Raw genomic sequence first — 72089 nt, 5'->3', positions numbered from 1 at the left:
ACCACTTGTTGGGAATAAAACCCTAATTGAGATTTGATGAACACGATGCGGAAAATAAGAACAAACACAAATATGAAGATTAGGTTGAATGATCACTCGATTTGTTGAATTATGAGGAATAAATTACACTTTCAGCATAGATTAAAGAATCTAACACTACATAAGAAACCTCACGTGGCGGCTACATTTTGTCTCACTCTTAACCCTAATAATGAATAATACATGACTATTTATAGGGAAAAGACAAGTATTGGGCTTTTAACCTACACTTCATCAAAGGGGCCCATTGCCATCATCTATGGAGTGCTTTGAAACCCTACATGGCCGATATAACTCCAAGGTCTCCAATGAAGTTCTTTAGCCATATTGCCTCATTTGATGCTTCGCTCGCTACTATGTACTCTGATTCGCACGTTGAATTAGCTACAGTCTCCTGCTTAGAACTTTTCCAAGTCACTACTCCTCCATTCAGGGTAAAGACCCAGCCTGACTCCTCCATTTAGGAATTTTTATAAAAAAAACATTTAGTTACTTTATTAATCATTATACTTTTAATGAGGAATTAGTTGTCATATCCTACCCGTTCGGCTAACGACCCTCCACCAATCAAGGAAACAGTGGGTGAGAGTGGACACCCATTAAACTCTCAATTTATAGGCAACAACCTTATACCCCCCTTATAAACCGGCTTCGTGAATAAGGCCTACTAACGGTAAGACTAGCTTAATCTTATATATATATATATATATATATATATATATATATATATATATATATATATATATATATATTATAATAGTATAATGATTGAATTTTAATCTTGTAAAATTTTAGGGTTTGGAATTTAAATATTTCAAAATTAAAATTTTTAATTAAAAATTTAAATCCCAAAACTTGAGGACAAGTTTTGAAACTTTTCAAAACATCTTTTAGATAAAATTTGAAAAATAATTAATTAATCATATTATTAATATTTATCACATAATTTGACATAATCTATTTTCTTGACAAGATAATGCAAATCAAAATACAAATAATTAATCTTTATCATATAAAACAAGTAATTATCTTATTTATGACAATTATCTTTGAATTGCATTAGGATAACCCATACCTTATTATAAAAATCAGATTTTAACAGCCAAAAACGTTTTTGGTAATTATCCTAATTCAATTTCAGTCAAAATCCCGAAAAATCAACCACCAGACTGCTCGACTCGCCGAGTCAGAGAATGGACTCGCCGAGTTGCCTTGACTCGTCGAGTTCATCAGGTGACTCGACGAGTTCATCAGGCAGAAGCATGATTTTTTTGTTTTTCAGCTTTGAACAATTTTAACAATACATCAAATACAAAAGAAAAACGACCTAGGCTCTGATACCACTGTTGGGTTATGAGCAAATCATCATTCCTATGGTGCACATGCAAACCCTAAAGCTTTGGATCTTGGTTTTTCTATTTGTACATGAAATAATCATCCAAAACTCTCAAAAACTAATCTAGCATACATCAAAATCGAAATCTACATCTAATGAAGAGTTAAGATGTTACCTTTGATTGTTGCTTGAAAATCTTGAGCTTTTGAGAAACCTAGCACCTCAAATGTGATTTCTCTAATGAATCACAAACACCAATGCAAGTGGATGATTTTGGAGAGAGGGTAAGGAGGCTCAAAAACCGGCTCTATGATATCTAGGGTTCAAGTGGCCGGTTTTTTGAAGCCAAATGGATCTATATATAGCTGAAGAATTAGGGTTTCAGTCAAAGTCCTCATCTGGTTGCTTAGGCTCTAAGTAGCCCACAAGAACCTTCCATAACTTGGCCCCCTTGGACGAAATCCTTATGGGCTCCCATAAGATTTCGTCCAACCCCTTTCCAAGGGTTCCTCAGTCCATTTTGCAATTATCTTATAATTAAAAGTTTAGTCCCTTTAATTCAATTAACGTGTTTTGACCACAAAATAAATTCTAGATTAATTCTTGACCGATGTTAATTAATTAATATGAGTTCTACTTTAATATATTATCCATATAATATATTAATAAACTACAATAACCTCTTTCTCCATTATTCATCCAGTCAAGTTGCTTCGGTGAAGGCAACCCAAAAGGACCATGCTACAACCGGGTCAAGTACATACCAAATATTGTTATGGACTTAGACACCTAATCCAACAGTATGTGAAGTTCTCCAAATGTGATTTTTGGATCCAAAAGGTGCAATTCTTGGGTTATGTGGTTAACTAAGAAGGAATAATGGTTGACCTAAAAAAAATTGAAGCAGTAATGAAGTGGGAACGACCAAAAAGCCCCACTGAGATTCGTAGCTTTCTAGGATTAGTTGGATATTACAGAAGATTTATCCAATGCTTTTCTTCAATAGTTGCTCCGTTAATAGCTTTAACCCATAAATGAGCTACTTATACATGGACTAAGAAGCACGAAGAAGTTTTCGAGAAGTTAAAGAAGAAATTGTGTGAAGCACCGATTATTTATTTACCTGATAGAGTTGAAGACTTTGTAGTTTATAGCGATGCATCTGGAGTTGAGTTAGGTTGTGTTTTGGCCTAGAGAGATAAAGTAATCACATATGCATTCTAACAATTAAAAGAACACAAGAAGAACTACCTAACTCACAATCTGGAGTTTGCAGCGGTAGTTTTTGCGTTATAGATATGGATACATTATCTGTAACATCCCAAAAATACAGGCCGGGAATTTCATTTTTAAATACGTCATTATAAAACCAACAGTGTAATAAAACATCCGTAATATCATGTCATGTCAAAACCAAAGTAGAAATAATCAAACGTGCTATCATAAATTAATATCAGAGTGTAATCCCAAAGATCTCATGTGCGGAAAACCATAGTGTGATGCGTTGCGATCAAGCCGACTCCTTTCCTTTAAACATGAAGTACCTGAAACCAAAACTGAAAACCGTAAGCACGAAGCTTAGTGAGTTCCCCCATCATATCGCATATCATACAATCACATAATATACATATATTATCAGGCATATCTGGGTGCCCGACCTACCCCTTCGGTCCTCTCGACCGGATACAGACTAGTCTATCTGGGAGCTGGCCTCCCCTTCGGTCCTCTCAACCGGATACTGACTAGCATATCTGGGTGCTGGTCTCCCCTTCGGTCCTCTCGACCGGATACTGACTAACATGTCTGGGAGCTGGCCTCCCCTTCGCTCCTCTCGACCGGATACTGACTAGCATATCTGGGAGTTGGCCTCCCCTTCGGTCCTCTCGACCAGATACTGGGGACTATTTCACCCCTACTACTACCACATAACACATATATCACATAATCTATCTAGCATGGCTGGGCATGATTGCCCCTTCGGCCCTACCGACCGGTATTCTGGGGGACTATCTTCCCCCTACTGTCACTAGCACATAGCATCATATCATACTAGCACAATAACATATCACAGGTAGTAGCAACCCTAGATGAATATCACAGAGACAAACATCTATCATACAATTCCTACTGGTGGGCCGGCATTGTGGCCGTAGACCCGCCGCTACTGGAAGGTAACTCACCTCACATTGCTAAAGTCCCGAAGACACAATCCCACACTTGCTGAAGTCCTGCAGACTCGACCCCAGCTGTTGGCTGACAGATTCCCAAACTGTCAACACCAAAATAACACCCAATTAATATTTGGGTCCCAATACATAACCATAAGTATATTCTTTGGGTAATTATTACATTACCCCTAACTTGGCTTATTCAAGCCCAAGGCCCAATCCATAAGCCCAAAGTCAATTAGAAATCAAAGCCCAACACATGGGCCAATTTTCCAAAATGGGCCTAGGCCTATACATGGTCTCATTCTAAGGCCCAACATCATATAATCATTAAGGCCCAAACTATGGCCCATCTATGGCCTAATTTTCCAAATTGGGCCCAAGCCCCTTACATGGGCCTTACCCTAGACCCATTAAATTACTCTAGATCATTTGCTTGATCTTGGATAGTCCATTCAATAACCCAATCATCAAGGCCCAATAGAAAGGCCCAACAATAAACCCAAGTGAAATTATGGTTTTCACATGAAATGATGATTAGGGTTAAGTTTCCTACTTAACCCATTAAGGACTTAATCCATTAAGTCCAATATTGCTTAGATTAATTTCCGCCAATGATTATTATTTAATATTCCAAGTTATTAAATAATTCTTGTGTGTGTGACCCGATTAATTCTTAAAGTTAGGTTTTCATTGGCATTAGGGTTTTCCAATCCAAATATTAGCCCACTTATCAATTTGTTGGCCTTTTATGTCAATTAGGGCTTTATTGGGCCTATTAAACCCACTAAAATCTTAATAAGCTCATTAGGGTTTTATTGGGTCCATTAGAGTCCATTAAGCTTCATTGGTCCCATTAGAGCTCCTTTTGAGCCCATTGACACGGCGGCCGGTGGCAGCAGGAGGCGGCAGCCACCACCCTAAGGTGGTGTTTCTCGGTTTTTCTTTCATTAATCCAATTTTTTTACAATTACAATGAACTCACCAAATAACACGCACACACTATACAAAAATAACACACACACACACATCGGCGACACATGGCAGCAGCCACCCCTCACGGTGGTGGCTGTGGTGGCTTTTCTCACTAATTCCGGCCAACCACCCTCACACCACCAGTCTCGAGTTCAACAGCAACACCTCCACAAACCTACACGATTCTGATTTGCTCACATGATCCAACCATCGATCAAGTAGCGTCCGGCGGCGGTAGCGAACCCACAAGTGGCAACAGCACCCACCATGGCCGGTTGCCATGGTGGTTCTTCACAGTTACTCGACCAAAACCCCACCAACACCATAAGGCCTTTAACAACAGCTCCCAAAAACTAACATCATGAGTTCCTCCACTCACAAGGCAACAACGGGTTACACAGAAGAAGAGAAGAAGAATAGCGGCGGCGGCGCCGGTGGTTTAAGGCAGCAACCCATAACGAACAACAGCGGCCTTCACGAACGAGTTTCCCGATCTCTTCGTGCCTCCCGGACTTTGTTAGCGACGGAATATGGTAGCTATTCGGTGGTCCTTTGGTGATGGTGATGAGATGACGGCTGAGAGAGAGAGAGAGAGAGTTATAGGGTTTGCGGCTGAAGGAGGAAAAGGGAACGGGGTGCGGCCGACCTTCTCTTAGAGTTAGGGTTTGGCAACCCTTAAATACCCACTTCATTTAAGGGTTCACCATAATGACCAAAATGGTCCCTCCAACTCCTATTTATTTCAAAATAAGTCCATATTTTACCTTTTTAACCCTGTCTCTTATAACCCTTTACAAATCAAGTCCGGTTTTACTAAAACAACCTCTCTTCTACCAATTCTTTTCAAATGAAGTCCCAAAAATTACTAAATAATCCATGCCCTCATAATTCTTTACGGAACTCATCCAAAACTTACACTTTTAACCCCCGACTTCTAAAATTGTGACGATTAGCAACTCGAGACCATCCTTTGATATATAATTATTTATTTTAGGGCTACCATTTGCTCATTAATTAATTTATTTATATAATAATTAAACAGGGTATTACAACTCTCCCCCACTTAAATTAGATTTCCTCCTCGAAATCATTCCTTACCATTCCTTACTCGCCCAACCACTCTAGCAACATGGTCACCCTTCTGGCATACCCTAGCCTTCCCAGGGTAGCTGCGGCCAATCTTTACAAAGCCCTAATATTCGCAGGTGAACAAACTTCTCGCAACAAGATCACACCCACTTCATCTAAATTTTGCTATCTCGGGATGGTCTGAATCCCTGGCAGTCCACTCATATTGAATCAATATCGTTGGACCCAATCCACTTTATCCTTCAAGCGGCTACTCAATTCCCGATAACTTGAGGTTCCCATTATGAAACAGGATCATAGACCTAATTATTTATGCAGATCACTTGTACCTGGCCAAGGCCCAGATACTCCTGTTGTGAGTGACTTGTCACTCCCAAGCACCAATATTAACACTGTCCAAACGTTGTCATCGCCCGAACACTGAACTGCCTGAGGCGGTATACGCTGCTACATAGCTGCTTACCAAAAGCTACCGAGACCTCCTGGGTCTCAATTTTCCTGCCAATCCTCTGAAATACTGGGTTTCCACCGGCTGCGGAGCCAAAGGACTCCCTACTTAGTCACCTCACACGACTTCTGAACGAAATCCTTCTCTGGAACTAGTCGCCACTAGTTATCATGCCACTGTGGCTCAAACATCCTTCCAATCTAACCGATCGCGTCCATGCGTTGAATCCTGTCATCATCAAATCCAAGGCTAAAAGTGATTGCTACCTGACCAATGGTAGCCATATCTCACACGTCCTTAAGCAGTCCATAGCTATCCCTTATCCCATAACTGTAGTGACGCTCCTACAGTCCTATCACTGGCTCAACCAGATCTAATCCATCTGGGTAATTCTGAAATCCAATCCGTGGATTCCTTATCCTTACTGCTACACCCGAACTGGTGGGTACTACTGTTCCTTCTGCGTCCTAACAACGCGCTCATGCCATCTACCAACCTAGTGAATGCTACGGCTACACCCGCAGTCTCACGACACTCTATCACTATCTGACCGCTAGTGAATGCTACGGCTACCCCCGTAGTCTTACAACACTTCCCATGCTAACTAACCACTGGTGAATGCTACGGCTACCCCCGCAGTCTTACAACACCTCCCATACTAACTGATCGCTAGTGAATGCTACGGCTACCCCCGTAGTCTTACAACACTTTCCAAACCGGGTCGAACACGCACTCGACCTAACACACCACTGAACTTGAGTCCTAACCAGAACTCTAACCTGGTTCACAAAACCTGCTATCATGTGACCCCACTCTATCAGTACCACAACCATTCCCGTGATCAAAGCGTCACAGTAACCCACGAAATCATCTACACCCTCTGGCATAGTGAGAATCAGTGCCTCGCACAACCACTGTTTGAGATTCTCGAAGGCTGCCTATTACTCAGGCCCCCAACGAAAGGCCACCGACTTCTTGGTTAGTCGGGTCAAAGGAACCACAATCTCAGAGAAGTCCCGTATAAATCTCCGGTAATAACCCACTATACCCAGGGAATTCCGAATCTCAGATGGAGACCTCAGAATCTCCCACTGCATCACGACCTCTATCTTGGCCGAATCAACTAGAATACCCTTCTGGTTGACAAGGTGCCCAAGAGATTGCACCCCGCGCAACCAGAACTCACATTTGGAGAACTTTATAAAAAGTCTCTCCCCCACTTAGATTCGACTAAGTCTTCACTGCACGCAAGAATTGAAGGATTTCCAATCCTTCTTGCTTTCTAATATCCCACTGATGACAACCGGTGCCTGCCAATGCTAGCGTTTAATCACCGATTAAACCTTGAGATCTCACATCCTCGGAAATCTTGATGAGTACTCTTAACGTCTGATCCAGTCTGACACCTCGATCCATCTATCATGTTGTCAATTAAAGACCTTAATCTTCACTCTAGCTGGCGAATCCTCGTTCACACTCCCAATCTTGCAGTACCACTAAACTCTAACCGAACACGGCCCATGCGAAAACACAATTCTCTTGAACATCCAATGACCAACCACTTATGCATCTAACACCCGCGACTGACACTACCCTCTTCCTGTCACCAGTTCTGTCCTAGCAACGGTAGTGCCTTGAACTCCAAAGTTCATCCATAAACAATTACTGACCATACCTGAACAATGATAGAACCTCTTAATGCTGACTTCATTGGAGAACAATCACTCCAACCCTGATCGAGTATTCTCTAAATAATACTCCTGCATAGGTCCCGACAAATATCCGAAATGATAACGGTATGCGCGGAACCCACTCCGTATGATGCGTCCCTCTTTGGGTTCATCAAGGACCTTTCGGCATGCAGGATGGCATATATGATCCTTGGTAACCCAAACAGTAGCAGAAAAACCGACCCGAGGTCTGACTTATCCAAACTCACTCACAATTCCAAAGCGGTACGTATTCTAAACATCCACCTAATATCATACAAGATGACATACCCGCAACATTTGGAGGAATACTGATCCCCTTCTGCTGACATGACCAATCCTGCTACCCTGCAGCAGCCTGAACCCTTGGAGTGACAAACTCCCTCGTGTACTTTCTCGTACGCGCTGCACTGACTCAGGCCCTGCTGGCCTTTCACCCAATGATCAGAAGTCATGGGTCTCTTCCCGAGACCCTCTACTATACGCATCTGGTACGCACCTCTCTTTCCAGGGTGCTTCAAATCGATCTCGCATCTGCAACTTCTTGGAAATCATATCCCTCAGGGTCTGACACCATGTCACGCTCGCTAGCTCTCTTGCCAATGACTAAGCTGCAATAACTGGGACATCCTCTGTCCCCAAACTGGGTCACAAAATCTTCCCTGAAGCTTCTTATATTCTCCAAGACTCTCACTGATTCGAGTATGGATCCTGTGCTTTCAGTAGTACGGGCCCAATACTACCTTCCACACCTATCCATACTTTCCTCAGCAATCCTCCTGAATCCTCTAAGTCACTTCCTCAAACTGGTACACCCAAGTCTCACTGAACCTCACTACTAACTCACTAAAATATATCCTAGGCTTCCCTAGGTTCCCAAACTCACCTGGTCCTCAGCTGCTGAAAGATTCCCAGTAATGTCAACTAGCTACCTCATGAATATAGCCACATGCAACAGAGATTAGATAATCCTTCGAGTAATAGACCCATCCCAAGAACGGTTGGACTCAAACAAGATCTGCGCAATAGGTTCAAATCTATCACTCTGAGATTATCCAGCCTGTGCCACATGTGACTTAGCATATTCACTTAATAGTTAGCTCACATTACTAAAGGTCCCACAAAGCACAAAGCAAGCAGCATTCAGACAATGGAAACTCTAACCATCATATTCCAATCAAGTCATTCTCTCCTCTAATCAGGAATCTGTACATGCAACTCAAAGGCTCATAGGCATAACCTAAACAGGTTATCCTGTCACTGACTGATCTGTACTAGTATGCAAGTCTACAAGCACATACAATAGGCATATAAGGCATCCTCCTAGATCCTTAGCCCTAATCTAGCATGCAGTTCTCATAATCATATCATATCATATCATATCATAACATGTATGGGTATCTTGGGGAAAACTTACTTGAGCTCGGCTGATTGCACGCATCACACACTTTGTTCTTCCCAAAGTTCTTTTCTCTTTTCAGATTCTTTTCAAACTCTTTTTAAAAAATGGTTTTACTTTTGAAAACTTTCATACCAAGCCCTTAGTTTGAGTTCAGACATACCCGAGAGTATATCCGAATCCCTCAAACCAAGGCTCTGATACCAACTTGTAACATCCCAAAAATACAGGCCGAAAATTTCATTTTTAAACACGTCATTATAAAACCAACAGTGTAATAAAACATCCGTAATATCATGTCATGTCAAAACCAAAGTATAAATAATCAAACGTGTTATCATAAATTAATATCAGAGTGTAATCCCAAAGATCTCATGTGCAGAAAAGCATAGTGTGATGTGTTGCGCAAGCCGGCTCCTTTCCTTTAAACACGAAGTACCTGAAACCAAAACTGTAAGCACGAAGCTTAGTGAGTTCCCCCATCATACCGCATACCATACAATCACATAACATACATATATTATCAGGCATATCTGGGTGCCTGACCTACCCCTTCGGTCCTCTCGACCGGATACAGACTAGTCTATCTGGGAGCTGGCCTCCCCTTCGGTCCTCTCAACCGGATACTGACTAGCATATCTGGGTGCTGGTCTCCCCTTCGGTCCTCTCGACCGGATACTGACTAGCATGTCTGGGAGCTGGCCTCCCCTTCGGTCCTCTCGACCGGATACTGACTAGCATATCTGGGAGTTGGCCTCCCCTTCGGTCCTCTCGACTGGATATTGGGGACTATTTCACCCCTACTACTACCACATAACACATATATCACATAATCTATCTAGCATGGCTGGGCATGATTGCCCCTTCGACCATACCGACCGGTATTCTGGGGGACTATCTTCCCCCTACTGTCACTAGCACATAGCATCATATCATACTAGCACAATAACATATCACAGGTAGTAGCAACCCTAGATGAATATCACAGAGACAAACATCTATCATACAATTCCTACTGGTGGGCCGGCATTGTGGCCGTAGACCCACCGCTACTGGAAGGTAACTCACCTCACATTGCTAAATTCCCGAAGACACAATCCCACACTTGCTGAAGTCCTGCAGACTCGACCCCAGCTGCTAGCTGACAGATTCCCAAACTGTCAACACCAAAATAACACCCAATTAATAATTGGGTCCCAATACATAACCATAAGTATATTCTTTGGGTAATTACTACATTACCCCTAACTTGGCTTATTCAAGCCCAAGGCCCAATCCATAAGCCCAAAGTCAATTAGAAATCAAAGCCCAACACATGGCCCAATTTTCCAAAATGGGCCTAGGCCTATACATGGTCTCATTCTAAGGCCCAACATCATATAATCATTAAGGCCCAAACTATGGCCCATCTGTGGCCTAATTTTCCAAATTGGGCCCAAGCCCCTTACATGGGCCTTACCCTAGGCCCATTAAATTACTCTAGATCATTTGCTTGATCTTGGATAGTTCATTCAATAACCCAATCATCAAGGCCCAATAGAAAGGCCCAACAATAAACCCAAGTGAAATTATGGGTTTCACATAAAATGATGATTAGGGTTAAGTTTCCTACTTAACCCATTAAGTGTAACATCCAAAATCATAATTATATCAATATTTGGAATTCCGGGCTGTTACAACTCTCCCCCACTAGAACTAGACTTCGCCCTCGAAGTCTCACTCTGAGAATAGCCCCGGATGCTGCTCCCACATCTCACGTTCCAGATCACAGGTCATTTCCGATCCCCTCCGGTGCTGCCACTGAACTAACACCAGAGGTATTTCCTTATACCTCAGAACCTCGATCTTTCGATTTCTGATGACCACTGGTCTCTTGGCATAATTCAGGCTCGCATCCACCTGAATGTCTTCTAATGGGACCACTGCCGACTCATCGGCTATATACTTTCTCAATTGCGACACATGAAAAATGTCGTGGGTTTGTCTCAAATCCGTGGGCAACTCCAAACGGTAGGCCACCCGGCCTACCCCCGCAATCACATGAAAAGGCCCAATATATCGGGGCCCCAACTTGCCCCTCTTCCTGAATCGAATCACTCCTCTCCAAGGAGAGGCCTTCAGGAGTACGAGGTCGCCGACCTGAAACTCAAGCTCGGACCGGCGTCTGTCTGCATAACTTTTCCTGTCGGCTCTGGGCGGTCAATAATCTCTGTCTAACCTGCTGAATCTGCTCTGTCGACTGAAGCACAATCTCTGTACTGCACATCACTCTCTGTAACCGAAAATTACCCAAGATGCAACTCTGCTCTAAATCTCAACGATCACTCGACCCATAAGGGTTAGGAAACCATGAACCACCGGATCTCCGATCCAAAGCCCACTTTGTCCATTCCGGACCGACTGAGAGATCCATTCTCACTCTCAGAGCAACTCTCACAAGTTCTCCTCTTGCCATCACATACACATGCTGAACTAGTCCCAACACCCGCAGGTTGGAAGACCCGATACACTGATGATATCCTCGAACATCTCCCAAGATGAACCACTACATCCACCCTACACTCTGATCAGAATCACACTGAGAATTTAAGATTCTCTCTCCCCCTGCATCCCTTCTGAGCCTCAACAGACATCCCAAACCGGATGGGTTCCTACTTCGCTGCCGCGAACACGATGCTCGAAGACATACTCGAAATACTCTAACCATAACTCTGCTCTGCAGCTTTCATTCTCGTGAGCTTGCACTCCCCTTCGGAGTTACACACCTTTCTCTTTTCCTTCCAAGGGACCCTCTTGGCCATAATGCCACTCCAACCGGTGCCACGGTGCTTGCCCCAAGCGACACCACCCTTTTTGCGTAACCGCTATTCACATACTCTGGTTCTCATTGCAGGGGCTCTCAATCCCATGCACTCTCTCCACTCATCAAAATCACTGCCTCAGCTAAACAAGATCACTAACCCGGGGCCAGACCTTCCAATGCAATCACACTGCAACATACACAATCCGCAATCTCAAACTGATCCAGCAATACCAACAGAGTCTCCAACATGATTGGACCGACTCTCATAACACATACTAGCCACTCGAGGCTATATCTCTGTGGGTCCGTACACCCAAACTCTGTGAACCCTCAGGTTCTAACTCTGGGAACCTTCCGGTTCCAGCTCTAGAAACATGCACAACATAATCCCGTGGGATTAATGCAGTACAACCCATCACGTACCTCAAACATACCAATACTCTGATCGCATAACCCCGATTACTTACTCAAGCTTGATCCCGGTCTTCTCTCAGGCCTCCACAATCAAATGCCCTAGGTCTGTATCCCGCCCCGCATACCCGACACTCGCTCTCGTCGGCCTATACTCTGAGCTGACAAACACTGCTGAATCCCAACAGCTAAGCACCCTCACATACTCATCGATCTCCCGGAGAATTCTCCAATTCTCCCCCACTAAAGCACTGACTAACTGCCACCGATCATCATTAACGACCTTTCAGAACAATCCTGCACAAAGAGAACATTTACACACTGACTGCTTCCCACAAGCATAAGCAACCCTCAGCAAAACACATCTCCTCCCTGATCAATCCACTCAAAAGAATCCGGTCTTTCAATTATCCACTCTACGACTGCAGATGCTACCCGACATTCAACCCAGTGCCGCATCTCCACTAACAACCCTCACGAACGATAACCAACGGAATTCCCAACAATAACCCGTAACCAAACCCACAACCTGCCAAAGGATGAATACCGCATCGAAAACCGCACAAGGCTACCGGCACCAAAACACCAAACTATAACCATACCAAACCATCAGGGAACAACGAATGCCAAAGCGAAAACCTGAAGCACCAATCCATAACCATGCCAAACCCGCGAAACAACGAATGCCGCATCGAAATCCACACAAGATACCAGCACAAACAATACGCCACAATCAACGCAAGACAATCAAGACATCAAGAAAGCATCATACCCGCAGCTGCCTCCGGCACTGCTCCGTCTCCCTCTACCGCAAGCCGATAAGCACGACCCTGAGCCCTTGGGGCTCCGCTCCATCCTGTCCTCCTCCTGAACTCCTCAAGGTGGTCGGTGCTAGAGCTTGCACCGGTCCTGCAGAAAGCTGTGGACAGTTGACCCTCAAATGTCCAACCTGCCGACACTGATAACAAATCCTCAAATCCCGAATTGGCACTGACTGCCGACAATCCCGTGCACAGTGCCCCTCCTTTCCGCACTTTCGGCATGCACCACCGGACCAGCAAGCTCCGGTGTAACCCCTCCCACACTTCCCACAAGTGTGGCCGCTCCGATCCCCATTCTAACATCTACGGTCCTGGACCGTTTCGGCGCCGACTGCGACTGCATCGGGGCCTGCCTCAGCTCACGCAACTGCAACTCAACCTCTAACTCACGCCACATGGCGGCCTCTTGCAACTCCAACAAGGTCTCACACCTCTGCGCAGACACGAACTGTCTGATATCCCCCTTGAGCATACTCAGATATCGGGACATCTGAGCCTGCTCCGAAGCGAACTCAGGGCAAAACATCGCACTCTCAATAAACATCCTGGTGCTCTCAGTCACCGACTCCAAATCCTACTTCAGCTCAAGGAACTCCCGAGCCAATCTCTCCCTCTCATCTCGCGGAACATAGCGAGTACTGAACATCTCTCTGAACTGATCCCCTGAAACCGCAGCCCTCTGCGCGTCGAAATATGACCCCGTGGTCAATCTCCACCAATCCTTCGCCCCAAGCCTCAATAGGTTCAGAGCACACCTCACCCTCTGATCAGCAAGGCATAAAATCGTGGAGAAACACCCCTCCATGTCTGATAACCATCTCATAGCAACAATCGGGTCCTGAACTCCATCGAATGTGGGAGGCTTCGTATAATAGAAGTTCCGATACTGAAACCCCGACTAGGTCTTCCCTTTGCCGCTGCTACAGCCGCTGTAACTGCCGCGGCAGCCGTCTCTGCGAGAGCCGCATATCGCTCATCAAACTACTCAACCATGGCGGTCCTGATCGACCCAAACAATTCTGGCAACTCAGCCCGTAACAATGCAGCAACCTCATCACGCAGGATCTCGCGAATCCTCGCATCCCGCTCGCTCGTGCTCGTCCGATCGATAACCTCCGATGGCACCGATTCACCCGGAACTCGCTCCCCCGCTCCCGATCCTGATCCGAATCCACTATCATCATGCCTCGAAATCTCCATACTGAAGGCACCCTACCAATCTCAGACACTTCCCACAATCCTGGGATCCAACTCTCGCAACCCTACCCTAGAGATCATGGTTTCCCTGATACGCGTATGGGTCCTGTGCTTTCAGTAGTACGGGCCCATACTACCTTCCACACCTACCCATATTTGTATGAAGTACTACCACAATACCCTAGAGAACATGCATAACAACTATCAACCCTCACCACTAGAGGAACACTGAGAATATCCCATAGGGGACCCTAGGCTACAGGCATCACATATCAGGCAACATTATCATGAATTCCTGAAGATCCCTAGCCTAACTCTAGCATGTTGTACTATCAAGCTCAAATAAACAAATATCATGTATGGTATCTTGGGGTTACTTACTGGCTCCGGTTGATCGTACCTCCGCGTTCTCCTTTTATTAAATTTGAAAACCATTTTAATTTCTCTTTTAAAATTATCCTCGATTTGAGACTGGAGTCACACGAATGTTTCCCCCAATTCACTCAAACCAAGGCTCTGATACCAACTTGTAACATCCAAAATCATAATTATATCAATATTTGGAATTCCGGGCTGTTACATTAAGGACTTAATCCATTAAGTCCAATATTGCTTAGATTAATTTCCGCCAATGATTATTATTTAATATTCCAAGTTATTAAATAATTCTTGTGTGTGTGACCCGATTAATTCTTAAAGTTAGGTTTTCATTGGCATTAGGGTTTTCCAATCAAAATATTAGCCCACTTATCAATTTGTTGGCCTTTTATGTCAATTAGGGCTTTATTGGGCCTATTAAACCCACTAAAATCTTAATAAGCTCATTAGGGTTTTATTGGGTCCATTAGAGTCCATTAAGCTTCATTGGTCCCATTAGAGCTCCTTTTGAGCCCATTAGGGTTTCAAGCATCCCCAATCGAGTCGACTCACAAGACAAGCACACCGCCACCCGACACGGCGGCCGGTGGCAGCAGGAGGCGGCAGCCACCACCCTAAGGTGGTGGTTCTCGGTTTTTCTTTCATTAATCCAATTTTTTTACAATTACAATGAACTCACCAAATAACACGCACACACTATACAAAAATAACACACATACACACACATCGGCGGCACATGGAGGCAGCCACCCCTCATGGTGGTGGCTGTGGTGGCTTTTCTCACTAATTCCGGCCAACCACCCTCACACCACCAGTCTCGAGTTCAACAGCAACACCTCCACAAACCTACACGGTTCTGATTTGCTCACATGATCCAACCATCGATCAAGTGGCGTTCGGAGGCGGTAGCGAACCCACAAGTGGCAGCAGCACCCACCATGGCCGGCTGCCATGGTGGTTCTTCACAGTTACTCGACCAAAACCCCACCAGCACCATAAGGCCTTTAACAGCAACTCCCAAAAACTAACATCATGAGTTCCTCCACTCACAAGGCGGAAACGGGTTACACAGAAGAAGAGAAGAAGAATAGAGGCGGCGACGCCGGTGGTTTAAGGCAGCAACCCATAACGAACAGCAGCGGCCTTCACAAACGAGTTTCCCGAAAGGCACCACCCTGGTAAAGCCAATGTCATAGCAGATTCTTTGAGTAGGAAAATAAACATGGAAAGGAGAAGGCCAATGGCGTTAAGAATTGAGATTGTCTCGATAGTTGTTGAAAGTATTAAGAAAGCTCAGCAGGAAGCTTTGCAAGAATGTAACCAAAAGGAAGGACGTTTAGGCAAAATGTTAGTATTCGATACAAACAACCAAGGATTAAAGGTATTCCAAAATAGAATTTGGGTGCCCAAGATGGGAGGTGTGAGAGATCTCATCATGGAAGAAGCTCATAAAACCATGCACTCCATTCATCCCGGTAGTACCAAGATGTATAGGGATCTGAAACGTTACTATTGGTGGCTGACGATGAAGCTAGGCATTACAAAGTATGTGGCTGAGTGTGTGAAATGCGCGAGAGTTAAGGCACAACATTAGAAGTCGTATAGGAATTTAGAGCCTTTAGTTGTACCCATGGGTAAGTAGGAGGACATTACCATGGATTTTGTAACCAAATTTACTAGAAAAAAAGGAGGTCACGATATGATTTGGGTAATCATAGATTGATTGACGAAGAGTGCACATTTCATAGCAGCCAATGAAATTTGGTTTATGGATAAGCTTGCAAATGTTTATGTGAAGGGGATAGTAAGACATCACGATGTTCCATTGACAATTGTGTCAGACCGTGACAGTCGTTTAACTTCTAGGTTCTGGAAGACCCTACAAGAAGATACGAGTACAAAGTTGTGTTTGAGTACTACTTACCATCTAAAGACTGATGGTCAAAGCGAGAGAACGATTCAAACACTGGAAGATATGTTGAGAGCTTGTACTCTGGAGTTTATGGGTAACCAAGATGAGTATCTACCATTAGTGGAATTTTCTTACAACTATAGTTACCATTAGAGCATTAAGATGACACCTTATCAAGCACTGTACGGATAGAAGTGTCGTATGCCATTTTGTTGTCTTAAAGCAGGATAAAAGCAATTTATGGATCCCGAGATTGTCCATCAAACCGTAGAGAAATTTAAAGTAATAAGGGAAAGAATGTTTGTCGCTCAGAATCATCAAAAAAGCTACGTAGATAAGAAGCGACAATCGATTACGCTTGAAATTAGAGACCAAGTGTTGCTTAAAGTCTCTATGGAAGGGAGCTATAAGATTTGGAAATAGAGGGAAGTTAATTCCAAGATTTATTGCACCATTCAAGGTTCTTCAGAGAGTTGAGAACCAAGCTTACAAGCTGGAATTGCTAAAAGAACTAGATGGTATCCATAACACTTTCCATGTGTGTTATTTGAGGAAGTTCATGGGAGAAGTTCGCGATATGATTCCACTTTTGGAGATGAGGATTGATGAAGACAGGTGGTTAATCGAAGAGTCTGAAGCAATTGTTGACCGTAAGACGAAGAAGTTACAGCGTAATAGGATCGCTTTAGTGCTTGTGCAATGGAAACATATGTCTGGGCCGAACCTCACCTGGGAGACAAAAAGCGAAATAAAGAATTGTTATCCACATTTGTTTGTTGATGCATGATTTTGGGACGGAATAATCCTAAGGGTAACAGATTTTTAATGTCCGCTTTTCTCGCTAGGCAATAATAAATGATGTAATTATAATGGTCAACAGTTGTAACCTTTTTATGAAGTAAATAAAGAGAATTCTTTGAGTATTATGTGATTTATGTGTGATTATATGTAATATATACATGCTTATAGCGATATAAAAAAATATGAAAGAAAATACGCATCTAAAAATAGAATAATAATTTGGTCGAATATCCTTGATAAAAGTTGAATTAGTCGTGATGAGGATTCCAGAGATATAAGGAACGCTCCAATCTGACTTATAACAAAGAAGTTATGACCCGTTGAAGTTTCGCAGTTCGACCTGATACGACAACGTGCGTTGTAAAAAGTGAATTTTTGATAGGTTGTCTATTAGCCTAAGTGATCTAAATGACAATCATAGTAATCGTAAAACTAAGAGTGTGCATATAGAGAACATCAAAATCTGACTTCCTAAGGGGAAATTATGATTTTTCGAAGTTTCAACGCAATAGTGCGGGTACAGAAATTGAAATTATAATCGATTAATTGTTAGTCGAAACAATCTAAGCGATAATTGAAGACTCGTGAATATGAACTCGTCGATAAAAATACATTCGAGAATGAAATTTGTATGAAGAAGTTATGAATTCCGCACGGATTTTAACATTCTCAGCCAGTCTAAATAAGAATTTTTGTTAGAGCAAGAATTAGATGTTGACGCCTTAATGAAAGCTGTAGAACTCAATGAGAGGATTTCGAGGATATAAAGAACGTCGAAAACGGAGCCTGTATGCGAATATTATGGCCATCTGAAGATCTACGAAAATTACACTTTGTTGATGACGTGGCACATTTTGGAGGCGACACGTAGCCTAGTCGGAGATTTTTAAAATAAATAAAATTAAAACCTTTTTTTTTCCTTTATTTTAAAACTTTGCGGAAAAACTTATCCTTACAATCCACATGAAAACCTTGTTGTTATCTATTCATAAGCAATATATTATAACTCTTAAGCAACAACTCAAAATTCTGATTACCGAACCATGTGATCGAAACCCACCTTTGCAATCAGAATCAACATATACTTACTTTAAGCTTCATATCTTTTCTTTGATTCTTAAAACATCACCATGTGACCCATTCACATTATGTAATAAGAATCTCCAGATAGGAACGTAATAGAGTTAGACAGTGGACTTTACCCGAAGTAGAGTGAAACCTCTTGACTTGATCAACCTTATGACCTTTCAGGTGAATAGGGCAGCTTCCCAACCAATGCCCCTTCCTTTGGCAACAAAACACATGGACCCTTTGGTAATGACACATGAGACTATCTCAGACTTAGCCTTTCTCTTTACCATTTGGTCAACCGAGTTGACTATAGCCGATCCCTTTCCATTGGGAAGAGAAATCCTTTTCTAGATATCCAATGCTACCATTGTCAATGTCCATTTAAGACTTGGGAAGTTGTTCTTTCAATCAAATTTGCTTTACTGGTGTTCCAAATCATTGCTGATTCCACAACACCAACCAAATAGATAACATCATTAAGGGTCATGTCATAGTCTGTCTCATAGTAGTCCCAAAGAGACTCACTATGTTGCTAAGAAAGTGATTGAACATCCAACTTTCACGAGACTTTGACACCCAACTCTCCCGGCTTGTCAATATGTGACTTTATCTCCAAGATGTGAGCACACATAGACTATGCTTGCCAATAGGGATTGAGTGACTTTAAACTTTTCAAGAACTTGTGGGTGAGGGAGAATAATTGGAGGAGGTGGAGGAAGTGAAGCATGATGTTGAGGGACACCATCTTCAAGAGATTTGGGAAGATCATAGTTGTCTGAACCAGACATCTATAATGGGAGAAAATCAAGTTAGTTGATTCAAAATCCTTAATATAACACCCAATATGAAATATTAAGGCTAGGACCCAACACAATATTTTATAATTTGGAAGAGGGATGCCGTAATCCAAGCTATAAAATATTTGAAGGTAGGCGAATGACGATTCACCAATTTCCACCATGAAAAACGAAATAATTTATTAGGTTTTAATTGGATTTGAAATTCCTAGATCTTTTGAGATTCATTGAACTTTTCAATGGCATGTTTCAATCTCGAGTGTGCCCTCTCAAATTTTGTGACTGGGATGCCGAGGATCACAAAACAAGGTGTGAATAACCATACCAATTCACTTGGTACCCTTAATATTATCACCTAATCAATGAGCCGGTTAACCACACACGCTCCATTGATCTATGACAAACATTAAGTCACCCTTCGTGATCCTTACTAGTCCAAGTTAGTGTGTCGGTTAACCACACACGCTCCACTAACGACTTGGTAAGGTACAAAGTGTGAATTCCATGGGCTAGCACCAAATTCACATTTTTCCTAAAGTAACTAAGATTGAGAATTAAATAAAAAATATTTAGTTACTTTATAATAATCATTATACTTTTAATGAGAATTTAAAGTCATTGTCCTACCCATTCGGCTAACGACCCTCCACCGATCAAGCAAGCGGTGGGTGAGAGTGGACACCCATTAAGTCGCCATTTTATAGGCAACAACCTTATACCCACCTTATAGACCGGCTTCGTGAATGAGGCCTACTAACGGTAAAACAACTTGTTCTTATATATATATATATATATATATATATATATATATATATATATATATAATAATAATAATTAACCATTAATGTTATAAATAGTATAAGTGTTGAATTTTAACTTTTAAAATTCTAAGTGTTGGAATTAAAGTTTATTAAAGTGTGTGAAACTTTTCCAAATTCCAAAACTTGAGGGCAAGTTTTGAAACTATTCAAAACTAATTAATTCCATGATTTATGTGTTTAAAGTAGTTTTAATCCAAAAACTCTTCAAGTTCCATAACTTGAGGACAAGTTATGGAAGACTTTAAGCTAATAAAAGAATTACTTTTCTTTATTTTTATAACTTATGGAATTAATTAAGGTTACACTTTATTTATATATTTATTAATGAAGTGACTCTTGAACCTCCATAACTTAAGGACAAGACTCTTCATCTTTTGTAACCATCCAAGACTTTTCATTTCATAACTTATGAATTAATAACTTATGTGTTTTAAGTGTGTGTTAAATAAAAGTGACCTTTGGATATCCATAACTTGAGGACAAATTATGGACTCCATTAAAACACATAAATGATCAAGAATTAATTCTAAACAATTCAACAAATAATTCCTATCATCTTCTAAATTCATAAGAACATGAACATGATCATCAAAATTTCAAGAATTATATGAACACATAAAATCATGGAATTTTGATTATAACTTTGAAATTGGTCCACCATCATCATTACCACATCAAAAACAGGTTTTATGAGTCCAAAACAGTTTAAGGTAATGATTCTAGACCAATTCCAGCACCAAAACTCAAAGATATGCTGTCCGGGGGCCCAACTCGTCGAGTGCATGAACCAACTCGCCGAGTTGGATGAGTTTTGCCTTGGACTCATCGAGTCCCTTCATGGACTCGGCGAGTCAGCTGTGCAGACAGCATAAAATCTTCGATTTTCAGCAATTTGCATCAAGTATTCAAACAAGCAAACCTAGGCTCTGATACCACTGTTGGCTTATGAGCAATCTAACACTTCTTAAGTGTGCATGCAACCCTAATAAACCTTGGATCTATGTTTGTCTAAATACATGCAAAATAATAATTTTGCCAAGGTTCATAACCTATCTAACATGGCATGGGGTACTTTTAAACATAAAAGAATTAGATGAGATTACATACCTTTTGATGATGAGTTCAATTCCTAAGGAGTTTGAGGGCCAAGCACCAATAGTGTGAATGCCTCAAATGGAATCACAAATCACCACAAACTCTTTGAAAACTTTGAGAGAGTATACACACTTGTATTTTCGGCCACACACAAGCACACACACACTAGTTCACTAGTTACCCTTAGGGACCATTTCATGCAACATAAGCATGCTTATATAGTGTACATGATTAGGGTGAAACCCTAATAACCCATGTCTTTTCCTTTCCAAGGATCCATGGGTTAAAAGCTCCATGGATCATCCATGGACTTCCATATAAGCCTAGCCCATTAACAAATGAGTGTTAGCCCACACTATATAATAACAATAGCCCACAATCTAATTAGTCTTCCTTTTAATCTCTAAATTAATTCATAATTAATTTAAGACTAAGACTAATTAAATAACATAACTTCATATTAATATATTATAACTTATAATATATTAATAAACATATGTGTATAACTCTCATAAAATTATCCATAAATAGTTTGGATGAAATGCAACCCAAATGGACCATGCCGGGTCGGGTCAAGTATATACCAAATAAGTTATGGACTTAGACACCTTATCCAAAAGGTATGAGGTATTATGGGGGAACTCATTAAGCTTCGTGCTTACGGTTTTCAGTTTTGGTTTCAGGTACCTCCTCAGCTAGGGGAAAGGAGCCGGCGCGGTAGCAGCACGTCAGACACACACTCTCTTGTTTCCGCAGTTACGAGTTTGTTCTGGGATTGATACTCTAATATTTTGTTTGATCGAATGTTGTGGTTTTAATTTGGTTTTCGATGAGAAGTGGTTCAACTAAACAATGTTTTAACTGTTAACGTTTTCTATGTAATGTTTTATAAACAAAATTTTTAGACGTGAAATTTTGGGTCGTTACAAGTTGGTATCAGAGCCCTGGTTTGAGGGATTCGGACACACCTTCGGGGGTGTCTGAACTCAAATCGAGGGATTAAAGGATTTTCTAAAAGAAAATGTTTTCTAAAATTGAGAAAAGAGTTTTGAGAAAGAACGAAGTGTGTGATGTGCGCGACCGGCCGAGCTCAAGTAAGTATTCCCCAAAGTACCCATACAAGTTTATGTTATGTTTGTCAACTTTTGTAGAACAGCATGCTAGAATAGGACTAAGGATCTAGGAGTGATGCCTTATGTGCCTGCTTTATGTGTTTCAGTTGTATGAGAATTGCATGCTAGTTATTAAGCAAACAACAAGTAGGATAGCCTGATTAGGTTATGACTGATAGTATGAGCTTAGCACTTTATGCTAGTGCAGTTCCTGTAAACAGATAGAGTTGATTGAGATGGTTACCCATGTCCGAATGCTGCTTGCTTCGTGCTATGTGGGACTCTGAATAATGGGAGTTAACCATTAGGCGAATACGTCACGTCACATGTGATCAGGGTTGAATAATCTTAGAGTGTCGGATTTGATCCTACTGTGCAGCTCTTGTTTGAGTCCAACCGTTGTAGGGACGAGTCGGGTACTCAAAGGATTATCTGAGCCTCATCACATGTGATGGTATTCGGGTAATGGCTAATTGGCGTTACAAGGAGGCCTGCAGCAGCTGAGGACTGGATAGAGTAGAATCATAGATTTCCCTAGGGTAAGCCTAGGATGAGTATAGCAGTGATCAGCAGTAGTGAAAGGGATCTGGTGGAGTCGAGGCATTCCTTGAAGAAGGTACGGATAGATGTGGAAGGTAGTATGGGCCCGTACTACTGAAAGCAGAGGATCCGTACCCAAACCAAGGAAGGCCAAGATAAGACCAGGGAACTTGTAAGTAGCAATGATCCCTCAGGAAGTATCAGTATCACTAATGATTGTTGTGATGTATTGCAGAATGGTGGTACTTCGATCGAGGCCGGTAGATGGCGGTTCAGGAGAGGGGTCAGGTTCGGGATCAGGTTCCGAGCAGGTAGATGAGGGACTATGTGAGTTCATCGCGTCAGAGATCACCAGGGGTATCCTTGAGTCGACTCCCATTATCTTCGGGTCGATCAAGGAAGGGATCATCGAGTTGATGGAGGATCGCCTCAGGGCGTTCAGGAGAAACATGGCATCTGGCCAGTCGGGTCCTCGCACACTGTCCTTTAAGGACTTCAGGGGCAGTGGTGTGCAAGATTTCCACGGGGTGAAAGACCCCATTACTGCCAGGCGATGGATTGCAGACATCGAGTCTGCACAGTTGACTAGCTTCTGCCCCGAGGGGTCGAAGGTGAGGTATGCAGCAGGGTGTTTACGGGACCGAGCCTGGGATTGGTGGGAGTCAGTGGGTGACTCGCTAGGAGCCTCAGCTATCGAGGCTATGACCTGGTCGGACTTTGTGACCAGGTTCAGGGCAGAGTTTGCGCCAGCTGTCGAGCTTCAGCAGCTGGCCAGGGAGTTTCTGGACATGAGACAGACGACGGAGACTGTGGCGGAGATCACCGCCAAATTCCGGGAGAGGGCTTTGTTGGTGCCCCAGTATGCTGGTGACGAGGATATGAGGAGGACCCGTTATCATGATATGCTACGGGCTGACATCCGGGAGCATGTCAGCTTTTCAGCTTGCCCTACCCTGGAGTCCATGATCGCTAGGGCGAGGGAAAGGGAGATTGATTTAGAGCACATTCGGAAGAGGAAGGCAGAGGCGGGGCAGGTGGTTGGGGCTTCAGGAAAGAAGCCCAGGGGATCAGATGGGAGGCCGAAAGGCCAAGGAGGACCTGGCCGCTGGGGGAAATGCGGCAGGACGCATGAGGGAGCATGTAGGATGGGATCAGCAGGCTGCTACAAGTGCGGCAAGGCGGGGCACTTTAGCAGGGATTGTACTACTCCAGTTTCGGCTATTCAGACGTCTGAGTTGCTGTGTTTCCACTGCAACCAGTGGGGCCACAAGAAGGCTAATTTCCCCCAGTTGACAGTTTCAGCGCCGGTGAAGGCGCCAGCTCCAGTGACCCTGCGGATCACGGATGGCAGATAGGGCAAGGCAGAGGCTCCAGTGGTGAGGAGCCAAGCATTTCAGTTGACTACCGAGGAGGCACGCGCCGCACACGATGTGGTGACGGGATCGTTCCATGTGAACGGTATCCCAGTTCAGGTGTTATTCGACTCGGGTGCATCCCGATCATTTGTGTCCCTTGCGTTTAGCAAGAAGTTTCATGAGTCTTCGGGCATGTTGGATTGCCCTTTGGAGGTGGAGATTGCTGATGATCGATCGGTGCGAGCATCGATGGTGTTTAGGGATTGCGTATTGCGTCTGTTTGAGGAGCGCTACTTAGTAGACGTGGTTCCCATTCAGCTGCGTGGGAACAAGGTGATTATAGGCATGGATTGGTTGAGCCCTAATGGGGGCGGTGATAGATTGCGCGCAACAACTAGTGCGGATCAGGACCCCAGGCGGGGGGGAGTTAGTGATTCATGGCGAGAGGCCGCAGTGTGGACCTGCAGTATGTTCAGCAGTGAGGGCGAGACGCTACCTTCAGCAGGGATGCGCAGGATATGTCGCGTATGTGATGGATACCCGGGAGGCGGGTAAGGCGACAGTGAGTGAGGTTCCGGTGGTGCGAGATTTTGCAGATGTTTTCCCAGAGGAGCTTCCTGGGATACCTCCGGAGCGACAGGTGGAGTTCCGGATTGACCTCGTTCCTGGTGCGGCTCCGATAGCCAAGGCACCGTATCGGTTGGCTCCTCCCGAGATGCATGAGTTGTCTACGCAGCTGCAGGAGCTGCTAGACAAGGGATTTATTCATCCGAGTAGTTCACCCTGGGGAGCCCCGATCCTGTTTGTGAAGAAGAAGGATGGGTCGCACCGGATGTGCATAGACTATCGGGAGCTGAATAAGGTAACGGTGAAGAACCGTTACCCACTCCCGAGGATTGATGATCTCTTTGACCAGCTTCAGGGAGCGTCTTGGTTTTCCAAGATCGATTTGCGTTCGGGATACCATCAGATGAGGGTCAGGGAGGAGGATACGCAGAAGACCGCGTTTCGGACGCGCTATGGCCATTATGAGTTCGTAGTGATGCCGTTTGGGCTCACCAATGCTCCTGCCGCGTTCATGGACCTCATGAACCGCGTATGCAGACCGATGCTGGATCGGTCTGTGATAGTCTTTATCGATGACATCTTGGTTTATTCCAAGACTCAGGAGGAGCATGAGGAGCATCTGAGAGAGGTGCTAGAGACCCTGAGGAGGTAGAGCTTGTATGCCAAGTTCTCCAAGTGTGAGTTTTGGTTGCGCGAGGTGCAATTTCTCGGATACCTTGTCAACCAGAACAGGATTCTGGTCGATCCGGCCAAGGTTGAGGCCGTGATGAGATGGGAGGTTCCGAAGTCTCCATCTGAGATTCGGAGTTTCCTGGGATTAGCAGGCTACTATCAGAGATTTATCCAGGATTTCTCCAAGATAGCCATACCCCTGACGCGGCTGACGAAGAAAGTCGTGGTCTTTCGGTGGGGACCCGAGCAACAGGCTGCATTTGAGACACTAAGACAGAGATTGTGCGAGGCGCCGATCTTAGCCCTGCCAGAGGGCGTAGAGGATTTTGTGGTTTGTTGTGACGCGTCCATTTCAGGGTTGGGCGCGGTACTGATGCAGAGGGGGCATGTCATTGCCTACGCTTCGAGGCAGCTCAAGCCTCATGAGGCGAACTACCCGACGCATGATTTGGAGTCGGGGGCGGTGGTTTTTGCCCTCAAGATTTGGCGGCACTACCTCTACGGGGTTCGATGTACCATTTACACGGACCACAAGAGTCTGAGGTACCTCATGAATCAGCCGAATCTGAACATGAGGCAACGTCGGTGGTTGGACGTGGTAAAGGATTATGATTGCGAGATCCTCTACCACCCGGGGAAGGCCAATGTGGTGGCCGATGCGCTTAGCCGCAAGGCGGCGCCGATCAGGGACATTTGCATGAGGATGACCGTGGTGACTCCCCTGTTGGAGCGAATTCGGGAGGCTCAACAAAAGGCTATCAAGGAGGAGCATCGAAGAGCGAGCGTGTGGTAGGTCAGGTTTCCTCCTTTGATTATGACAGCCGAGGACTATTGACACTACACCGTAGGGTGTGGGTGTCGTATCATGGAGGCGTGCGCCAGATTTTGATGGAGGAGGCGCACAAGTCCCGGTTCTCTATTCATCCCGGGGCGACGAAGATGTATAGGGATCTTCGTCTAGATTATTGGTGGCCCTGCATGAAGCGGGATGTTGCATGGTACGTTGAGCGGTGCTTGACTTGCAGGAAGGTCAAGGCCGAACATCAGATACCGCATGGCAAGATGCAGCCGTTGGATATTCCACTGTGGAAATGGGAAGATATCACGATGGATTTTATCACGAAGCTTCCCAGGACCGCGTGTGGAGTGGATTCGATTTGGGTCATCGTGGATCGATTGACCAAGAGTGCTCACTTTATCCCGATTTAGGAGAGCATATCGGCTGAGAAATTGGCCGACATCTATATCAGGGATATCGTGGCGCGACACGGGGTGCCAGTATCGGTTATCTCGGACAGGGATGTGCGCTTTACTTCCAGATTTTGGAAGAAGTTTCATGAAGAGTTAGGCACTCGTTTGCATTTTAGCACCGCCTTTCACCCGCAGACAGATGGTCAGAGCGAGCGGACCATCCAGACCTTGGAGGATATGTTGCGGGCGTGCGTGTTAGAATTCGGTGGTAGCTGGGATACCTATCTTCCCTTGGCCGAGTTCTCCTACAACAACAGCTACCACACGAGTATTGACCGTCCCCCATTCGAGATGTTGTACGGTCGGAGGTGCAGGACCCTAATATGCTGGGGTGAAGTAGGCCAGAGAGTCATGGGGAGCACCGAAGTGGTGCTCAAGACGATCGAGAGGATCCAGCAGGTTCGGAGCAGGCTTCAGACTGCTCAGAGTCGGCAGAAAAGTTACGCCGACAAGCGCCGATCCGACCTGGAGTTCCAGGTTGGGGATATGGTTCTCCTGAAGGTGTCGCCTTGGAAGGGCGTCATTCGATTCAGGAAGCGGGGCAAGTTGGGCCCGAGGTTTACTGGGCCGTTCAGGGTTGTAGCCCGCGTGGGCAAGGTGGCGTATAGGCTGGATCTGCCAGTCGAGCTCAGCCAGATCCATAGCACTTTCCATGTTTCTCAGCCGTGGAAGTGCCTAGTGCACGACTCAGCAGTAGTGCCGTTAGAGGATATTCAGGTTGATGACAGCCTGAATTACATTGAGCGCCCATTCGCAATCCTCAACAGGAAGTCGAAGGATTTGAGGAACAAGAGGGTGGAGCTAGTGAAGGTGCAATGGCAGCACCGCAAGGGTTCGGAATGGACTTGTGAGCAGGTGGACGAGATGATGGAGCATTACCCCGAGCTGTTTCAGGATCGAGCAGCAGACTTGGAGGACGAAGTCTAAAATAAGTGGGGGAGATTTGTAGCACCTGGTTCCTGGTACGTAAATCTTATTTGAGTATTTTCCATTTTTAGCCTTGGACTCGACGAGTCATAGGTCCGACTCGTCGAGTAGAGACGGGACCCCGGGACACGTTTAAGTTGGCGACTCGGCGAGTCCATATCCTGGACTCGGCGAGTCACCGATGTTGGATGAAACCCTAAGTTTCAGGGGTTTGCACCCTATTTAAACAACATATCCGCCCCAAGCCAGCCCCCATTCACCCCCCCAGAGCTCCCAACCCTCGTTCTAAGCTTGTTGATTGAGAGTTTGAAGCAATTGTTGTGTGTTCTTGAAGGTTTTGAGGCAAAAGGGGAGTAGATCAAGAAGAAGGGAAGGAATCCAAGCATCTTTGTGCTCTCTCAGCAATTCCTTTGAGGTATAACCCGTTTTCCCCCTGTTTCTATGCTTATTACTTCATTTAAGTCATTTTTGAGCCAATCCCCAAGCTTGTATGTGCAATATAAGTCGTAATAAGTTGATTGGCCTTTAGATCTAGGCAAGAATGAGCTCCAGGAGCTCAGATCTGTTACCTTTATGGACCCATGTTGCTTGTTCACCCTAGATCTACCCTTTTGTGGCATTTTGAGCCCTAAATCCCTCATTGGTGAGTATCTACACGTAAAGTTGGAAACTTTACGTGTCATTCATGCTCTAGGAACCCAGATCTGCAAATGGCATGGACTGGAATCGAGCAAAATCGCGTATATAGTGATTGCATGGCGACGACTCGGCGAGTCGTTCATCAGACTCGGCGAGTTTGCTTGCGAGTCTCCGAGTTTTCCCCTTTTTCGTTGTGTCGAGTGTGTGTAGTGAGTCACGGGGTGTGACTCAGTGAGTTGGAAGCCAAACTCATCCATGGAGGAACTCGGCGAGTCCATGCCCTGGCTCGGCGAGTTTAAGGCAATCTCCTTAGATCAAGAACAGACTCGACGAGTTGTTCATACAACTCGGCGAGTCACAGCATAATGTGTTCTTCGGATGAAGATGAACTCGACGAGTTGTTCATACAACTCGGCGAGTAGGATGAAGGACTTGAACCTCAGTTTAGAAGAAGAACTCGTCGAGTCAGCGCCTAACTCGACGAGTAGAAACGGGACCCAGGTCCGTCGATTGGACAGGGACTTGGCGAGTTGGCGAGACAACTCGGCGAGTCGGCGAGCCAACTCGGCGAGTCGGGTCAACTAAAAGTTGACTCTGACTTTGACTTATGTCATGATCAGGGGTAAAATGGTCATTTTACCCAATAGACAGTTAGCAGTGATTGATTGAGTATGTTGTGGGAATTGCAGCCGGAGGATTTCCGGAGCAGCAGTAGGCAGTCAGTTCTCTACCAGTTTAGCAGCTATTTCAAGGTGAGTTTCCTTTCCAGTAGGAATGGGTCTAAGGCACCAAGGCCGACCCGTGTAGACGAGATGTTAGTACTAGAGTGTGGGCCGAGCCCGTATCTCTGGGTTTAGTCAAGTATGATATATGTTTCAATATGATAGAGTTGCTTATACTTGTTGTCTGTGTGATACTTGTATATTATTGATTAGCGGTGGAGTGTGGGCAGGGCCCGTATCTCTCCGAGGTTGGAGTGTGGGCTAGGCCTGTATCTCCCAGATAGTAGAGTGTGGGTGAGGCCCGTATCTCCCGGCTAGCAAAGTGTGGGCAAGGCCCGTATCTTCATAGGTGTGGGCGAGGCCCGTATCTCCCGGCTAGCGAACTGTGGGCAGGGCCCGTATCTTCCCGAGTGTGGGCGAGGCCCGTAACTCCTAGTTGAACGTTGTTTGTTATATGCTTGCATGGTATGAGGTATTATGGGGGAAATCACTAAGCTTCGTGCTTACAGTTTTCAGTTTTGGTTTCAGGTACCTCCTCAGCTAGGGGAAAGGAGCCGGCGCGGTAGCAGCACGTCACACACACACTCTCTTGTTTCCGCAGTTACGAGTTTATTCTGGGATTGATACTCTGATATTTTTTTGATCGAATGTTGTGGTTTTAATTTGGTTTTCAATGAGAAGTGGTTCAACTAAACAATGTTGTTAGGGTGCAAAGTCATGCTTGGATGTAATGTTTTAGGCTTTCCTCTTTGTATGTGTAAATGGGTTGAGTCTTTTCCTATAAATAGGAAGTGAGTGACTCTCATTATGTAAGGAATCATTTGGAGTGTTAGACTAGAGAGAGAAATTGTATACAAACCCATTTGTATAATCTTTCTAGATCTAATAAGAGCTTAAAAAGATTTATTTACTCCTTGTGTTCTTGAATTTGTATGATGAATCACTAGATCTTTCCTAATTCCGCACATGCCATCATAATCAACACCACTACAATTGGTATCAGAGCTTGGTTTTCACGATCAACGTGACTTTTGAAGAACGATTCTCGGTTTGGCAATCTTTGTCACAATTTGATCAATTTTGGTGAGTCTCTCTCTATGATCTCTCTTAATTTTGTTGAATTCATGCGTTGCGTTTTTGATTTGTGATCGTTTGACTCATTGGATCAAATTTTTCTTGAAAAACCCATTTGTTGTGATCCAATAATTTTTCTGTTGATCAAAGCCCAATCCAATCCAATATTCATGTATTCGATTCGATTCTCAAATTTTTACAATTGCTCATTTGAATTGAAATTTAATTCTAAATGAATTAATTCATATGTTTGCTCCTGTTCATCAGATATATTCGAAGCCCAAATCTCATTTTAAGCCCAAAATAGATTGAATCTTGATACTGTTCATGATTTGTTTGAGCCCAAATAAATGATCCGTTACTGATTTGCATCCATTATCAAATAGATTAAATATTTTTGTGTTCAGTAGTGTTCATCTTTTCATCGATTCTTATTTCGGAGATCTCGTTCTTATTTTATCAATCTTGTCGATCGATTTGGCTGTGTTTGAGGATATAAATCTTGTGAATCGATTTATAGTTGATATCCTTTTGTTCATATCAATTATCTTGACCCGTATTCTCTCACTGTGAATCAAATATACGAATTTGTTAAAAAGGTCGTTTATTGAATGATGTTTGAAGTCGATCGGTGATTTCACTTTCAGATTTTAGTCTTTTAATGATTTTGATTCAAAGATTGGAGAACAAATAATTGGAGATCGACTCTAGAATCGAGAATCAAATGTCGAATGGAAATAATTGATGATAATTTGGATTCGTGATAATTAGATGTCGATTGATTTTGTTAAATTTGTTGATTTGGAGTCGATTTCTAATTAGATTAAGAACCGAAGAACGAACAGATGATGAATGTCGATTGTTGATTTTGGGAGTCGTATATTTGATTTCAAAGGCTTTTGTTTGTTGATTGGACGAAGCCTTGAAGATTTTGCAGTCAATGTGTTTGTTTTTGATGTCGATGAGTTTTGGGAATAAGGACTGTGAAGGTTAAACTTCGAAATGGGTTATTGATAGGGATGGATTGAAATCGAATAGTTATGTTGACAATTGAAGGTTTGGATTGCAGTTTTGAGTGCTGTTCTTTGGTCGCTTGAATGTCGATCAAATTATATCAAAAAGAAAATACTTCAAAACCTTGTTTATATGAACGACGGTTTGAGTATTGAGTGATTTTGTGTTCTTGAACAAAAAGAGAAGACTTGTGATTTGGAACAGTTGGGTTTTGATCGAAGCAGTTAAGACGAAGAACCGTAAGAAACGAAGAATCGATTTCGTTCATTTTGGGTTAGATTGAAAAGCGAAGAACAGATTTTGGTGTTTGGGGCATATAGTTGATTTTGGGTGTTGATATTCGAAGACTATGAACTGGAACAAAGAATTGTGTTTTGGGTATAATTGGGAAAAACGAAGGGTTCCTGGAATTGGAACGAAGACATGAAGAAAAAAAACGAAAAAAAAAACGAAGGGTCTAAAAGCGAAGGGTTATATTGTTGGGTGTATTTTTCGAAGGGTATAGATTTACGAAGAGGAGAGAGAAAGTATCCTACTCTTGGTATGTTACTCTTCGTATGTTGATGAATTGAAGGGTATAGATTTTTTTTGTAACACCATATACATTCAATATATCTCTTAAACACCCAAATCACCATGTTCAATTGTGCAAGCTTTAATTCCACATGCCAAACCATGTTCTTTGTCACTACAATTGGTATCAGAGCGGGTGGTCTTGATTTCATCAAGAATTGATCCTTGATGGCTATTTTGATTTGGTGATTCTTCATGTTCTTATTGATCTTTGTGTTCTAGAAATCGAATTTTTCTTTGATTTGATCCATAATTTGACTTTCTCTCTCTAGAATACTTGTTTGTATCACTTTCTCTTTCTAGAAAACCCATTCAAAATCACTTTCTCTCTCTAGAATTCTTCAAGTTTTTGTGATCATGGTGGGTTTGCCATATGATTCTTGGATTGTGATCGTTAAAGATGTGAAATACAAAGTCAATGAAGATCAATTTTATGGGTTGTTAAGCAAATTGATTTCATGGGGTAATTTGGTTTCTTATGGAGGTTTGAAGGATGATCATGGAAGCTTGGTATTTCAACCAATTTGTAAGATTGCATGGTTGAATAAAATTGCCTTGTCCATATTAGTTCGTAGTAGAAATCAAAAGGAAGGAGAAGAACGAGATTTGTTCAATAAGAAATACATTTCTCTAATTGAAAACTCAAATGATCTTCGTGCTCTTAAGTTTCTTGAAGTTTTTGACAATGGAGTTCAATGTGATGTTCTTGATGTTCAAGAAAAAGGAGTTCAAGTTGATGTTCATGAAGAAAAAGTTTTTTGCTCGATTGGAGTTCAAACCGATGATATTTTGTGTTCTTGTGATTCGTTTGAAGGAATGATTCCTTATCGGAAGCCGGTGATCCAAGAAAATCACAAGTATCAAACTCCAAAAGATTTGATTCAAACTCAAAACGTTCATGTTGTTGAAAGTGAGTTTGTTCATGAAGTCAAGTCTTCAAGATGCAAAAAGATGAGAAAGAAAAAGAAGAAGAAGATGAATCGGAAGAATAAGCGGGTTTACTCACAAAAATCGTCATATTTTATGAAGCCAAAATCCGTGAAGCAAATTTGGGTTCCAAAGCAATAATCTCCAAATGTTGCACTGAATTTGAAGTCAAAACCCAAATGTGTTGGTGGTTCTTTTGAAGATGTTCTTGGATCGTTGAAGAACACGAAGAACGAGTTGTACATCTCGCATGGTGGGTGGTACAATGTTCGATTTGGAGATTTTCTCATTCCGACAAAAGAACCAAGATCTTCCAAATTTGATTCATTCGTTGCAAATGGATCTCAATTCGTCAAAAAGATATCTCAAATTCTCAAATGGATTCCAAAATGTCCATGATTTCGATTCGTATTTTGCGTTTTTCAATTTTTGATCGATTTGCCTCATTTGATCAAATCCGTTTCAACCCCATAGTTGATCCATTTATTTTTTTTTATCAAACACAAAATCAAAATTCTACTCTTACAATTTATTTTTAAATTTGAAATATTTTTTTTCAACAATGCTACTGTTCATATGATATCATTTTTGGAAGCCCAACCCTAAACACCTTTTCTCGTTACTATTCATCCTATTCAATTGAGCCCAAATCGTATTATACTCGTTGTTTCCTTAGTGCAATTCGTTATGCTTGGTATTGGTCATGCTTGAGCCCAACAATTTAATAAATTCATTTGATAATAGAGTCCGTGTTGCACGATTCTGAAAAAGTCGTATGTTCGTCATCGTTTTTCACGTTTGAACATTCTGATAATCGACGATTGTTCGGCTGATGTGTTTTCTTTTCGGTTCTTCATTCTCAATAATCAATATTGTTTGAACATCGATTTTGGTTATTGAGTTAATCAATCGAGGTATTTCAAGAACAAACGAATTCAGAAAAGTCAAACAAAAGTCAAAATTGAAATTTTGCTTGTTGATCAGTGAATCTCGAATTGAAATTGGTTAATGAGAGTTATAGTTGGCTTCGAATTTGTAGTTGAAATCGATTTTGGATTTGGATTGTTTGGAATCAATGATAGTCGATGTCTTTGGATTCGAAATGGGAGCATCGATAGTTTGATTTTAAAAATCGTCGACATGACGAATTTGCTTTTGACGATTTGTGTAGGAGAAAGTGAAGTTTTGGGATTGAACAATCTCAAAGTTGAACATGTTAAATTGATGTTTTAATTGTTGACTGCTGGAGTAGAGGATTGCTACTTGGCATCGAATGAAATTATATTTAGCTGGTCCAAGTAGAGTGGGTTGATAATCGGAGTGTACAATCACAGGTTTAAGGTTGATGTTCATTGTTTCGAAGGGAAGGAGGTGTGGTTGGAAACGAGATGAGTTAATTGACGTCCTTGTTGTTGAAAAGCGAAATCTTGGAGTCGATTGTAGAAATCGATGTGCGAAGGGTCTGATGTTGCAATACTTTCAATTTGTAAATCAATTTGGAGTCGATGGTTGGCGATTCGCTTTGGATTGAAAACCAAAAAGCGAAGTCTGGAAATTGAATGGTTTGTCTAGGTCGATTTTCAAATGGAAGATGGTTGATCGATTTTGAAAGCTAACTGTTTGAAGTTACTGAATTTGCTTTTGGAGTCGTCGACTGTTTTGGATGGAAATCAATCGTATTTGGTGCCGATTTTGAGAAATTGATGATTTGGTGTTTGTCGATTTCGAAAGTTTGGGTTATGGATTGATTTTGAGGAATCGATCTCTTGATTTGTTTTGTTGACTGAAAAACGAAGATTTGGGAATCGATTTTCAGTGATGTTGATTTACGAAGATTGGGAAGTTTTGGATTAAAATTCGAAGGGTATATGGATGAATTGAAAAACGAAGATTTTGGAGTCCAGATTCGAAGGGTACAAAGTTGTTTTGGATTTGAATGAAGGGTTACTGGTTTTTTTTTTCTTTCGAAGGGGAGAAAGAAAGAGTCTTCGTACGAAGGGTTGAAAAAAAAAGTCTTCGTAAGTTACTGGTTCAAGTCAGAAAAAGTCGTCGTACCTGTTCAAGTCTTCGTTTCCGTGTAATTGGGGAAGAAACAAAAATGTTTCAAAATTGGACCCTGCAATTTCGAAAACATGGCAAAATTGGTCCAGATTCGAATTTGGAGCAAAACTTGATGAGAATACAGAATTTTCGAAGTGAGTCCCTACAGTTTCGAAAAGTTGGCAGAAAATACCCAACTTCGAATTTGCAGTAAAAAGCTGAGAAATTGAAGAATTTTACAGTTCTGATCCCTGTAGTTTGTGCGAATTTATATTTTCTACCCAGTTTCACAAATGGGGGAGAATTTCGCATTTGACGGTTTTTGGCGCAACGGGTCCCTGCAAGTTTCAGAAAGTGACAATTTCTACCCGGTTTTTGAAAAATCTTGCAACTTTCACTAAAAAAAAATCAAAAATTTTCATTAATTGAAAATTTTTTGTGGCTTTTTCGTGATTGTTTTTCCGTGCAAGATTTTTGGTGATTCATTTTTGGTACACATCAAGGGGGAGTATCGTGAAGATTATTCCTCGGGCGCTTCTCATCCTTAGTGGGTTTTATAATCATTTTTTTGATTATAAAAAGGGGGAGAAATGATGGGTATTTGAAGCTTCTCGGGTTTGTCGAATATTCATTTGCGGATTTGAAGACCGGTGTTACTTCGAGGGGGAGTTTGGTCTTGATCGCGCTAGCTCGTTGGAGATTAAAGTCGGACATCCAATCCTAACTTTGAGGGGGAGAATGTTAGGGTGCAGAGTCATGCTTGGATGTAATGTTTTAGGCTTTCCTCTTTTATGTGTAAATGGGTTGAGTCTTTTCCTATAAATAGGAAATGAGTGACTCCCATTATGTAAGGAATCATGTGGAGTGTTAGACTAGAGAGAGAAATTATATACAAACCCATTTGTATAATCTTTCTAGATCTAATAAGAGCTTAAAAAGATTTATTTACTCATTGTGTTCTTGAATTTGTATGATGAATCACTAGATCTTTCCTAATTCCGCACATGCCATCATAATCAACACCACTACAAATGTTTTAACTGTTAACGTTTTCTATGTAATGTTTAAACAAAATTTTTGGACGTGAAATTTTGGGTCGTTACAAGTGCATAGTAAATTTGACTTACACATACATATGAAGTATCTAGATGATTATATGCTAAATGTGCCTACTGTGTGTACTTCCTAATATATGTGTTAGATGAAATATTATAATATGATTTTATTTGATTTAATCGTGTGTGTGTGTGTGTGTGTATATATATATATATATATATATATATATATATATATATATATATATATACATATGGGGTAGAAAGTGGATGATAATGGTGAAATAGATGAGATGAGATGATGATAAGATAAGAGGCCTTGACTTTATAAATGATCTAGCTGTTTAGCATAGTATAGATGATGACCAAGGACTATCTCAGACAGTCCAGGGGAGCTCTGACAAGCTCACAACTTAGATGTGTTTTTTGAACTATGTGTGCATTAAAAATATACTCCATCCCCCCTGGTTGTCTGTGCTAAGGAATCCTTAAGCAATGTTGTCTACCCCGATGCTTATAATGATCCTTAGGATAGGTACCTTGAGACTAGTATTTAGGGTCATAATGCGAGGATAACAGAACAGTAATGGGTAATTGAGTTGAATTGTTTGATGAAAAGAATATAATTAAAGAACTTAATTATTATGCGTTGAAATCCAATATACTCACCAAGCTTTCCCAAGTCTGATCCACTTAGTTTCCTTGTATCATAAGTAGCGATACAAAAGCACATGTGTGTTGAGATGATTCCGATGAGAGGATATTGGAATGTAGACCAAAATGTTAATGTACTATTTTGTAAGACATGTAATCTTTCGTTTATGCTTATGTATTGTATTAACGATGTCATCATAAAGTTTTTAATATAAATAAAGAACATTTCTTCAGAAAATGATTTGATAATATTATTATCATGTTTTGCGAATAAAATCCGTATTATAATTCTTTAAAAAGAATACTCTGATTTTTAGTAAGCATAAATAAATCGGTTTTTTCTGATCATGAAATTTGGGGATGTCACACCAAATGTGCTAGTTACCCCAAACCACAAGAACCATTCGTGTAATTTACTCTTATTTTTTTTTTCTTCGGATGCATATTAAATTATGGTTAGTTACTTATAGTGCGTTTAGTTACGGAAAAATAAGCTGTTTTCGGAAAAAAGTTCCAAGAAAAATGAGAATTTTGAAAATACATTTAGTCTAATAAATTTTCTAAATTTTTCACGGAAAATGAAAATTTTCCATTTTCCAAAATTATAAAGAACTTTAAAAATTTTAGAAAACAAATTATCATTGTTTTTCATATTTTTCTAATTCTAAGATATAAACACACGCCCACCCGACCCCACCCACATCTGTCTACCCTCACCTTAACACCCCCAACTCACCACGCCCCTACCCAAGCACACCACCCACTCCCCCACACCCCCACTACTCTACCTCACCCCTACAGACACACACCTACCCACTACCACTACTACCATAATCATCGACCTACAATCACCACCCCGCCGCCACCACTACCACTCACCACCACCACAATTGCCACCCCACCTTACCTCACCGACCTACCATCGTCACCCCGTCGTCACCACTACCACTCACTACCACCACAATTGTCACTATCGTCGCCACCACCACTGTCACCATCGCCATTACCCCCACCACTGTCATGACCACCACCACTGCTACTGCCATCCCGTTGTCGCCACCACCACAAAATCGCCATCATCTACACCATCACTGCCACCGTCGTCACTTTCACCGCTACCACTGTCGTCACCACCACTGCCACCCCCACCATCGCCACCACCCCACCCTACTACCAGTACCGTTTTCTAAAAAATGAAAATCGATAGCAAAATACACATCTAAATACGTCTTCTAATTCAACAAAAAATAAAAAAAATAAGTTTTAATTGCATTTTCTAAATTTTCCAATGAAAACCGAATAAAAAACAAAAATTAAAAACGTTAACAAAAAACATAAAATAAAAATTGTTTTTCCGTAACTAAACGCAATTTTAATTTCTGTATTTCTAAGTTATTTAATTTTAATATTAAAAGAATATTAGACTTTTAATATATTCTGATTCAAGAAGGATATGAAAGAAAAATACGAAAGGTCGTCGAAGAAAACCAATTAAAGAAAGAAAACGGAGGACCTACGCTTCCATAAACGAAATTAAGATCAATCAAACCCTTTCCTTTTTTCCAAAGTTCAATTCCTTCGGAATCCATACAGATCGATAAAACAAGACTTCTGTATATAGAGATATATACAAGAATAGTCGTTGCACACCATGGGTTGCTCCTCCTCCCTTCCAGGTATCCTAAATTTCGTATTTTAGGGTTTTACTGATTCTATATTATCAACCTAAAAATTTTAATCAGTGCCCTTATATTCATTTATATTATCGATCTTGAGCTGGAAAAAGTATTAATTAGACTTTGTATTGAAATTGCTTCTTATGCTTGCTGCTAAAACCGCCTTGTTACATGACTTAGCTTTTGCGATATTTCTTTTGATCATTTGATTGTTCTTGGGGATTACTGGTTGCAGATAGGAGTGTTGGGCGGGTGGGTGGGCTTAATCCCGACGGCGGAGATTCTGATGCCAAAAATCTACGTGTTAAGGTTGTTCTTTTGTTTACAGTCTGAAAGTTAATGTGTGTTTATGTCGCATTAATCCATAGATATGCTAGATTTTGTTCTTAATTTCATTTAGTACTATTAGTCTATTACTAGCAATTGTCAGATAAGACCTGAACAATTTCCATGATTGAAAATAAATCCTGATATATGAAATAGAATGGGAGATAAAGTGTTGTATACATGTCTATTTTATTCTAGACTGAATAAACTGTCACTACATAATCATTTTACCCTTGTATTCCAACAACTAGTTCTCACATTATTCATCAATTTTAACATGAGAAGAGTTGGTGGAAATATTTAGAAGGGTAAATAGGTAAAAGGATTGGTCTCCAAACCAAGTTTTTTGAATTAACCCATCTAGTAATTCTATCCAGAGTAATTAAAAAAAAGTACAATTGTCCAGATTAAATGCTTAACCCATAAAGCTCATTAAGTAAAAAAGAAACAGCCTCTAAACACTATAATGGGAATGACATCACTTGATGAAGAGAAATAAATATTAGGTAATTTGACATGACACAAGAAATGTATAAAATGCTATCTAAATTACTTTCATGTATTAAGTTGTCAAAAGATATTTTTATTTTTATCAATAAATGAAAATTGATTGGCAACATTTTGTTTATTACAGCTGGTGCTATTAGGGGACTCTGGTGTTGGGAAAAGCTGCATTGTTCTTCGCTTTGTTCGTGGTCAGTTTGATCCAACATCCAAGGTTTTACTTATATAAATATTTCTTTTTCCACTTATATAATAAGATTTCATTTCATATTAAACTTTTTATATAGTTTTTACACTTAAAATAGTAATTGATTTGATATGCTTTACTATTTTTTATCTAATCTCAGGTCACTGTTGGAGCTTCATTCTTGTCACAAACAATCGCTCTCCAAGATTCTACAACAGTAAAATTTGAAATCTGGGATACTGCTGGCCAAGAGAGGTTAAATTTTTTTTTGTTGACTTGGTCAACAGGGATTCCCATCTTTCTTACTTCTTATAGAAAGATAAAAAATAAAAATAAATATATATATTGTATTTTTCAGATATGCAGCTTTGGCTCCACTTTATTACCGAGGTGCAGCTGTTGGAGTTATTGTATATGATATAACTAATCCTGACTCATTCCATAAAGCTCAATATTGGGTCAAGGTATTGTGTTTCTTTATTGATTCCGATGGAACTGGAATTCTAGATTCCATTCCATGCTTAATGGATTTCATATTCCTAGACCAAAATAAATACCTTTTTATGTTGTACAGGAACTACAAAAACATGGTAGCCCAGATATTGTATTAGCTTTAGTTGGAAACAAAGCTGATCTTCAAGAAAAACGAGAGGTGTCAGTTCAAGTAAGAAACTTTCCTCATTTCAAGGACTAAATATATATATATTGTCTTTTTTGCCCTTGCTTAACCATGGTTGAGTTTGTTTTTTTTATTAACCCAAGGATGGAATCGAGTATGCTGAAAAGAATGGCATGTTCTTCATTGAAACTTCTGCCAAAACAGCTGATAACATCAATCAGCTATTTGAGGTAAAACAGTAAAACTTGGTTTTTATGTGAAAAAGAATCCGATGACGTGGCATTATTGATGACTTGGCATTGTTTTTTTTTTTTTTTAACAGGAAATTGCAAAGAGATTACCACGACCTTCTGCATCATGATACCCATTTGATTTAAAATATCAAGTAAACATTATGGTGTGATGAAGGGGGGTTATTTATGTATATTTGTGAGACAGTTGTTTGATGTTGATAAACAATGTATTTTGTTGATTTTGTGTTGCATTTGCCAGACTAGAACTGTTGTTAAAAATGAAGAAACAATATTTTTCGCTATGTTGCAAATTAGTTACTGTGTAATCAACTTATTTCTAACGATATTTTTGCCTTATAATATGTTGAAACTAATAAACTATTATGAGTAGAAATAAACAAATTACCCCACAATCGCACTATTCTTATGTGGGACCCATAAACATTTTAATAACTAGAAAAATAACTACCTGCAATCGCATTATTTTTCCAACAAACATTTTGAAACCACATCCAGCATGGCAGCCATAAAACAATCCGATATAGTGGTGGTCATCGTCCCTTTTCCGGCACAAGGTCATCTCAACCAGCTCCTCCACCTCTCCCGCCTCATCGCCGCCTACAACATCCCAATCCACGTCATCACCACCACCAGTCACGCTCGCCAAGCCAAGACCCGCATCCATGGCGCCTGGGATTCACTTTCAATCGACACCATCCACTTCCATGACTATCCAACTCCGCACTTCCCCTCCCCTCCACCTGACCCCACCGCCGCCATCAAATTTCCCTCCCACCTCATCCCATCTTTCAAATCCGCCATGCATCTCCGACAACCCTTTGTCGACCTACTTTCGACAATATCGCCGGCGTCAAAACGAGTCGTCGTCATTTACGACTATCTCATGGGACCAGTTGTTCAAGACGTTGGTTCTTTTCCTAACGCCGAGGCCTATATGTTCTCTTGCTGCTCCGCTTTCGCTTCCTTTTGGTATCACCAGGAAGCCACCGGCCGGCCACCTCTCGACGGCGAACTAGAATCGATAAAGAAAGAACTCCCTTCTGGTGAAGATTGTTACTCAACAGATGGTTTACAGTTCATTCTCTCCACAGATGTTTCTTACAAGAAATTTACATCTGGTACGATTCTCGATGCTTGTAGGGTTATCGAAGGGAAATACATCGATCTACTCGAACAAGAAGAGAATGAAGATCACCAAAAGCTGTGGGCCCTTGGCCCATTCAACCCAGTTGCCATAACTCACGATTCAACTCACAAACGACATAAACTATTCGATTGGCTCGAGAAACAAAAACCCAACTCAGTTCTATATGTTTCGTTTGGGACGACTACTTCCATCAGCAATGAGCAAATCCAAGAGATCGCTTTGGGTTTAGAAAAAAGTGAACAAAGTTTCATCTGGGTGTTGAGAGAGGCTGATAAAGGCGATATCTTTGATGAAGGGGAAGTTAGAAAGATCCAACTTCCAAAAGGGTTCGAAGAGAATGGGTTGGTGGTGGCGGACTGGGTACCACAGTCGGAGATCTTGGCCCACCCGTCCACCGGTGGTTTTATGAGTCACTGTGGGTGGAACTCGAGCATGGAAAGCATCACCATGGGTGTGCCAATGGCGGCATGGCCGATGCATTCTGATCAGCCACGAAATGCTATGCTTATAACTAGAGTGTTAAAAACTGGAATGTACGTGAGGGATTGGACGCAAAGGAAGGAGTTGGTGAGTTCGACGGTGGTTGAAGGGGTGGTCAGGAGATTGATGGCGTCTGATGAAGGGGAGGAGATGCGGAAAAGGGCGGCTGAGCTAGGTGATAGGGTGCGGCGATCGGTGGTGGATGGTGGCGTTACGCGGATGGAGTTGGATGCATTTGTCGCTCATGTGACAAGATAGAGACTGCTTGTGGTCTGGAATATGGAATTTGATGATAATATAATATAATATTCGAATATTGATAGACAATTCCATGATAATTTACGGAGAAAATTGATTTTGGTCTCAATTTTCAGAGCATGTTTTAAGTCATGTTTTTTTTTTTTTTTTTTTTTTTTTTTTTTTTTGGGGGGGGGGGGGGGGGTTGAATTCATCACCATTCGCGCATTTTTATTTACTTTTAAATTATCAATTTAGTAAAAAATAAATTTAATTTAAATTTTAAAACCCAATGTTTCATTAGATAACGAGAAGTAAAATTGCTTTTCATACCCATTTTGATAACAAAATATTAATAATACGTACGGTTTTCTTTATTCCCAATAAAATATTAAGTTGCTTTCCTTCTGCTGACTTCTTTTAGTTGTAAAAAAGCAAAAGTGGAAGGTAAAAGTATCGCCATCCGTGGGACTCGAACCCACGACCACGTGGTTAAAAGCCACGCGCTCTACCAACTGAGCTAGAACGGCTACATGTACTTCCAAACCTTAAAAGGTTTAATAACTACCATAATATCAAATATCATAGCTATGATTAAAGAAAAAGGAAGAAGAAAACTTCAAATTTGATTTTTTATGGATTGAATATAATATGTTTAAATGTTTGTAAAAAATAAATTTAGGTTTGTTAACGAATTTGGTCCTTGTAATTAATAATAGTTTAATTTGTAACGTTAACTTGTCTACTTAACGAATTTAGTCTTTTCCAATTCTCGCTCATTAACCTTTTTTTTTCTACGATCATCAAACTTTAAAATAAAATCTTAACCCAAAACAATGATACCATACAATTTTATTCTGAAATTTTCTAATAATGACAAATATAAGAAGTATTAATCGTGAAAAATATTACTATAATTAAATATTAAATACATTTATTATGGAGATTATTAATGCATTTCACATTTAATTATCGTAATATTTTTTATAATCAATGCATTTCATATTTAATTATGATAATATTTTTCATTAATTAATTCTTTTTATAGATTCCCTTAAGACACCTTATATGTTGCCTTCCGGCACATGTTAAAAAATCTCTTTTATTTTATCTCTCCTATTAATATTGTTGACAATACAGATCATTAGGCCACTATATCAATTGCTTGATGCAACGAGGTTATGGTAAGTTGGTCCGCTTCCATGAATAATCTTTTGGTAGGTATTACACATTGCAATATGAAAAATGCAAAAAAATTTATATATACTTTCTTATTTTGTTTTCTTGTAAAGGTGTATTCGAAATTAGACGGTTACGAAACTTTGTTTTTTGACATTGTTCTTGGCCTTGTTGATTTACTCCGCAAAATATTTAGCGTGAGGTTATTGAATTCATGGTTCAATAAGACGGCATAAGCGCCTTTATTGTGGAACATGTGTTGTTGTCTTATCCTATCTTAGTAGGCTTTGGTGGTTGTTATTCGAGTTCAAAGATACGAACAAGGAGGTTATTGGAATTTGTTTTGAACAACCAGATTTTATAGAAACCAAAGTTAGTAAACCGCTCACAAACGTTACAAAGGAGTAGATAGAATATGATTTTGTAACCAAACATCTCTACTAGAACTTATTTTTATGTTTCTATACACAAACAAATTATAGGAATAAACAACCAGACTGTCGATTAGAGAATTCCTCCTAATGTTATGCTCATTGAAAATAATGGTCTTCCAAATTAACCATCACATCATCATTATTATTGCCTACAAAGTCATACGTCAAGTGTTATGCTCACTGAAAATAATGGTGTTCCAAATTAACCATCACATCATCATTATTATTGCCTACAAAGCCATACTTCTAGTAGAAGACAAACGAATGAAAATGATCCAAGCCATTACCTATTTGACCAAAGAAAACACAAGTGTCATAATGTCACACCACTTACTAATGAAATTCTACAATTCTTCCACGACTTTGCTAGTAATAACCAGGTGATTAATGTCTTCTATATCTGAGTTAATGTATGTCACGACCAAAGAAAACTTTGATAATTAATGTCTTCAATATTTGAGTTACAAACACCACAAATCATCGTCGAAGTATCAATACATTTAGCATCCAAATTCATATGAGTCTGCAATTTTTTTGAGAAGACAACGCTAATAGAAAATGCTCACCTTGCGTGGAGGGTAATTATTTCACTTAGTAGAAAAAACGTCATCAGGAAGAGAGTTATCATTGATGAGTTTTATAGCCTCTAAGACCATGAATTGGTTACTACCACCTACATCTTATACCCCACTACCATTTTGGAATCAAAGAAAGAGGGATCAATCAATACATCACACAATTATTGTAAGTGAGCAAACAGTGTTCCACCTTGAATCGCTTGACTCCAATCCCAAGTTGAAAAGCACCATCTTATCTCTGGTTAATATGACAATCTTGTTGCATGTCTAACATATAAAGGCGGTGAAAATACACCATCAGAGGATATTCTCCAATCCAATGGTCTTTCCAAAAAGAAGTAGCAGCGTCATCACCAACCTTTCTTTGAAAAACATCCCGAGAAACTAGAGCATCATCATACAACTGATTTATGGCATCAATTATATTCTCTCAAACATCATTGGTCTAAACTGAGGCCTCATTCCAACTAAGACCTCTGTAGAAGAATTGTATTTGAGAAATCGATTATGAAAAAGATCAATCAATGTAAAGAGCTCAGAAAGTAAACAAGACTTTGAAGTTTGTATTACTCTCAAATAAGCTTGATTACAAAAATAGACAACGATATTGGAAAACTTGTATGTCTAAATCTAAGCCCAATCCCTATATATAGGGAAACAGAGAGTACAAAAAATACTAAGTCTAAAACTGTAACATCCCCCTCTGGCACGTATCACAATATTGTCCGCTTTGGGCCACTCGACACGAGGACTTCCCAGGGGGTCACCCATCCTGGTACTACTCCCGCCTGAGCACGCTTAACTGCAGCACGTATCACAATATTGTCCGCTTTGGGCCACTCGACACGAGGACTTCCCAGGGGGTCACCCATCCTGGTACTACTCCCGCCCGAGCACGCTTAACTGCAGAGTTCTTATGGGATCTGCTGTCGGCACGAGGACTTCCCAGGGGGTCACCCATCCTGGTACTACTCCCGCCCGAGCACGCTTAACTGCAGAGTTCTTATGGGATCTGCTGCCCTCACGACTTTAAAATGCGTTGTGATAAGGAAGGTATCCACACCCTTTATAAGGAATGCTTAGTTCTCCTTCCCAGCCGATGTGGGATCAGATCTAACCCACTTTCACCTCCCATTATAGGGTTCGATGTCCCCGTCGAACACATCGACCCGTGCCCTGGCTCTAATACCATTTGTAACATCCCCATCTGGCACGTATCACAATATTGTCCGTTTTGGGCCACTCGACACGAGGACTTCCTAGGGGGTCACCCATCCTGGTACTACTCCCGCCCGAGCACGCTTAACTGCAGAGTTCTTATGGGATCTGCTACCCTCACGGCTTTAAAACGCGTTGTGATAGGGAAGGTATCCACACCCTTTATAAGGAATGCTTAGTTCTCCTTCCCAGCCGATGTGGGATCAGATCAGGGACATCCGATAAAATTGGAACGATACAGAGAAGATTAGCATGGCCCCTGCGCAAGGATGACACGCACAAATCGAGAAATGGTATCAGAGCCAGGGCACGGGTCGATGTGTTCGACGGGGACGTCGAACCCTATAATGGGGGGGGGGGGTGAAAGTGGGTTAGATCTGATCCCACATCGGCTGGGAAGGAGAACTAAGCATTCCTTATAAGGGGTGTGGATACCTTCCCTATCACAACGCGTTTTAAAGCCGTGAGGGCAGCAGATCCCATAAGAACTCTGCAGTTAAGCGTGCTCAGGCGGGAGTAGTACCAGGATGGGTGACCCCCTGGGAAGTCCTCGTGCCGAGTGGCCCAAAGCGGACAATATTGTGATACGTGCCAGAGGGGGATGTTACAAAAACTATTAAGCTTCGTATGAAAGTGACTTAGCAAATATGTTACATATGAAATTGACTAAACACTATTAGACTCTTTACAAGACTTCGACCCTTACAATCTCCCCCTTTGTAAACGAGTCAAACTACTCAATTCGTGAGAATCTGAGCAGCAAAGTGCATCATCCTTCGTATCTCCGAGTACCAGGTTAAAACCTTCATTAACTCCTTCTTGTCACCATCGTTGTTTTTCCTGTAGTTGTTCATACGAACTACAAAGTTCGTATATTGCGACGTTGTATATCTTTCGATCTCAACAACTTGAAAGAGAAACCTCTTAGCCTTCCCCTTCGTGTCCTTCCCAACAAAAACTAAACCAAATGGTTTCAAACATATCTCTCCATCAGCATACTTCTTCAACTCAGCTTGTGGCTTCGAAGGTTCCATAGCTACAGTTACTTTCCTATCCAAACTCGAAGCCAATTCTTCGTCCGTTAGGGCCAGACAATCATAATAATTGTCAATAAAGATTTTAATGTGAGCAAGACCTAGTCTGAACACTTCTTTGTCTGTACCCTTGAGTTGAGATGCTTCCATTTCTTTTAAAAGCAATGCAACTTGAATAAGATCATTCAAGTTCATTAAAGGGAAGTCTGTAATGTTGAAGTCGAATGATTTGTTGTTTGCACGAACAACATGATACCTGAAATTTTGTATCATGTCTTCGAACATGACATCCTTCTTAATAGCAATAACTTTCTTGATCTTGACCAGGGACCACACTTCATCTTGATCTTTTCCAAGTATAACAAGAAAACGAATTTTCATGTGTGTATAGTCATTTGGGTTCTTGAATTTCTCACTAACTTTGTATTGTGCAGTGATAAACATCATTTCATTGATCAAAAAGTCCAACTGACTGAAATCAGTGTTAGCAATCGAATAGCTCTCTCTCGGCTTCTTCTCGAAAGCATACATGTGATTAAATGCAACTCTCGACTCGATTGATTCATATGAATATAGCTTCTTGGGATCACCTTTGTCCATACCAGGTGGATCATTCTCCCTCAGCCTCAAAATACTTTGAATATGCCTTTGAATTTCTATCTCAGCTTCGACTTCTGCTTTCTTTTCTTCTTTAGACTTTTCAATTAAAATACCTTTCCCTTTATCTTTCAAATCATGATTTGGTTTTGAGGAACTTGAACTACCCCCTTCTATAGCCGAACCAATCACAATCCATTTCAGTTTTGTAATCGGTTTTGTGGTTATTACAGTTGTTGAGATGGGGTCAGACTTCATTGGAATTGAAACATGGATTTGTGTAGAAATCACCTTTCCAACAACTTTCGAATCTTCAGTTGTCTTCTTCTCACCTTCTCCCTTTTTATTCACATTCGTTCCTTTGCTCACCTTCTTTTCTCCCCCTTGCACCCCTGTGACAATAGGTGGGGTATTCTGTGGCAGCATTTGAGCAAACTTCGATATGGGAGCAACTGCCTTCTGAATGACTTGGCCAATCACATTCAGCTTATGAGTAAGGAACTCAGGAGTTAAAAAGGAATGTTGAGCAGGCTTCGATACAACATTTTTCAAGTCAATGATTAACTTCTCTAACTTCGCAAACTGATCCTTGTCATCAGTAGCTTTAGATTCGAACTTCAACACTGTATCTTGAAAAGTCTTGATAAAATTTGTAACTGCCCCAGCAATTATATTGACCTTCTCATGAATTGAATTGTACTGAGAATGCATATTATTAATCTCCTGAGAGACTTCCTTCTTCAACTCTTCTATTTTCAAGTTGACATCTTTTCGAACCTTTTTAACATCTTGTACGAAGAGAACATGACGTTCCTTCACAACAGACTTCAATTCATTCAAGGCTCCTTCAAAGTTTCCTCCTTGAGTCTTTATTTGAAGCTCATTATTCTGATCAGATGCATCTATCTTTTCAAGAAGTCTTCGTTCAACAACTTTTAACATAACATCTACTTCAATACCCGAAACCGAGTGTTTTGCTCCGGAATCAGCTTAGGACTGAAGAATAGAGTTTAACTGCATGTTCAGGATTTTGAACTGCTTTCCTGACATTAACATATGATCAGGAATCTCCTCCTCTTCCGAATCGAAATGCAATTCGTCGAAAGTTCCTCCGAAACCTCCTTTTTCTATTTCATCATTAGAATGAGGTTTGATTGTGTCTGTGGATTGGGATGGAAAAAGAGTAGTGATAGGCTGTTGAAGGATAGATTCAAATAATGGAGATGAAGTAGAAGTAGTTATGGGTTGAATGACTGGTGGTAATGAAACAAATGAAGTTGAACTGATGGGTGGTAATGAAGAAGAAAGAATTATAGGCTGTGAATTGTCAACACTCATTGTAACATTCGCCACCGTATCAGATACGTTAGCAATTATGTTAGAAATAGGAACCTCCTCATTAAATGACTTGGTTACCACTATTTCGAGTGGAATTGTTGTTGTGGGTTCAACATAAATAATAGGATCAACGAATGAAGTGATAGGAACATAAGTTACCATGGGAGAAGACAAAATTGGTGGTGTATCAGGTACCACTTTGTTGTCGGATGAATCATCAGGAAGTGGAATTTTTCGTTTGCGCTGCTTCTTTGATATATGTTTGATGACATCATGAGCCCTTCGTTTTTTAGACGATGGAGAAGCAGGAGCAGGGATCTCTCGAATAATAACTCCTTTGGTACTAAGTTGAACTTTACGAACTGTTTACGAGTCATCAGACAAATTTCGTTTGTGAGATAACCTTCTTAATCTCTTCAAAACTCCTGACCTTGATGGCAACAACTCCTTAGAAGTCTTAACAACACCAGTCTCTTCTGTCTGTTTCATATCACTGTCAGGCTTGTTCTTAGGAGACTTGGATGATGGCTTTTTCATACTTCTAACTGGTATCTCTGCTTCATCATCCTTCAACTTCTTGGATTGTTTAGAAGTTCCAGCATCGACTGTTAACAAAACCCCTGTTTCAACATCTGGATTAAAAGCCTTCAAATATTTCACAAGAACCTTATGAGTAGGGTTCACCTTCTTTAGCATAGCATCAGGAATATGTGCTACACTAGGAAAAATATTGAGATCATCTTCGACTGTCTTTGGGAACTGATACTTCGTGAATTCAGCAGTATCCTCACCCTCAGGGAATCGAATTCCCTCTTTCCCATATACTTTCTCCAAGATTAAACTCTAGTATCTGGCACAAGAAATTCCCTTAGCCACACTTGTACTGTCCAAACTTTTCGTGAACTCCTTCCATAACTGAGTGGCATAGTCCACACTCAAGTCGTAATAAATCCCCATTACCATTGCATATACTTCTAGTCTTCCCTTGTCAAGATCCACACTTCTGCCTGTTAAACATCGGAGAAAAATCCCAAACAAGAAATTCCATATACATGGAAGCCCAGACTTTTTGAAATCACTTATCTTTTCGAGTGGTGGCTGGTGACCCATCTCGTTGAACATATGTATGATTTGAGGGTTAGTAGGTTTGAGGAATGGTGGTGAATTGGGAATCTCCAAGAACTGTGAAAACATCTTCTTGGTAAGACGAATACGTTTCTCATCCAGCAAGTTGAATGTAATCACATCTGTGGCTTTGTTGTATGTTGCAGTAGAAGCAACCATGGATAACCAAGACATTGGAACTGCGAAGGAGTTGAACATTGCAGTAGCCAAAACAGATCTTTTCAAGACAACGATCAACATTTTGAGTTCTTCTGGATACAACGACACATTGGATTCAACCTGATAGTTTGTGCTTTGAATCTTCATTATCGGTTGAGAAGCAATTTCTTCAGTGTTTGAGTTCTGAACAACAGCCATGTGTGAATTCTTGAAAGCTTTATGGAAAAATTAGGGCTTTTTGTTCTTCTGTGAATTTTTGAACGCGTGATTATAAAAGGGAACAAATTTTCCTTTTATAAGTAAGCCCAAAATAATGTGAGCCGTTTATCACTAATGAGTAGGCCACGCCATTCTTGAAACTTGCACCAGTAGCCATTAATACCATCACGCCTGAAAAAGTACCTTGAAACTAGGACCAAGTTTCCAAACGGTAACTTTAGACTGTTCGTAGGTATAAAGAAGATAAGATCAAACCCTTCGGATTGGAGGCAAGGCTCTTTCGTTTTTGGGATTCGAAACGAAGTCATTTGCATGTCTTGTGAAATCTTCAGCCTAAGTTGGTATTACTTAGAACCTCAAGGATTTCGTGCGTGATGTGTGCCAAAAAACAAGATAAGAAACAAATTAACAAAATTTGGATTCTGTGATGTCTAAATTTTAGACACAAAAGCAGTTAAACCCCGGGCAAAGATTGCTTCGTTAATTATCAAGAGAGATAACTAACGGCTTGTGCATTTTCCCGTGAATTACAATCGAATACTTGTAGAGAGGTATTGAAGGGCTTCTTTTTCAAGGCTTAAAAGGTGGCTTACGAATTTCGTTACATATCAACCTAAACATAAGGTGAGTAATTGTAATCGAAATTACTTGTTTGACTAGTGTAGTCAGTGACAAGCTGCTTTGGTAAATTATGTAAAAGTGACTAATGAAAAGAATTGATACTCTCACTGAAATCACATTCAAAGAAAAAAAAATTTAAGCTGGATTTTGTTGGGAAACAAATGTCGTGGGCTTCGAACATTCGATCAAAACCACTCATATGAAAGAATGTGATTTGGAGTATACGAAACTTTTGTACAGAAACAGGTGTTTCGTAAGAATCTGGAACGAATTTTCCCGTCAATTCCTTAATAAGTTCGTATATTTGGGTTTCACTTGCATCACGGTCTCATGATTTAAGATCATTAACACAACTTTTTGACATGTTTAAGTCACAATTGGTTTGATCAATGACCTCTTGAACATGTGTCTTTGTGTGTGAAATGTGTTAAGAAATTTGTGATGAAAAAGATTGGCTAATGATTCGAATGTACCTCTATTATATATGGACCAAACATACAACTCTTAACTCATTTGAGAAGAGTAAGGTAGCTCATTGGACTAATGAGAATGTAAGCCTAATTGGGAAGAAATTTTCGTATGAAAATTTCATTAAGGCTTTCATAACACACATAGAGTCAGTTGATGCTTGGGTCGACATGTAGCAACATGCTTCTAGGGACATCTTAACTAGTACAAAAATTTAAGAAAATTACCTTCCCGTAGCAACATAAGCATGACGCTTTGAAAAATTGTCACGAAAATGTTCTTGAAGACCTAAAAAAAATAAAAAAGTAACAAAAATCTTTTTGGGATTTTATATTTTTGAAAAAAAAAATAACAAAAGAAAATCTTTTCACTACTAGAAAAATAACCTTTTACGACGCGCATTTAATGACACACACTGATAGAGGACGCGGATTTGAGAGTGCCCTAAAAATTAATGTTAGTTTTCTAAAATTTGAAGGATAGAGGACACGCATTTTTGCATACCCTAAAATTAGTGTCAGAAAAGAAAAAAAAAAGAAATATGGCGGGCACCTATCAAAAGATGTGTGTCGTGTAACTGTGTCACTTTATATTTTTTTTTGGAAACACGCGTTTTAGTGGGAAAATGAAATCCAAAAAATTAACCCCCGCCTATTCATCCCAAAAATTCCCCGCCTCTTCGAATTAGGGCCTTCATCTTCATCCACAGCTTCCTCAATTCCTCGATCCATCACCTCCACCAAAAACCTAATTCTCGGTTCCAACAAGTTCTTACACTCTTAATTCAACCCTAATGAGCCGAGGATTTAGGGTTTTTACCTCCCAGTTATCAATTTGAGCCGATGATTTAAGGTTCCTAAATCTGACCCTAATTTTTGTTGGATTAGTGTCTAAGTCCATAACTATTTTGGTATGTACTTGACCCGATGGTGCATGGTCCTTTTGGGTTGCCTTCACCAAAGCAACTTGATAGGATGAATTTTGGAGAGAAAGGATTAAATATGAGTTATTAATATATTATGAGAATAATATATTAAAGGAGAAATCATATTGTTTAATTAATATTAGTCAAGAATTAATAAGAATTAAGTTTGTGACTAAAATACATTAATTAAACTTAAGGGACTAGAACTGTCAATTGTATGATATTTGAATATTGAGCTAATGGAATCCATATTAAAGGGGTGGACGAATTCTATGGGGAAACCCATTTAGAAATCGTCCAAAGGCCTTTAAGGAGGGAGCCCATGGGTTGCTTAGGGATTAAGCATCCAAATTAGGGTTTCCTTGTTAGATAACCCTAATAGTCTCACTATTTAAGGAACCCTTATGCCCCAAAAACGTGGTGAACTTGTTCTCTAGGGTTTCCACACGTTTTGGGCAGCCTCCTTCTCTTCTCTTCTTCATCCTCTTGCTCTTGGTGTTTGTGAACCATTAGAGGAGTGACATTTGTGACTCTAAGCTTTCTAAAGTCAATACAAGGAGGATTTGGGATTGTTATTGCTACATAACAATCAAGGTAATAACTTAAACCCATTCTTATGTTAATATGATTACTTGTATGCTAGATCTAGGGTTTATAGTCTTGGATGAATTGCATGTACAATAGAGAAACCTAGATCCAAGCTTTAGGATTTGCATGAGCACATAGAATGTCTTTTGGCTAAAACCCATCAGTAGTATCAGAGCCTAGATTGGTTTCTATTGTATTGATGCATATTTGATCGAAATCAGCACTGCAAATCGAATTTTTTGGGTTCTGAGTGTTTGACTTGCCGAGTCACTTGGTGTACTCGCCGAGTCAGGTGTACTCAACGAGTCGAAACGCCTGACAACTAATTTTCGCGATTTTCTTCCTGTTTTGGGTTTGGATAATTACCGTAAACATGTTTTTGTTATAAAATCCGAATTTTATCAATATTTGGTGATTATCCTTACCTAAATAGAAGATACTTGTCAAAATTTAGATAATCATTTGTTTTATTAGATAATATTTGATTATTTGTAATTTAGATTTGAATTATCTTGTATGAAAAGTTTCGATTTCCCCCTTCAGGTTTTATAGTTTAAATTTGAACTTAAAAGTTTTGTTTTGAAATTTAAATAGTTGAAACCCTAATGTTTTGAAAAAGGTTTCAAAACTTGCCCTCAAGTTTTGGAATTTAAATTTTGATTAAAAGTTTAATTTTGATGTATATTTAAATTCTAAACCCTAATGTTTTGAAATGTTTCAAAACTTGCCCTCAAGTTTTGGAATTTAATAGTTGATTAAAAGTTTAATTTAGGAATGTTAAATTCTAAAACCCTAGTATTGTTTTGAAAAGTTCAAATCACACCCTTATGGTTTTATTAATTAATTAAGGTGTATAATTAAAAGAGGTTTAATAAATCCATAAAGTTTTGGTTTACAATTTAATTGAATTAAAAGTATAATTGTTAAACTTGACCACCTAGTATTTTAAAAGTGTAAAATACACCTTATACTATATATAACATTAAAAGTCTAACATTATATACATATATATATATATATATATATATATATATATATATATATATATATATATATATATGTATGAGTAAAAGCCAGTCTTACCGTTAGTAAGCCTCATTCACGAAGCTAGTTTATAAGGGGTGTTTAAGGAAATTTCCTATAAAATGGCGATTGAATGGGTATCCACTCTTACCCACTGTACTATTGACTACTGGAGGGTCGTTAGCCGAACGGGTAGGATAGGACAGAACTTTCCATTATAAGTATAATGAAGTACAAAAGTAACTAAATGTTTTACAAATTCCCGATCTTAGTTACTTAGGCAAAAGTGAATTGATGCAATTCCATGAAATTACACTTTGTGCCCTTGCAAAGAAGTTAGTGGAGCGTGTGTGGTTTACCGGCACACTAAATGGTTCTATGCAAAGGTGGCAAAGGGTGACTCAATGTTTGTCATAGTTCAGTGGAGCGTGTGTGGTTTACCGGCACATCGAATAGGTGACTGTAACATGTGGGGGCACCATGTAAGTTTGCATGGTTATGCACACCCGCTTTGTGATCCTCGGCATCCCAGTCTCAAACTAGAGGGGCATATCGAGATTTAAACATGCCATTGAAAAGTTCAATGAATCTCAAAGGATCTAGGAGTTTTCAAAGCATTTAAAACTTAATCTGTTTTTCGTTTTTCATGGTGGAAAATTAATGAATCGTCATTCACTTACCTTCAAATGTTCTGCAATTTGGGTTACGACATCCCTCTCCCGAGTTGTGGAATATTGTGTTGGGTCCTAGCCTTAATATCTCATTTGGATGATATATTAAGGACCCAATCAATCAACTAACTTGAATTTATTTTCTCTCGTTTTGTAGATGTCAAAGTACGACAACTATGGTCTTTCCAAATCCCGTGGAACAAGCTTTCCACATGAAGATGATATTCCACGATTCGATCGAGGAACAAGATATCATGCTTCACTTCCTCCACCTCTTCCAATTATTCTCCCTAACCCACAAGATCAAAGAATTGAAAGGTTCAATGTCAATAAAGCCCTATTGGAAATGAAACATGAAGATGGTAAACCCGTGTGTGCCCACGTTCTAGGAATGAAATCACACATCGATAGGTTGATAATGTTGGGTGCGTCATTACCTGATAAGTTGGATGTGAACTGGGTTCGGTAGTCACTCCCTGAATCATATAATGAGTTCAAAAGAAAGTATTATATGATGGATCATGACGATAACCTCATTGACCTAACTTACATGCTCATTGCTGCTGAATCAGAAATGATTTGGCAAAGCAATGGAACATATTTGTTGGGAAAGTCAACCAACCATGATTCTGAGGACGTTCTAGGAGAACCAACCTGCGTTTGCTGCCAAGAGAAAGGGCGTTGGATACAAGTCTGCCCTAAGAGCTTGAAGAGTCCAGAAGATGGGAGAGTAAAAAAGTATGGTTGTGCTTCAGGTAAAATCCACTATCTAATTCCATTAAGTTCCTGTTCGTTGATTCTTAATACATGATGTGATAAGATTGCATTTGAATGTTTTGCAGGATTTGAAGATTTGATTTTGAGCTTAGAAAGTTATGATAGAGTTGTTAGGGATTTTCTTTTGACTACATAGTTTTCAGTTGATTTTGCATTGTAAGGACAAATGTTTTCCGCTGCTTTTATGAATAAAATAAATTTTTGATATGACTTATTTATTTATTTATTTCCTTTCAATGAAATCATTATGAAAATTGATGTTTGCATATTTCTACAACGAATGGATAAGATTCTTAATTATGTTAATAGTGGAAATGTCAAGAATTTACCAAATATGGAGAGTTTCTCATCACCCAAGTTTCAATTGGACAGAAACTTGGAATCATGCAACTTGGTTACATGATGAATGAGAAATTTCATATTTGGAAATTAGACTAATTCGTTGACAAAGTGTCAAGTGAAGGACTAGGAGATCGAATACACAAAGTTGTGTGTTGATCAAGTCCACCACAAGGGTAACTAAGATATTCGTCATGATTTACTAAAGGATTAGTAAATATGATTATACTTATAAGATTAAGTGTAATTCTGAATTGATTGAAAAGGTTTAAATCAATAGCAAAACGAATAAGAAGAATCAAGTAGGCAGAAAGATAAAAGTTTCTCTATTCTAAGAAGAAGGGAGAGTACCTTTTATGCTTTATGATATGACTTAATGATTAAGAACCATATCTCAATTGATCCTCTAAGTGAGTCTTAGTACAATTGTATGTATAAGAAGAGGAATCAAGAATTGAAAAAATGGTTAGATCAAGAAGTCAATCATACTTCATTCCAAAGCAAGTCTTAGAGTTAAGATTGTGATATTGAGTGACAAGTCTTAAGAAGGTTTATAAATTTCATCAAATGTAAAATGTGGAAAAGGTTTTTCTTATTCTCACACATTTGAAATTGGTAAGTTGTGATGTCTTGGACAAGACAAAGACCAACTAGGACCAATTTTATGAAGTGTTTTTGGTCTTGATAAAAGATACACTAACTCTTGAATATTTGTTTGTCAAGAAATGTTTATTGACAAGAGAATATTATATGTAAAGGAGTCAATGGGAGTCTTAATGGTATTGAAAGGTTTCAAGAATAAACCTTATCGATCATCACTAGCACACGAGTAGAGGTTTACAACCTATCGTATTGACATTACCTTGTTTTTGTGCCATTCCAATTGAGTTAATTATGCATGAGAGCCCTATGAGTTCTCATTTGAATGCATAAAAGGCAAGGACCTTGATCAATTGAAAGTACATTGATAGGAAAGGGTGAGCTGCTTAACTACTTGGAAAACTTGGTGGGCAGCTGTGTTACCATAAGGCAAGAAATCAAGATTAAGAAAGCTCGGTCCATATGAGTTTGAATTTTGTCATAAACTTTGGGTTTGGCAAATTCACATGGATAGGAACACATACACCATTAAAATCTAAGTGTCATAAGATTCCTTCCTTCATGAAAATGACTGTGAGGAAATGCTTTCACTAAGAAAATTTTCAAGAAGATAGTAATTGTGAAAATTGTATTCTCGAATTCGATTATGGTTACGGTATCCCTTTCCATGATTCGAATTATGAGATTTGACAATTAGTCTGAATTGTTTAAGACACACATATGAACTATCTAAGGCAAAGATGTATAAGTTTAAGAAGCATTGATAAAAGATTATCAAAGCATTGGGTATTAGAAATATGAACTTAAAGAAATTCAATAGGCATTGTTTTTCTGAAAGTTAAGTTGTTTCTGAATACATGTCAAAGCTAGTAGGAACATTAGTGTTATGTTTATAATAATCATCGTGATAGTGGGAGCATAAATGTTATGATTGCATGATTATTAAGGCAAGTATTGCAAGTTAGCAATATTAATTATAGAAAACAAGAGTTATACTTTGCAAAGTCGCAATGGTTGTTTTGCTATAATTAAGGGAGAGAAACATAGTGCGTTCTTAAAATTCGATTATGATTACAACATTCCTCTTCATATTTCGAATTGAGAGAACGTAGCACATGAAATATTATGGCAGAAGTTTGATAAAGTATCGAATCTTTATGTAAGACATTATGCATCGTGTCGCATACGCTTCGGGTATAGGATCGATGACAAATGCTATAATATTTGACCATTCTAAAATTTTCCAAATGTCTAGTGCATTTAGAGGGAAAAGGACAAGAATCCATTTTGACTAAGATAATTAGACAACTATCAAAGGACAATCTAAAGTTCGCCGAGGATTGGTCGCTTGTGAGTAGTTGGAAACATGATATTGGATGGACCATATCGACATTATTATGAATAGATAAGATTCTATTGAGAATGAGTTATCATATGGTAAGTAATTGGATATTGAGAATCAATGTCTAGATTAGAAATTTTATGCAAAATGATGTTCAAAGGAATGTACTTTGAGTGAGAGACATCACATCTATGGAATTGTCTTGTAACAATCTCCGATAGAGGACTTAGTAATTTCATTGGCAATAGTCATTGTGACTTTAGTGCAGTGACATTACAAAAGGATCATTGCATAAAATGTTAGAATCTAACATATTCCATAAGTGGCAAGAATTTGATATTCTTTCACTTATGAAAATGGATTAGGAGTTGTGAAATGAGTATGATTGGAAATGTGTTCATTTGATCTATTTCACAAAGTAAGAACCGTATGTAAACATTGTGTGCATGTTAAGAGCATGGGACAAGTGTTGTAATTCAAGTAAGAAGTTGATTACCCGAAACAACAAATAATGAGTAATCGATATGGTGATAAATAAAAGGTGTTTTATTTATACTCAAAGGTTTGAGGCCATATGGGATTAATATTATTCTTGTGTTTCACTTTGCATGTTTTGACTTCCTGGATAATTTAATTAGTTGAGAACAGTCAAATAATTCAAACGGGCCACAGTCGTTCATATGTTGGAAGTAGATATGAATGAAGACTGTCATGAATTGGTGTGTGGATTTTCTAAAGAGAATTAGACATAAGCAAATGTTTGCTGCAATGTTCATGAGTGCTTATGAATATGATTTGAGCATTGGATTAAACCCACACTCACTTGGATCACTTCATGGATTGTTATCATAAGTGATTAGTGAGACGATAACATCTTATATTCTTGAAACCGAGATGTGTAAGTTGTATCTTGCGAGTCGGTTACACATTGATAATATGTAAACGCACCAGTAACTTGGTGTTATAAAACATATTGTTGTGTGTGATTTGGTGAGTGAGTGCAAGCGAGCATTGAGTCAAAGTTTATCCGTTCCTTTTATCCAAAGTAGGATAAAAGCGATATCTGTGGGCCCCTCGATGATTTAGTGATGGCACCTAAGTGCTTGGCCAAGCCGGGCCTAATTTGATGTGTTCAAATTGTAGTATGTTGTCGGTCGTCATAAATATGAATTCGGGAAACAGCACATAGATAGAGAGAATGATTTAGATCCATGTCTCAGTCTATACGATATCTAGAATGAAGGAATATATGATCCCTTATCTTAAGGACACGCGTATATGATAAGATCAGAGTTAACAACGGCTTTGGAAAGCTACGATTGCAGATCAGGATCTGAAGACATACACATAATAGTTATTAGACTTATCCAAGTGGGAGACTGTTGGATTAGTGTCTAAGTCCATAACTATTTTGGAATGTACTTGACCCGATGGTGCATGGTCCTTTTGGGTTGCCTTCACCAAAGCAACTTGATAGGATGAATTATGGAGAGAAAAGATTAAATATGATTTATTAATATATTATGAAAATAATATATTAAATGAGAAATCATATTGTTTAATTAATATTAGTCAAGAATTAATAAGAATTAAGTTTGTGACTAAAAGACATTAATTAAACTTAAGGGACTAGAACTGTCAATTGTATGATAGTTGAATATTGAGCTAATGGAATCCATATTAAAGGGGTGGACGAATTCTATGGGGAAACCCATTTAGAAATCGTCCAAAGGCCTTGAAGGAGGGAGCCCATGGGTTGCTTAGGGCTTAAGCATCCAAATTAGGGTTTCCTTGTTAGATAACCCTAATAGTCTCACTATTTAAGGAACCCTTATGCCCCAAAAACGTGGTGAACTTGTTCTCTAGGGTTTCCACATGTTTTGGGCAGCCTCCTTCTCTTCTCTTCTTCATCCTCTTGCTCTTGGTGTTTGTGAACCATTAGAGGAGTGACATTTGTGACTCTAAGCTTTCTAAAGTCAATACAAGGAGGATTTGGGATTGTTATTGCTACATAACAATCAAGGTAATAACTTAAACCCATTCTTATGTTAATATGATTACTTGTATGCTAGATCTAGGGTTTATAGTCTTGGATGAATTTCATGTACAATAGAGAAACCTAGATCCAAGCTTTAGGGTTTTCATGAGCACATAGGATGTCTTTTGGCTAAAACCCATCAATTTTTTCTATCTCACTCTCGTATTTCCATCTCATCCCTCTCGCCTGGTTCAAAACACGTAAGGGGCGACAAAAACACTATTTCTTTGCGTATTTTGGTCTTCACGAAGATCTTGTTTCCATGTAAGCTTTACGTTTCGAGCCCAAACCATCCTCACGCTATGTCATCAACTTCTCTTACTTGCGCATCTGCACTCGGTGGTTCTTTGTCTAGAAGCACCACTCCCGAACCTCAAATCGTGGGTAGGTTAACTAATCCTCGCATTCCTGCCGCCGGAGGCAGGGTTAACTCTGATCCATCTGAACCATCCAACCTAGCAGCAAGCATGAGTCTATCAGCAGATGGTCTGACAAATCAAGAAAACGAGATTGATGACCAGAACACCCATATCAAACATCCATACTTGACCAACAAAGGTTTGTATCAATTTTAATGCCATGGTACATATATCTTCTCATCTTCTCATCTATCTTCTGATCTATCTTCTCATCTTTTACATATCAATTTTAAGCCTAATACTTTCAGTTTCTAGATTATATATGTAGAGGAGCTGGAGGCGGCAACCTAGAATCACGCTGTAACGCCTAATTATGAGTCTTAGTGATAAATCAATGATGCGAGATAGTCATGTATACACCAATGGATCTGAGTTTCAAATGATTAGGTAAGGTGTAAATTAGACAAAAAGAATAAGGTGTTCGATTCACCCTTCTCCAAATTCTTCTCTTTAATATCTATGTAACTGAGTCACTTGCCACTATCTTAGAATCATGAATAAGGTGTTTGACTAAAACTTTGGATGAGATGGTATCATAGTTACCTAATTCGCTCAGAAGGCCACAGACTGCGTACCAAATCGTTTCGTACCCAATCGGGTACGAAAGTGTTCCGAACGTGACCTGGATCGCAAACCGGTACGGTGTCGAGATAGTTCCCAATTGGAATCTAGAACAAGTTTGATTCGGTAATCTAATAGTTCCAAAACACGATTTCAGGTTCAATTTCTGAAATTGGTATATCGATTTCTGATATTGGTACGCCGATTTTATGGAATGGCGGGAAACTGCCTACTGTTTCCACATCGATTCTTAGACTCTTAATTCTTCTAATTCACTGAACCATCTTACACACTAATGTTCAATTTCTTATTCTAAGTACTATAATTTTGTATATAATACTCAATTTGAAATCATCTTTTAGAATGATTGTTTGTGTAGTCGATTTTTACAAAGTTTATACAGAGTCTATACGTACCAGACTAGCTATTCAAGTTCTTGTTCAGTGGGATTATTGGTCCTGAGCTTGCTATTCAAGTTCTTGTTCAGTTTGATAAGGTCTCTTAACTCTTCAGAGCTTCTTCTTATTCTTCTTCTTTTTTAACTATGTGTTAATTCAGTGTGAAGGTAGTATGTGTTTTGATGATTATTTAATCTGTGAGATATCATTAACACTTCATGTTTCATTGGTTGTAGTCAATGGCTGAAGCTCTGGACAATTAGGTTAAGACCAAGGTCTCTATTAAGGTAAATAAGTTTCATCTCTTCAATTCTGGTGTGGCGAGAAAATGACCATTATACCCTTTATATTCCAGTTAACAAATTTCATAATATCATCAATTTGAACATGATATAAGTTACATAAGGTAAAGAGTTAATGACTTGATACATTCAGTCTTAGGCTTTGGCTTAAGCATGTAAGAGTTAAATGACGATGATACCCTTGGTGTATGGATGCTGATGATTTGGTTTATATAGTGAGGTGAGGTTTGTATACTCAGATCTGAAACACTAAAATCCATAAGCTTTTTCACAACTGGAAGCTATCCTACCCTAAGTTCTATTTAAACTTTCACACACACACACACACACACACACATATATATATATATATATATATATATGCATATTTAGTTATTCTATAAGCTGACGTGGCATATTTCAGGATATCTTGCTAGAGTGGTAGGAGATTGTTACATTGTTTTTGTTCTCTTAATTGTAAAATTTTTGATTTGTTGAGTCTTACTTGTATATGTGTAGGGTACTTTTTTTATGAGATAATATATCCCTGAACTTATGCCAAGAACTGTTGAAGCTTTGTTGGATGGAGCTGCTGCTACTAAACGTGAGGTTTCTGTTGCAACTGTTGGTCAGGTTGTACAGAGCACAGGGTATGTATTCATCTTTACCAATATTACAAGTGACACTGCAATGTAGTTCTTTTGCTGGGCTTACTTTTAGTAGTGTGTGATGTCATCGGATTTTGCCATGGCTCAATTCCATTTCTGGTCCCTATTTTGTTAGTCCCCGGACACTGGAATTACCAAAGAATGGGTTACATGATCCTCTACAATTTCTACTGAAACGCAATTTTTGTCCTCGTTTTATTCTGGTAACTTCTTCTCTTCATCTCCCTCCAATCAAAAAAGCATTCGTTTTCTAATTTCTACAACTCTATACAGGTATGTTTTATTTACTACATTCATTCAATCAACCACCATTATTCAATATCTACCTTACAGTTGATAATTTAATGTATGTCTTTCACTCTTTTGTTTGATAGACACATTTAGATTCATCAATTGTTCGACATAAGGCTCATATAATGAAGCTAGAGTTGAGGACTTCATTGATGACTATGTGGAACGACATCAGGTCATCATATACTTTTTTCCCTTTCACATTTTCTCAATAGTTTCTTTAAGGTTCTCTCCACTATGTGGAATGAAATAAGGACTTCATTGATGATAAAAGAATCTTGGGTTTTCACTTTTCACAAAGCATCTAAAACCACCACAAACCATTTCATCTGCAAGAGGATTTTGATGAGTTTGAGGATGTTGATATGTTATACAACACCTTATCACTAGACAAAGTAGAAGCTCTAGAAGATCTTGTTATCATTGGTCCACCTGGCCTCGTTAAGGTAACAACATATCTGTTGTTCAAAACCCTACTTGCTGAATTTATATTCCATTCATCATCTAGAAACTAGTTCCAATTAGAAACCATGTCAACTTAGTCAAGTTAGTTTGCTTAATTGCCCTATGTAGAAGGAATTCATATGAAGAAAAAATTTCATGAAAATAGTGGTCATCATTTTTATTGTTTTGGCAGGGCGTTGGTGCTACTGTTTATGTCTAATTTCAAATTTAGTATTGATCAAAAGGACTAAAGATCATAAATGGTATAGGCATGCCATTTTGTCAAACAGTTGATATGCATAATATTTTATCAGATATTGATCCATATGGGTCGTGTGGCAAACCATTACGTCCACCAATTTTGGAACAGGCAGACAAAAAACCATGCATTATTTAAGATGTAATGAGCATTTAGTTCTAAGTCTTTTTACAAGATATTTCATTATATGTTCTCTAAAAGAAAAAAAAAACTACACTTCTAATGGTATCAGTAAAATTGTAACTGGAAATGGGGAAAAGTAAAACAGAAAACACCTGATGTTGATAATAAGATTGAACTATTGCAAAGATGGCAGCAGGATACCTTACAACAGGTGAATGCTCACATTTAGTGACTGAAACAAAAAAACAAATAATAAGCCAACCCATTAGCTTATAAAAATATTACCTTATTAGAATAGTAGAAATCTGGTGACGTTCAAATATAACATAAGCAAAAAGGTTTTTCATATTTTTTTATCCATTGGACTGTAACTTGGTCGTAGAATTACCTTACGTATATCTTCTTGTTGTTCTTGCTGAATCTCCTTGCCAAAATCTTGCAACCTTATACATGAAGTAGACATCATCAATTTCACATCAGGGCTGAATGAGATTAGTGTTCCATGTATCAAAGTGTCAAAGTTCTGTAAAAAAATTTACCTTATGTTGATTGTCTCCCTATTCAACTTCTGATCCATTTTACATCAATTTTACCACTTCCTTCTTGTAAACAACATCAAATTGAAACAATAAACTTTTTGACTACCTATAAGCTTTTGATGACTGTAAACAAAAAATGAAAACTTAATTGGATCGTAGAATTCAACAATCTTTTTGATCTCCTATAAATTTGCTTACAACAAAATTTAGGGAAAGTAGAAAAAAATGAAACAATGAATAAAAGAATCCAACAAAATTGTCACCACAAGACTTTATTTTTATGATTAAATAACCAAACTCACTTCCTATCTCTCTTTTTTTCTTTTAATCAGAAAAATAGCGATGGTCAAAAAATGTTAGCTTCTACTTTAATCCCTCAGCCTATGTCAATAACCAATGCCGGATTCTAAGAGACATAAAAGTGTCCTTTGGAAGGTATTATATTTATATATATATTTTTTCATTTTTTATAAAAAAAATCCCCTCATATCATTCTTTATGAACTTTTGTTTTATGTTGCAGCATGCTATTGCATGGCCTTGCCATGAGTGAACATGATGGTGACCTTGAGGTATAATATAAATTGTAACATATGGTTTCTTCGTATCCTCAAGGATCCAAACTCCCCTTTTGTCCCATTTTATAAATTCTTAATTTAGTACTTAAATCTTTCTTTTGTATTTTAGGTAATTTCTTGCTGTGTTCCTGGGATCCTTGAGGATACGAAGAAATGTTCTTTACAAGAATTCTTAGCATAATGAAAAACCACAGGGAGCTATGGTTGTTATGGTAAGGGTTTAGGTGTTTTGGTTTAAATTTAATGGTAAATACTTTTCAAGTTTTGTTAAAATTGTTTCTTTTGTTTTGCATAGGTTAAACTGAATGTTTCTTTACTAAAAGATATTAGTGATGATATTGACTTTTGTTTCAAGCTAGCCAAATAGGAATCCATGATTCTTCTTCCAGGTGATTACAATCATTTTGTAACATTTTGTTGAATTTTATAATGACCTAATAAATATCTTTCTTTTTGGGTGTTGTAGGACTTACTGTAGGTTTGAAAAACTGGATTCGTGTTACTTTTGTCGCAGTCCCATCTTCTCTTGAAAAAGCTCTTGATAGAGTGAAGTCTTTTTGCCAAAAGCATTATCAGCAAAAGGTTCATATTGATTTAGTATAACATAATTCAAGCAGTACATATTTTTTTACTGCATAGTCAGTCAATGTAATTACTTTTGCTCACTTGATGTTATCCAATCATGGTTTATATTTGTTTTATCTTTCCATGGAACGATTATTTGTATGACATTAAATTTATGCAATGGATTCTATTTTTTGTATATGATATTTTATTTTCTATTATGAAACACTAAATATAAATTTAATGTGAAAATAAGTAAATCTATAAATAATATTTTTTTAAACATTTAAAATTATGATACGCAAAAATGTGTGTCATCTTCATTTATGACATGGTCTTTCGTAACAGGGGCTTTCTTGATATGCATCGTGTGTCGTTAACACGCGCGTCGTAAGGTTACGACACACGAATGCGTGCCGTCTTCCTTTATGACAGGGCCTTCCTTGATACGCATTGCATGTCATAAACGCGCGTCGTAATTGCACGTCATAAATGAGCATCGTCTCTCTTTATGACATGGCCTTCCTTGACGCGCATTTGCGCGTCGTCTGAGCCTTTTACGACGCGCAATGAGGTCGTAAAAGGCTGTTTTTCTAGTAGTGTTTTGTTGTTTTTGAATTTTCAAATGTTAATGCAAAGAAATAAAAATATTTTTGGCTTTTCAATTTTTCAATGAACAAATTATAAACTAATGAAATGGAATGATATTACCAAACACACAAAAAGTTTTAGTTACAATATACGAAAACGAAGCGTGTCGAAGCCTCTTAATGTATAGTAACTTTTGAATGATTAAAACGACAAGCCTCTGAATCGACACCTTTTTCAACAACATCATTTCGTTAATTTTGAGTATTTGATCCTGGTAGTGAATTCGCATCTAACATTCCCAAACCTGCTAAAATTCTCACAAAATATTTTTCATCAAGTGATTTAGTGAAAATATCAGCAAGTTGATTAGTAGTTTTCACAAAATGAACTTCAATGTTACCATCTTCCACATGATCTTTTATAAAATGATAACGAAGAGCAATGTTTTTGTTTTCGAATGTTGTACTGGATTATGACAAATGCGAATAACACTTTGTGAATCAGAATATAATGGAATCTTTTTCATGTTAATTGCATAATCATGCAATTGGATTTGAATCCAAATGATTTGAGAAGTGCAAGCAATAGCAGAAATGTATTCAGCTTCAACAGTAGAAATAGCTACACAAGTTTGTTTCTTCGACTGCCAACTCACCAACTTCCCATCCAGTAACTGACATCCTCCACTTGTGCTTTTCCTGTCGAGAGTACGTCCACCAAGGTCTGAATCTGAAAAGGCTTGAATGAAAAATCCAGATTTCGAAGGATACCATAATCCTAACGAAACTATTCCTTTGAGATAACGAAAAATATTCTTCACAGCTGTTAAATGTGGTTCTCTTGGATTTGCTTGATACCTTGTACAATTGCAAACAGAAAACATGATATCAGGTCTACTTGCAGTTAAATAAAGTAGAGAACCTATAATGCTTCGAAACAAAGTAAGATCAACAGCAAGTGAATCTAACGAAGGTGTTAACTTCGTTCCTACTGCCATTGGCACTCGTAGCTTCGTGCTATTAGTCGTTCTGAACTTTTCAAGCAATTTCTTCATGTATTTTTCTTGGTTAATGAAATTCCTTCTCTGCTTTGACGAATATTTAACCCAAGAAAATTGTTGATTTTACCCATCATGCTCATTTCGAATTGACTCTTCATCAGAATCTCAAATTCACTAGACAAAGTTGGGTCAGTAGAGCCAAAAATAATATCATCAACATAAATTTGAACAAGCATTAGATGATCCCCAACCTTCTTACAAAATAATGTGGGGTCAACTGATCCTTGTTTAAATTTTGATTGTTTTAAGAAATTGGTAAGAGTTGCATATCATGCTCTTGGTGCTTGTTTTAATCCATACACAACCTTATCTAAAATGTAAACATGATTAGGATGTTCTTCATTAACTAAACCTGGTGGTTGTTCAACATATACCGTCTCTTCGAGCTCTCCATTCAAGAATGCACATTTGACATCCATTTGATAAACATCAAAGTCTTTTTGTGCTGTATAGGCTAAAAATATTCGAACATCGTCTAGTCTTGCGACAGGGGCAAAGGTTTCTTCATAGTCGATACCTTCTTGTTGTGAATAACCTTTAACTACAAGCCTAACTTTATTTCAAATAATATTGCCCTCTTTGTCGGTTTTATTTTTGAAAATCCATTTTAGCCCGACAATCGAAACATCATTAGGATTTGGAACAAGTCTCCAAACCTTGTTTCGTTCGAATTCAACAAGTTCATATTGCATAGCAACAACCCAATCTAAGTGTTCCATAGCACCCTTAACTATTTTTGGTTCTATTTTCGAAATAAAAACATTAAACATGCAAAATTATTGATTCGTATTGAGTACCTAATTTTTCGCATGAATTTGAGCTCTTGTTAAAACTCCATCTTGTGGATTTCGTATAACTTGCTCTTTTGGATGATTCTTCGTCCATTTCTCAAGCGGTGGATATGCTGGATCAAATTCCAATGGTGCATCTTCGTACATTTCTTCGTTTTCAGTACCTTCCACAAAAATATTATCATCAAATTCATGAAATTCATCATTTTGACCAAAATTAATTATATCAGTATCATCATGCTCCCCCTCAACATGATTATCATTTTGATGCTCCCCCTCAAATTCACGATCCATACTACTCTTCTCCCCCTCGAAAGGATGATCCCCTTAACACTTAGAGGTATATTCGTATGCTCCCTTTCCATACGAGCATCTTGCATACTTTCGCCACGCTCAGTAGTATCCAAAGTGAGTGTTGAATCATGAGAATGTTTTGAGGATTCGGGTGTTTGATTATCATCAGCATGAACTTCTGCATCAATTTCCATGTCTGGAACACAAAAAATTAGATCATAATCAAAATCAATTGAATTATCATTTTCAGTTTGATTGTTTGATTCAGCAAGAATTGGTTTTTGTTCAAACTTTCTTTCCACTTGTTTAACGTAGTAATCATCAAAGGTAAGATTAAAACTTTCTTCAACTTTGTGAGTTTATTTGTTCAACACTCGATATGCAACTGAATTATGCGAATACCCCAAAAATATTCCTTCATCAGCTTGAAACTTGGAAAGATTGTCTTTAAGATTCATGATGAAACATCTGCAACCAAAAACATGGAAAAATTTGACATTAGGTTTTCGATTATTTATGGTTTCATAAGGAGTGATATTAAATCTTCTATGAATAAGAGAACGATTCTGAGTAAAGCATGATGTGGAGACGACTTCAACCCACAGATATTGAGGAAGATTCGCATATGTCAACATTGTTCTTGCAGCCTTGCACAATGATCTGTTCCTTCTTTCAACAACACCATTTTTTTGTGGTGTATATGGTGATGAGAAGTTATGCTAAATTCCTTTTTCAGTTAAGAACGAATCCAACATGTTATTCTTAAACTCAAACCCATTATCACTCTTTATTCTTCAAACATTCTTCTTTAGACTCATCTCTATCTTTTTGATAAAATCAATCATTGTTTGAGCAACTTCAGATTTTAACCCGAGAAAAAAAATACCCAAGTAAAACGTGAAAAATCATCAACAATAACCAAAATGTACTGTTTCTTGTTAAGTGTTTCAATAGTCGAAGGTCCACAAAGTTCAATGTGAAGAAGTTCCAATGGTTCAACAATTTTCGAATCTATCACGATAGGATGTCCTTTGCAATGTTGTTTTCCTTGTTCGCAAGCTGCACAAAGTGTATTATTATCAAACTTTAACATAGGAAGACCACGAACTAAGTCCTCTGTAACCAACTTGTTTAAATTTCGAAAATTTAAATGTGACAAACGTCTATGCCATAACCAACTGACATCATTTGAGGCTTTTGAAAGTAGACAAACAGATGGTTTGCCCACAATTGGTTTAATATCTTGTGTGAACATATCGCCATATCGTTTCGACTTTAGCAACACTTCGTTCGTCTTGACTTTTGAGATTATACTCCTTCTTCGTTAAACACCACTTGATTTCCAGTGCCCACAACTAATTGCGAAACACTAATCAAACTATGTTGAAGACCTTCCACATATGCAACTCGATTTACTGTGAATTGCCCATTCGTTACTTTGCCATATCATTTGACTTGACATTTTTGATTATTACCAAACTTCATCACTCCAACATTTTCAAGACTTCGAAAATCTCTTAAGTTCTCCTTCCTTCCAGTCATATGACGTGAGTAACCACTATCAATGTACCATTTCGTATCATATTGCTCGTCACATAGTACCTGCATTTAATTAAAGAATTTAGGTACCCAAGGCTTTTTGGGTCTTTGGTTATTAGCTTGAAACAAAGAGTGATTTTTAGAACTGAAAGCCCAAGTTCGAACTTTTGCTTTGATACTATCAATTAAATCAACATCATTATCTAAAGATATTGAAATATAACTTTTCGATAGTTTTGGATTTTCATTAGATTGCACCTCAGGCTTCTCAATTCTTGTTAATTTGTTGATTGGTTTCCAGCTCTGAATTGGAGTATTCGAATCTTGAGAAGATAAACTCCAGTTGTTGACTTATTCAAATACTTTTCGTTTGCTATTTTGATCTGAACTTGAGAAAATCTTCCAGACTGATATGTTTTGCCTTGTCCCTCAAGCCAATTATTGATTGAATGAATTTATGATTTTTCGTTTGAACACGAAACCTTTGTTGGTTTTGTGATTGAAAGATTTGGAAAATTTGGCTTTTGTGGTGTAAATGTTACTTTTGATTTGGAAGTTTCATTTGTAATGAGTTTGACTATTCGTTGGTTTTCGAACATTGTTAAGTTTTTGATCATTCACAAATTTTTGTGATGTCTCATACTTTCGAATGTTATCAAATTTTCGAACATGTGCAACCTTTTGATGAATTGAAAATTTGTCTATTATATTCATTGGTTGATGAAAAGACGTGTCTCTGTGTTTATCTGTGACAAAAAGGTTTTTGAAAGCTCTTTGTTTTTTAAATATTTGATAATTTGGATTTTGATACACTGATTTTCTCAGACGAAACTTTGGATTTAGTTAGAGTGGGTTTTTCGTTAGACACTACTTGCCAAAAAATTGCCTTTCATGCCTTTCTTTTTGAAACTTTGTGTTCTTTTGAAAACTTATCAACAAACACTTTGAATTCGTTTGAATTAAGTTTCACAATTGGAGTTGAATCAACAACTTCTTTTTCTTTTTCAGATTTAACAACCCATTTTTGTTTTGGTTTTTGTTTTTGAAAAACATACGGATTATGAGTGAGGTTGTTTTCAACTGTGTTTTGATTTGCAAAGAATCCTTCATTAGTTGAACGCTTATTTTCTTCTTCGACCAATTTGTTGAATTCTGGCTTGACGTTCTCAGCATTCCCAGTTGTGACAAATACTTGATTTGGAAAAACTACTTCATCTGTGCATGTAAAATTCGGATACATGACAATATTAGTTTCCAAATAGTGAGCACCTTTTTCATTCATCACCTTGTCAAACTTTTCAGTTTCTCCATAAACTTGTTCAAAACCAATTCTTGGAATTGAAGTTTCAATTGAAACTTTCTTTTCTGTCTTACAAACATTCGAAGCTTTGATTTCGTCCTCCTCATCATCACTACTATCTGTCTGACTGTCTCGAACTTCCACATCATCAAAGTCAAAAAATTTCGAAGTAGAGGGTTTTCCAATGTCATCCTCAACCATCGAATCATTAACAATTTCTTTACCTTTGACTTTAGATGTGATGTTAATGATAGACAACTGAGAGCAATCAATACTTTCTACTTCTTAAATTTCACTGATTTCGCTAAGATTATCCGAATTCTCATCGACATCAGCAAAATTGAGTTGTGAATCAAGTTTCGAATGTTCAGTTCTTTTCAAAATTTTCACTTGTTCATCTTTTGTCAAACTTTTATTAACAATATTAACCAATTCATCAGCATTCAAAAACTCATCTCTCTTAACAACGCCATATGCAAACCTATCGTCTGGTACTTTGTTAAAATCAACTATTGTGTTTTCACAATCATATGACATGACATCAACTTTTTCTCTTTCGAATGCAAGAAAAGGTAACAGTTTACGATGTTGTTCTTTGCTAATGTCAGAAGAATGATGTAGAGCAGTTAATTTGGCTTATAAATGTTTTGCAGAATTACAATAGATGTTACATTGTGCCAACAACATCCTTACATCTTTATCTAGATTCTCTCTATCATTATTGACATTTCCTAATTGTAACTCTAGATACTCTACCCGGCAACGTTTTGTGTCTAGCAACTTTTGAGTCTCAAGCAATTGATTATTAAGTTTATTTGCCTCGTTACTAGCAGACACAACAATAGCATCAAAGTAAGAAACAATATCATCAAAAGTAATTATTTCAGAATCATATGCATGTAAAGGAATATTAAAAGATTCGAGTATAGAACATACCTTAGTTGTCATCGGAGAATTGTCATTTGACTTCGAAACGAAGCAATGTCCAGATATGTCCTCTTTTCTCCATCCTCAAATCTTGCAAACATGGCACCATGAGTAGGATGCCTCATTTCCTCATCATCAGACCCGGGTGACCAAATCTGATAATTGCCACTTTCTTCATCTTCATCCTCTCCTCTTGCCACAAGAGACAATCCCTTGGCCTTCCCACGAACTTCCTCCAGTTTTTCAGCATAATATGCTTCGTCCTTCACTCTATTCTTCTTTTCCTCTTTCTTTCGAAGCATACAATCAATTGTAAAGTGATTCGCAGCATTGCAGTAATGACAATCTACACTAGAATCCCCTTTTAATTTCTTTTCTGCCTTAAACTCTTTTACCTTGTCATCATTCTTCTCAGACTTTTCAAATTTCTTTTCCTCTTCTACACCAGACTTCGTAAAATTTCCTTTCACCTCACTCTGCTTTCCTTTAGGATTAAAAGGGCTTTATGAAAAAAAATTTAACTCGATTATTCGAGTAAAAAGCTACAGCTTCATCATCCGAATTCAAGAGAAAACATTCTTCATCTGAAATCTTCTTTTCAGCAGATTTGTAACATCCAAAATTTCAAAACAATTAAAACTTTTCAAAATCACCCATTTTATTAACGTTGTTACAAAAAGGTTTTCAATACATTATTAAACAGAGTAATTTCCCAGGTTCATATCATAAAACACCAACGCGAGGAACGGTACGATCACGCCTTTGCCTTGCCACAGACTCTTGAGAACCTGAAACATAAAACCACAACTGTAAGCCCGAAAGCTTAGTGAGATACCCCCAGAATACCAACCACATATACGCCTTTCCAGGCCCTGACCTTCCGGTCCATGTGTCTCAGGGGACTTCCGTCCCTGCTGGGTAAACCTTCCGGTCCTACCCACGCCGACCTTCCGGTCCATCACACAACATAATCGCCTTCCGGCCCATAACATATCGCCTTTCGGCCCATAACATATCGCCTTCCGGCCCATAAGCACATAATGCATATATAGAGTAACAAACAATCATATAGCAGTTCATAGACAACAATCGATCAACGGATCACATATCATAGCATTACTCTAACAAGATACCGGTCTAGCCGGTCACTATCATAACATTACCCTATGAATCAGTCAACATACTAAATGCATACATACGCCTTTCCAGGCCATGACCTTCCGGTCCACATAGTAATGCCTTCCGGTCCATAACATATATTGCCTTCCGGCCCATAACATATAACAACTGACAACTACCCGGATTTCCATCCGATAAAAGGGTTGGCATTGGTGCCATAAACCCTAGCGATATAGTGAGGATAACTC

At 39.1% G+C, this 72089-nt stretch overlaps 2 protein-coding genes and 2 non-coding genes across 4 annotated transcripts; 3 read left to right on the top strand and 1 right to left on the bottom strand.

Moving 5' to 3' along the window:
* Nucleotides 1-37866: 37866 nt before the first annotated feature.
* Nucleotides 37867-40240, top strand: ARA6 (Ras-related small GTP-binding family protein). Its single transcript, XM_079013306.1, has 8 exons — nt 37867-38068; nt 38304-38377; nt 39030-39113; nt 39247-39341; nt 39445-39550; nt 39661-39750; nt 39849-39935; nt 40028-40240. The coding sequence occupies exons 1-8, from the start codon at nt 38044-38046 to the stop codon at nt 40064-40066; spliced, it is 600 nt and encodes a 199-aa protein (XP_078869432.1). The 5' UTR covers nt 37867-38043; the 3' UTR covers nt 40067-40240.
* Nucleotides 40241-40333: 93 nt separating this feature from the next.
* Nucleotides 40334-41928, top strand: LOC145066122 (zeatin O-xylosyltransferase-like). Its single transcript, XM_079013305.1, has one exon. It carries the CDS (start codon nt 40456-40458, stop codon nt 41842-41844), a length of 1389 nt encoding a protein of 462 aa, XP_078869431.1. The 5' UTR covers nt 40334-40455; the 3' UTR covers nt 41845-41928.
* Nucleotides 41929-42280: 352 nt separating this feature from the next.
* TRNAK-UUU (transfer RNA lysine (anticodon UUU)) lies at nt 42281-42353 on the bottom strand. Its single transcript has one exon. It is a non-coding gene; the product is annotated as a tRNA-Lys (tRNA).
* Nucleotides 42354-45433: 3080 nt separating this feature from the next.
* On the top strand, nt 45434-45537 carry LOC145071858 (U6 spliceosomal RNA). Its single transcript, XR_013690822.1, has one exon. It is a non-coding gene; the product is annotated as a U6 spliceosomal RNA (small nuclear RNA).
* Nucleotides 45538-72089: the final 26552 nt, after the last annotated feature.

The sequence above is a fragment of the Lactuca serriola genome, chromosome 8 (assembly GCF_051521515.1).
Source record: "Lactuca serriola cultivar US96UC23 chromosome 8, Lser_US96UC23_V15, whole genome shotgun sequence".
NCBI classification, from domain to species: domain Eukaryota; kingdom Viridiplantae; phylum Streptophyta; class Magnoliopsida; order Asterales; family Asteraceae; genus Lactuca; species Lactuca serriola.
The sequence above is the reverse complement of the archived record's forward strand: the minus strand, read 5'-3'. Positions and strand labels throughout refer to the sequence as shown.

What these genes read in the sequence shown, in the direction of transcription:
- ARA6 (XM_079013306.1), top strand. Translation starts at nt 38,044, where the DNA reads ATGGGTTGCTCCTCCTCCCTTCCAG. An exon ending in GATACTGCTGGCCAAGAGAG is followed by an intron (nt 39,342 to 39,444) that starts GTTAAATTTTTT and finishes TGTATTTTTCAG; the next exon opens with ATATGCAGCTTTGGCTCCAC. An exon ending in AAGCTCAATATTGGGTCAAG is followed by an intron (nt 39,551 to 39,660) that starts GTATTGTGTTTC and finishes TATGTTGTACAG; the next exon opens with GAACTACAAAAACATGGTAG.
- LOC145066122 (XM_079013305.1), top strand. Translation starts at nt 40,456, where the DNA reads ATGGCAGCCATAAAACAATCCGATATAGTGGTGGTCATCGTCCCTTTT.